Below are 72,089 nucleotides of genomic sequence, written 5' to 3'. Positions count from 1 at the left end.
AAAATAAAGAATCGTATTGTCATACTTTTGTCCGTACGTTCGTTCCGTAACAGCGTCAACGCATGCATACGAGGCCTACTTTCATGTGATAATGACCAACACTGATTCTTTTGAATTAATCAGAACGACATTGTACAACATATAATCCGAAACGATCAAGTGATCCTGACTTCAGCAGAGGACCCTATGCAGTCATGAGACATCATTGGTTGTAATGACAAAGAACAGAAAAATAGATCAATGTTGGAAATTTCATCAGATGTATTCATAGTAACAAAGTCTAAAAACATTAATAATATTCAAATGTAAAGAACGATACTTACCTGTATATTGGTAACTAAAAGCACAGTGTTAAAAAATGCTTACGTTGCTGAAACATGTAATCGTTACGAACAGAGTTATAAGCAAGAAGTGTAAGTGGACTGAATAGCCATATTGTGGAGTGCAGCCAGTGATTTGAAAAACACTTTATGAGTGACATGAACATCTTAAAGCTGAGCAAAAAGACGTTCAAGTGCTAATTAATTACGTATAACTGTTAAATTGTAGTCAGACCTAGACTATGAGCAGCTTATAAGCCAAAGTCAACGCGGTTATAAAAGTTTGTGTAGTAGACTGTGGTGGTACAGCGTTCAACAATTCACATCGTCGCGCGGCTGCTGCGAGCGCCGCGACAAACGACGAACGGAATAAATGACAAAAGTAAGCACGCGCATCGTTCAACATAGTACTATTCAGTGATGCAGTGTGTTTTGTTCCTGTAAAATGAGTGTACGAAAATAGCCTCATCTGCAGAAACTAAGCCATATACAGACATAGAAAGTGCAGACAAGAGAGAGTGAAGTGTGAAACAGAAATGCTAATTCCCTTCTTTGCGGACAGTTCAGTACAACCTGTGTGTACTAATGGTGTTGTTCGTTATTTCTTGATTATCAGGCAGCCTGAGAGGTAGGAGAAGTTGCTGCCTGAACTGCAGAGAACATCAAGCGGCATGCATTTCTTATCGCCGCCTCACCGTACCGACACCCGCTGCAGGAGAGTTCCAGACCACCACACGACGTGGGCTGAAGACCGTCATCAAGACCATAATTGTAATCAAGAAGGAAGAACGCATAATAGTAAAACTTCATCGTAAACTTGTAATCAAAACATGGACACAGTTGCAAAAAATGCAAAACGTTATAAATCCAAAGACATTTCATAACTATTGACGAACGATATTCGAGAAAAATCTATGAAACTGTATAGTTGAACCAACATTTATCTGTTTTTCTTAAATATGTTCTGTAAATATACCAATGAAATTGTATATCTTAATGATGATTACACAGTGGAAAGTCACAACTATATACGAAGGTAACGGACACAACACCAGTGCAGTGAACGTAATCTGAAGGCTCTGGGATGGTTTCCTTTGTAGGTGTACCACGTCAGTGAACTCAAGTGGGGAGCGAAGGTAATTTTTCCGGATTATCTACAAATCCTATTCCGGACAATACTCAGTGAGACTAGACATGTACAATAGCATACATCAAGTTTAACGGAACACAAAGAACTCAAATATTTGGCTAAATAACAAGGCATCTTGTACTACACAATAATACGAAAACAACTCTGGTTTCACTTTATATAATTTCGTTTATGTATCTATGGATCCAGGTAATGATTAACTAATTGACAGTTTATATCCTTGTTTACTAAAATGGTGGTGAAATTATCGAATTAGTAATAACAGTCGACGTATAGTGGTCTGTTAAGCCATGAGAATTTCACGTTAATGATATTTGCACTGATCTCTGACTCTTAATACAGAAGACATAATAATTACAATTCTTTCCTTCTTTTGTCCAGTGAAAAGACTGACTCAAGCTCTCTTAAGATTACCGCTGGTTCAGACGAACATGATTGTAATAGCTCTTATTAAAATACAGGTCTGTTAATAATAATTGTATGAATTATTTGCTTAAGCGCTTTCAGAATGCAGTAGTGTATTTGTTAATTATAAAAACTTCTTTTATTTGTAATGTAGTGCCCTCACCAGAGATAGTTAATATATTTGACGTAGATTAAGTCCTGTCTTGTTGGCCGCTATTTCTTTCGGCCTAACTAATTTTGTTAATTACTGCTCTTCACGTCCATTTACGAAAAAGTTCATTCAATATTTGTCCAAGGTTAAAGACAACTGTTTAGTGACGATTATTTGTTTGTTTGTAAAAACAGTGATCGTACTGGACATACGCTGCCGAGTACGTTCATCTTCCCGTATTCGCCATCAAAGCGATCACGGCATATCAGTTAAAAATGCAGGCTAGTTGCAAAGTGAATATCAACAACAGTGTAATACATCTTTACATACAAACGAATCCATTTCCGAGAGAAATCCCTGAGAATTTTAGTAACTCATGCTCTACTGAAGTTTATTGCGCTGATATGTATAGAAGTAATTTACGCAAATGTTTTGCGCTTTCGCCCACAAATGGTTACAAATATTAACATAGCATCAGAGTGTTGTTGGTGTCATAATTGTGTCTGACTATTAACGTGATTTTCTGGAAATAATATCAGTTTTTAATGCAAGAATTAACGACAGTTACTTAACCTTTCATGAGCATTTGATTCATATTTAAAAATCATTGAAACCACAACGCAATCCACTACGCAAACACGAAATGACATGTCACAATACATCATACTTACACACATGCGTGTGCATGCTTAGGTATTACAATGTCTACTCAAAAAAAGTCTTTACGAGTAGGAAGTACTGTTAAACAAAATTCTCTTTGTTGTCTGTTGACGCCATTACTTCACAATAAACGTAGCGACTATTCAGGATGACTTCTTCATGAGTACATAAATATTAATTGCAGGAAGTACAGATAATTTGCAGACGAAAACTTTTCTTCCATCTTTTTTGTTTGACCAACAGTTTAGTCAACAGTTGCTGTCAAAGTCTTTCGTTTATAGGATCGATCTTCAGAAATCACCTGTTGCCAGGACTAGAAGCCACGTGTGGATGTTGGAACAACCATACGGGAGGCTCCCTGGTAGGTACATGCTTAAAATACGTGGTCGATATGAGTAAGTAAAAATATGCTACACTGCTCAGGGACGTTCACCAAGTACAATGTTTTCAAAGTTGCTATCCCCTTCCGATTCCTTCACTAATGAAACGTTTCCTGCGTTTTGCGTGCAACATGCTTTGTTTACATGAAGCACCTACATGAAGTCTTTATAATGTAATCATTATATGTACGAATTAGTTAGATTTATTTCCTTCTTTGTAGTTTTTGAGCTATGGAAAAGTAACGATTGTTCTATAAACATTGGTGTTTGTGTGGAAGATACTACATAACTTTTTGATTCCTTTCAGAATTATCTGTACAATATCTGATTTTCCATATATAAATACTTCGAAAAGTCATTCCGTATTTGTAGCTGCAAATTTGGATATTTTCTTTACTTTCTCTGTTAGGATCAGTTCAACGTGTGACTAGAGGAGGTCATTATTATATTTAGTGTTATGTTTAGGAATCCTGATAATATTTTAAAATTCTGAATAGTTGTTATTTCATAAAAAGTTACATATATCGTTAAATAGTCGTTAGTACGGCCGGCACCTTAAACTGTTGTCTGCAGGAGGGTTGAGGAAGAATCTGTATACAATTTCTGTTGTACAGATACGAGTAAGTCATGTCTTAAGTGCAGTATCGTTGCACACTATTATTCTAGAGGTCATTGACTCGCTTCTATCTTATGGCTATTGAAAATTATTTAGGTAGCAGAGGTATTATTTTGAAATCTTGTAAACTGAAGACTGGATTACCACCGTGTAGCGAGGGTGACTTCAAGATGACGTTGCTATGTGTGCTGCTAACAACACAAGATTTTTGTATATTCATCCTGTGACTGAATCTGACTTTTTGTCTATGCTTGATTTCCAGTATGTAATTACAGAGACATGATTCTGACTTGAGTAAATATAAATTCTTCTTCTTTAATATTCAAGAATTTTTCAATGAAGTTTCAGCATCGTGAATGAATTCATTTATTTCCTTTGAATCACATTTATGTGGATGTCTGTCATTGTCAGTACAGCTGATATTTCGCTACACTTGTCACTTTTTTATTGCTTCCAGTTTTGTACGGCGTCTTTGTAAACTGTAGCTTACTTTGTAGTACACACTGTCACTATTTATTAGGCATTCGTCTGTTCCGCCAAAGAAAGGCGAGCGATTTAGCTCATAAGAATTGACAGTAGTACTTCGAATTGCACACTTATTTTGTTGTAAAGTACCAGGAATAATGTTAGCAGGAATTAAAATTAAACCGCTTAAATTTATCGAGTAGAAATCACAAATATTTATGCCCGCTTAGTATAGATTTTTTACTGTCAGTGGTACTGATATAGTCTAACGATAACAGCTCTGTATTAATTTATCTGCGAAGGAGTATTATCGGTAAAAACCAATTCCGAGAAGACTCGTAAGAGTAACTTAATAGGATCAAAAATTTCATAGAAGCCGCTGAGGCGGTGGGGAAATAGCAGACGGAAAATGTTATTAAGTGATTCCTACGGCTTCACTTATTTCACAGATTCATTTCATCTGAGCGAAGCATCCGCTTGAATCCTTTGAAAACAACCGTCACTGTGTAATTAAGTAAACGTTCCTTTTGGTGGCCTGTGTGGTTATAAAGTAATTCGGGAAAGGTCATCTAGAATGTAGAACATGTAAGACAGGCAGTAAATACTTTTATGTTAAGGCATTAACAGGCTACACAAACCTACTGGTTTTTACTATAAACACAACGCCTTCTGAGGGTAGAGTCAACAGATTTTCTTACTATAAACTTTGTTGTTGTCCTATCTCTCCAATTCACGTTGCTACATCGGCATCAATCGCCTAACACAATTTACAAATTCAACAAACCGTCCACGTAGAGAGAGAGGCAGAGATATATTCATTAGAATCTGTTACGTGGAGCACCAAGCTATATCTCTGAGGCAATAACACCTATCAGACACTTGACAGTACAGTTACGAGCCTTTAACAAATTATTAAGCAAACACAGTGGAACGAGGACTGCCTACCACTAGTAATGAAACAAGCCCTATTCGGTCGTAAGAAACAGAATGTTACGACGTTATACCCCACCTGTCTCCATAAATGCTGCAGTTCGCCAGCTCTGAATCCAGTTGATCATTAGGATCGATGGCGTTCATACCGAAGAACTCGATTCAGCGATGACGACAGTGTACTGCAATCCACATGCTAAATGTTCCAGCACTTCTCCTGGACACTCTGACTGCTGTTTACGAGATGGCAACATCCAAGTAACCATGACCTGCCACTTCTGGGACTTCTCATTGGCCACCTACCACATCCGAATCTCATGACGAGACTTACGGTCTTGCAATACCAGTACATCTGCACATTGCTTATCACATTAACACCATCATCACTGCTGCGTGGGAGAACCAAATAGTGCCCCTGTTCCTGATCATCACTTATGGTTGCCAAGGGCCTACCTGTCTGACTGCATGATTTCTCAGAGCCCAGTACATCCCGAGCTTTCTAAATGTGGTGCTACAGAAGACTGCTGAAGATTAGATGGGTAGATCACATAACTAATGAGGAGATATTGAATAGAATTGGGGAGAAGAGGAGTTTGTGGCACAACGTGACCAGAAGAAGGGATCGGTTGGTAGGACATGTTCTGAGGCATCAAGGGATCACAAATTTAGTATTGGAGGGCAGCGTGGAGGGTAAAAATCGTAGAGGGAGACCAAGAGATGAATACACTAAGCAGATTCAGAAGGATGTAGGCTCAGTAAGTACTGGGTTCAAATGGTTCAAATGTCTCTGAGCACTACGGGACTTAACATTTGAGGTCATCAGTCCCCTAGAACTTAGAACTACTTAAACCTAACTAACCTAAGGACATCACACACATCCATGCCCGAGGCACGATTCGAACCTGCGACCGTAGCAGTCTCGCGGTTCCGAACTGAGCGCCTAGAACCGCTCGGCTACCGTGGCCGGCTACGTACTGGGAGATGAAGCACCTTGCACAGGATAGAGTAGCATGGAGAGTTGCATCAAACCAGTCTCAGGACTGAAGGCCACAACAGCAACAACAACAACAACAGTACATCCCGATGGGTCACGACAGATGACTATCATCTGGAGTGGGATCGAGAACATTCTAATGCAGGATGGGGGCATATACAGAGGTGACAGGTCATGGGGTAGCGATAAGCACATGTAAAGATGGCGGTAGCATTACATTCACGAGGTATAAAAGGGTAGTGTGTTTGTGGAATTGTTATTTGTACTCAGGTGATTCATGTGAAAAGATTTCTGACGTGATTATAACAGACTCTGAATACAGAATGGTAGTTGGAACCTAGACACAAGGAACATTCCGTTACACAAGCAACATCCCATTTAGAAAATCGTTAGGGAATTCAATATTTCGCCATCCAGATTGTCAACAATGAGCCAAGAATATCGGATTTCAGGCATTACCTCTCACCACAGACAAAGCAGCAGCCGACGGTCTTCACTTAGCAACCGAGAGCAGTAGCATTCGCATAGAATTGTCAGTGCTAACAGACAAGCAACATTGCGTGAAATAGCCACAGAGATCAATTTGGGATGTATGACGAACGTATCCGTTAGGACAGTATGTCGAAATTTGGCCTGAATGGGCTATAGCAGCAGACGACTGATACGAGTGCCTTTGCTAACACCACGACATCGCCTGCAGTGCGTCTCCTGGGCTCGTAACCAAATCGGTCGGACCCCAGACGACAGGAAGACCAGGGCCTGGTTGGGTACGTTCCGAATTCACTCGGTAAGAGTTGGTGGCAGGGTTAGAGTGAGACACTGACCTCACGAAGCCATGGACGCAGGTCGTCACCAAGGCCTGTACCGGTTGGTAGTGGCTTCGCAATGGTGTGGGCTGTGTTTACATGGAGTAGACTTTGTTGTTTGATCCAACTGAACCGATCATTTACTAGAAATGATTATGTTTGGCTACTTGGAGACCATTTGCGAGCATTCACATACTTCACGTTTACAAACGTCGGTGTAATTTTTATGAACGACAATGTGCCATGTCACCGGATCACAGTTGTTCGTGACTGGTTTGAAGAAGATTCTGGAAAATTTTAGAGAATGATTTGGCCACTCAGATCGCCCGACATGAACCCTATCGAACATTTATGGGACATAATCGAGAAGTCAGTTTGTGCACAAAATCCTGCACCGACAACACTTTCGCAATTATGGACGTCTATAGAGGCAGCATGGCTCAATACGCATTTCGGCAGGGGATTTCCAGGGACTTGTTGAGTCCCTGTCACGTCAGGTTGCTGCACTACTCTGGGGAAAAGGAGGTCCGAGGCGATATTAGGAGGTATCCCATGAATTTTATCACTACCAGACAGCAGCTCGCAAGATTTCGGCCGAATTGCTGGAGCAGCAGCTTTCCCAAGCGAGCCGAAAACAGGAGTCAGCAGAATTTCGCGGTGTCGCCGGCATGAGGCGGCAGGCGAGGCTGACCTCAAGACACTGAACTGTAAATGAACAAATGCTTACTTGCCAATCATGTTTTATTAGCGCCGAAACATGCTCTACAGGTGCCGCAACACCATGCTGACAACGTAGAAATGTCTCCGCTCTGCACACCTACAATATATTGTTCAAGTCTTCTCCAAACATTCGGTATCGGAATTTCGACAGTAATCTTATCCATAATATAGAACATCTCTCTCGTAGTGATTGCCACTGGCGTTTTCTGAGCATCTCCTTATCACTCTCATGCTTACTAAACGATCCAGGTACGAAACGTAATGCTGTTCGTTGGATCCTATATCTATTCTGTTGATTCTGCTGTTGAGGGCCCCATACTGGTGAGTAATACTCGAGACTCGGTCGAACTAGTGTTTTGGAAGCCACTTCTTTCGTGGATGAATTTTTCACCTATTTACGCTTAATATGCTACATTTGCTTACGTTAAGGCTCAACTGTGGTCCCTGCACCATTGATCAAATCTTTGCAGGTCTTTCTGCAATTTGCTGCGGTCTTCTGACAGTGCTCCCTTCTCATAGAAAAAAAAATAGCTCTGAGCACTATGGGACTTAACTTCTGAGGTCATCAGTCCCCTAGAACGTAGAACTACTTCAACCTAACTAACCTAAGGACATCACACACATCCTTGCCCGAGGTAGGATTCGAACCTGCGTCCGTAGCGGGCGCGCGGTTCCAGACTGTAGCGCCTAGAACCGCTCGGCCACCCCGGCCGGCTCTCATAGACAATTGCATCATTTGCGAACAGTCTTATGGAGTATCTGACTGTATCAACTAAATCGCTTGTAGAGGGTGTACTAAAAGAAACACCGACAAGTTTTAGGGACAGGTTACTTTCACCAAAACAAGAAAAAAATGTCGGTGAACGTGGGCTCTAAAATGCGTACCGTAAAGCTGTGAGCACTTGTTCGTCTTCTGTACTATGACATACGTCTCTTCAACTTCAAGCTCTCTGCTTTCCTTATTTTGGAAGGAGGTAATGTTGATCAAAACAAGAAAAAGGTCCAGTAAACATGGGCTCTTAAATGCATGGCTATGAACACTCGTTCAGTAGAAGAGATGTGTTGCTTGTTAGTGAAGATGAACAAATGCTAATAGCTCTTAAAATATGCATTTTAGACCTCACGTTTATTAAACATTTTTCCTTGGTTCGGTCCGTACTATCTCCTCCCAAAATATGGAAAGCGAAGTCCTTGCAGTGGAAGAGATCTGTTCCACAGTATCGAAAATGAACAAGTCCTCATAGCTCTTAAGGTAAGTGTTTTAGAGCCCATGTTTGCTAGACACTTTTTTCTTTTCTTTGTTTAAGGAACCTATCGCTAAAGGTTGTCGGTGATTTTTTGCGACACCCCGTATGTATTGTAAGCAGTAATGGCCATTTGACATACCCTTATGAACTCCAGAAATTACAGAGATACTCAGCAAATACCAGTGGTAGTCACTACAAGAGAATTGTTGTTGAAATTCCGATAGTGAATGCTCCAAGAAGACTTACATATTTACATCTGTCAATTTCGTCCTGATAGGAGTAATGCATTGAGTTCTGTCTCTCAGAAATTCCTGGCACCAGTTACAAATCTGATCCGATACTGGGTATGCTCGTATTTTCTTCACTAAACGACTGCGTGGAACTGCATCGAATGTCTTCCGGAAGTCAAGTAATACGGCATCAACCTGGACGTCTGTGTCTACGACGCTCTGGATTTAACGGACGAACAGAGCAAGCTGTGATCGCAGGAACTCTGTTAACGAAGTCAATGTTGGATTTACAGTTTTCGAAATCCAATTTTCTTCATCCAGGAACATCATAATATGGTGACACAGAACAAGTTCCACATTTCTACTGTAGGTTGATGTCAGAGACATACGCCTATAATAATGTACATCATTTCGACAGCTCTTCTTGAAACTGGGAATGATATGTGTTTTTTTTTATCTCTTTCCATCCTTCGTTGCTCCGGCGACCTACGATATAACACTAGTAGAAGAGGACCAACGTATCTTGCGTAATCTATTCAGAATCTCACAGGCATCTCATCCGGTCCAGATGCCTTTCCGCTGCTGGGCGATTTTAGTGGATTTTCTGTTTCGTGTTTACTCATCTCAGTACCTGCCGTTTCGACGGCAATGCGATGACTGAAAGAAGACAGTTAGAACCTGTATCACACAACATACGAACGACTGATGTTTCGCCTGGACCGTGGCAACGTCTTACACGCGACGCGTAAACTGAAAAACTTTACTAAGTTTACACGACTGATAATGTCTACAGTTTTCTTTTTCCAGTTTTATTGACCTTTGGGGTGCAACACAGCAGCCAGCGCCACATTACGTTAGTAGTGCAGTTGATGATCACTACAATTTTGTTACTATGTGTTATCCGTCTTGAGCCGACTGCAATTTAATTAAAAAGAACTACACCAGACGCTATTCGCTTTGATTTATAAAGCATCAAAAAATTGTTCAAATGGCTCTGAGCACTATGGGACTCAACTTCTGAGGTCATCAGTCCCCTAGAACTGAGAACTACTTAAACCTAACTAACTTAAGGACATTACACACTTCCATGCCCGAGGAGGATTCGAACCTGCGACCGTAGCGGTCTCACGGTTCCAGATTGTAGCGCCTAGAACCGTTCTGTCACCACGGTCGGCTATAAAGAATCTTCCGTGGTTATTAAGCAAATTGGATGCACACGTTTTTACACTTTTGGTCGTTCTAGGTTAAAAACAGCGTTTTATTTATAAAGTTCGTGTGTTAGTTATTTACGGTCTTTTTTTTTTTAAACACATTCTGTTCCTTCTCTCTTTGCTAGCAGCGACTGGCGTCGAAAGAATTCGTTTCACATTAGCACTTGACAGTTTTTGCCATTCTGCAGTATTTCTTGCGCTGTAGTATTTACACCTCCTTTTCTTAAACTGTTTTTAATTCCGCACTGCGACAGTATTTTTGTCTGTTCGTTCGTTTTCGTTCACGTTGTGAGTGTTGCCAGCCTGGGAAACTACTTTTTTCATGTGTGTGTGTGTGTGTGTGTGTGTGTGTGTGTGTGTGTGTGTGTGTGTGTGTGTGTCAGGTAGTGAAATTTGTGAAACTGTCTTACATGTAGGTGTTTTCTGCTTTTTGGAGAGGGGGTGGGGTGGGTGTATGGGGATGGGCCTGGACGGTGATTATAGGTCAGAATCTGGGAGGGATGGTAGTGGTGAATGGAGCCTGTGGTTATATGTGTACATTTCATGTTATATTAAGTGGTCAATCAGTTTAAAGAGTGTGTGGTTCGCCAAGTAGACCTGATCATTTATGAGTTGTTTCTTTTCTGTTATGGTTTTTTGGATGTGGTAGTTTTCTTATAAGGCGAGGAGGTGTTTTTGTTGCTGTTTATCCTTATAATTTGCATGTCTGTGTCTCTGGCTGTAATTTTATGTTGGTGTTGGTCTAAGTGTTCTGCAAAAGTTGAGTGATTTGTCCTATACTTCCATGCTCGTACATGTTCTTTGTACCTGGTGTCAAATGTCCTCCTGGTTTGACCGACGTATCTTCCATCACATGTATTGCATTTCAGTTGGTATATTCCTGATTTCTAATATGGATCAGTTTTTCCTGTTGTTTTTAGGAAGTTTTTCTGAGTTGGGTTGTTTGTTTGGTGGGTTGTTTTTATGCCTTGTTTTTTTTTTTTTGAAAAAAAAAAATCACTGCTAGCAAGTAGGGAAGGAGCAGAATATGTAAAGAAACAGCGTAAGTAACTTACACTCCGGCTTTATAAGCGAAACGCTGTTTTTAACCTAAGACAACCAAAAATGTACAAACCTATGTACCCAATTTGCAGAATAACCACGGAAGATGCTTTATAAACAAAAGTGAAACGTGTCTGGTGCAATTCTTTTTAATCAAATCGCAGTCAGCTCATGACGAATAACCTGTAGTAACAGACTTTAATAGTTGCTGCGGAAGATGGTCACGCAAACAAACGTACTACAGTTGTGTGTTAGAACAAACAGAGCACACGGTAGCCGACAATTATAAGTGTAGGATGCATCTCTTAAAAAGTCATTGATTATTTTGTAAGCTTTTGCAATTTATGACGTGAGAATGGAAGGGGTGTTAGTAGGAAACTAATGTGTCAGTTTAGTTAATCTCCTACAGAAAATTGCTTTCTGAAGATCGCGCCATTCACATGAAAAAATATTTGGTGTAAATCACGTTCTGATGTGGCATTGCACGGGTAAGAGTTGGTTTCCTAAGGCTTTCCCTGTGGAGTACCACATTACCACAGGTTAGTTAAGTTACACATACAAGGTTACACTCATGGATCTTAATCATGCATAACTAATATGGGAAAAGAGGGGCTGTTACAGATATTAAAACAGAACACAAGTTCAAAAATATTGAGACAAGAAGACTTTGTAGTGTGTGCTCGCGAATTTCTCCTGAAAAATAGTTCACATTTCAGTACAACAGTATGTGGATCCATATTAGGAAATTTTGAATTGTTACTAAGGAACCTGTATTCCTTAGTATGCTATACATCAGACAGTTGCAAGCAGTTAATAGCCTGTGTTGACATCAGCGTAGATTTTGATGGAAAAAATGATGTGGATACTTTATTAGGATCCTACAATATGACTTCAGTAATTACCTTTCCAGCATTGGTGGGTAAAGACAGTATGACCCCAATTGGTAATTTTCTCTTTCGTGAAGCTCAAAGCAACAAAATAACCGTTTACCCAGTAGCAATTGCTCTCTTTGATCATGGTGCACAGTTAGTGAGGATAAATAACAAATGCCTTGCAGTACGGATACTCCTCAGTGGAAATCGGTTGTAATAATTAATGATTCAAGGGCAAATGGTTTTGAGACCAATTTACAGTTACTTAACCTTTCATTAGCATTTGATTCATATTTAAAGATCATTGAAACCACAACGCAATCCACTATGCAAACATGAAATGACATGTCACAATACATCATACTTACACACATGCGTGTGCATGCTTAGGTATTACGATGTCTACTCAAAAAAGTCTTTACGAGTAGGAAGTACTGTTAAACAAAATTCTCTTTGTTGTCTGTTGACGCCATTACTTCACAATAAACGTAGCGACTATTCAGGATGACTTCTTCATGAGTACATAAATATTAATTGCAGGAAGTACAGATAATTTGCAGACGAAAAATTTTCTTCCATCTTTTTTGTTTGACCAACAGTTTAGTCAACAGTTGCTGTCAAAGTCTTTCGTTTATAGGATCGATCTACAGAAATCACCTGTTGCCAGGACTAGAAGCCACGTGTGGATGTTGGAACAACCATACGGGAGGCTCCCTGGTAGGTACATGCTTAAAATACGTGGTCGATGTGAGTAAGTAAAAATATGCTACACTGCTCAGGGACGTTCACCAAGTACAATGTTTTCAAATTTGCTATCCCCTTCCCATTCCTTCACTACTGAAACGTTTCCTGCGTTTTGCGTGCAACATGCTTTGTTTACATGAAGCACCTACATGAAGTCTTTATAATGTAATCATTATATGTACGAATTAGTTAGATTTATTTCCTTCTTTGTAGTTTTTGAGCTATGGAAAAGTAACGATTGTTCTATAAACATTGGCTTTTGTGTGGAAGATACTACATAACTTTTTGATTCCTTTCAGAATTATCTGTACAATATCTGATTTTCCATATATAAATATTTCGAAAAGTCATTCCGTATTTGTAGCTGCAAATTTGGATATTTTCTTTACTTTCTCTGTTAGGATCAGTTCAACGTGTGACTAGAGGAGGTCATTATTATATTTAGTGTTATGTTTAGGAATCCTGATAATATTTTCAAATTCTGAATAGTTGTTATTTCATAAAAAGTTACATATATCGTTAAATAGTCGTTAGTACGGCCGGCACCTTAAACTGTTGTCTGCAGGAGGGTTGAGGAAGAATCTGTATACAATTTCTGTTGTACAGATACGAGTAAGTCATGTCTTAAGTGCAGTATCGTTGCACACTATTATTCTAGAGGTCATTGACTCGCTTCTATCTTATGGCTATTGAAAATTATTTAGGTAGCAGAGGTATTATTTTGAAATCTTGTAAACTGAAGACTGGATTACCACCGTGTAGCGAGGGTGACTTCAAGATGACGTTGCTATGTGTGCTGCTAACAACACAAGATTTTTGTATATTCATCCTGTGACTGATCTCACTCCATGATGCACAGCGTCTGTCTTGTAACGTCTGCGAATGGAAATTGTTGAGTATCTCTGTAAAGCTCTCGCGCCGGCTAAACGAACCCATGACGAAACGCACCGCTCTTCGTTGAATCTTCTCTATCTCTTCTATCAGTTCTACACGGTAGGGATCCGAGGTAGATGAACAATACTCAAGAAACGCTCGAACAAGCGCCTTGTAAGCCACTTTCTTCGTGGAAGAGTTACATTTACTTAAGATACTTCCTGTGAATCTGTGTCTGGCATCTTCTTTTACCACTATTTGTTTTATTTGGTCATTGCACTTAAGGTCGTTCTGGATAGTTACTCCTAGATATTTTACGGTAGTTACTTTTTCCAGTGGTTTATCATCAATGGTGTAGCTGTACAGTAGTGGACTTCTTTTCTTGCATATATGGAAGATGTTACATTTATTTACGTTCCCTGTCAACTGCCAGAGCCTGCACCATTCAGAAATTCTCTGGAGATCATTCTGCAAATCGTTACTATCTCCTGGCGTTGCTGCTTTGTTGCAGTCAACTGTATCATCTACTAAGAGCTTTAAGGAGCATCCCACGCTTTGTACTAGATAATTTATATATATTGTAAACAGTAACGGTCCTACCATATTTCCTTGGGGGTACTTCTTTACATCTGTTTGTTTTGTTCCGTTAAGAAAGACGTGTTGAGTTCTATCTGCAAGGAAGTCTTGAATCCAGTCGTAAATCTGCTCCGGTTCTCGATAAGCTCGTATTTTTTCAGTAAACGGCGGTGCGGGACGGTGTCAAATGGTTTCCCGAACTCAAGGAATACGGCTTCAACCTGAGCGCCGGCGCTGCGGGTCTCATGGATGAACAAAACGAAGTAGCTGATTTTTATAAAGGAGATTTTCCTTCTCCAAAAACGTCATAATTCTTGAGAATAAAATTTTACAACAGATTGACGTCAGTGGTACAGGTCTACAATTGTGTTCATCTGTCCTACAGCCCTTCTCCAAAACTGGAATTACCTGCGCATTCTTCCAGTCGCTAGGTATTCTTCGTTGATCAAGTGATCTACGATAAATTACTACCAGAAAGGGAGCAAGTTATTTCACATAATCTTTGTAGAATCTTATAGGTGTCTCATTTGGTCCTGATGCCTTTCCATTACATAGCGAGTGTAGTTATTTTTCTATTGCGCCATCGGTTATCTCTGTACCTGCCATTTCGACATTCGTACGACGATTGAAAGGAAGGGCCGTGTTACGATCTTCGGCGGTAAAACAATTTCGGAAGGCCTTCTCTCTGTTATCTTCCGTTTCAGCGCCAGTATGATCACTGAGTGAATGAATAGATGATTTTGACTTATTGATTTTGCACACGACCAAAATCTCTTCGGGTCTTTACTCAGATCGCCTGAGAAGGTTCAACTTTCGAAGTCATTGAACGCTTCTCTCATTGCTGTCCTTACGCTCATTTTGGCTTTGTTTATCTTTTGTTTGTCAGCTAGGTTTTTACTTCTCTTGAATCTAAGACGAAGTTCTCTTTGTTTACGTAGCAGTTTTCTAACACGGCTATTAAACCATGGTGACTCATTCCCATCCCTTGCGACTTTACTCGGAACTTAATTGTCTAAGGCATATTGAACGATGTCTTTGAATTTTTTCCATTTGGTTCCACATCTTCGTCCTCATCACCGAATATTTGATATTGACTGCTCATCTGAGATACTCTGAAATTTGTATCCTGTCACTCTTCCTAGGCAAAAATGTCTTCCCACCTTTCTTAACGTTCTTTGAAAGAACCGTTGTCATATATGCTATCACAGCATTATGATCACTGATACCTTCCTCTACGTTAACATAGATGTAGATGTAGAACTGATTCGATACGTTCAGATCTGTTTGTTGACAGGAGGTCTAAGACATTACCCTAAGATTTGGTTCTCTAACTATCTGCTCAATGTGATTTTCGAACAAGACATCCAGAACAACGTTACATGAATCCCTGTATGTGGCACCAGTTTTGATAGCATGACAGTCTCAATCTATACCTGGTAAGTTAAAGTCACCCCCTATTACAACAGAATGATCAAAAAATTATTAATGATATTCTGCAACTTCTGACTGAAGCGCTTAGAGGTCCTGATCCAGGCGGTATATAAAAGCATCCGATTACCATGTTTGATGGATCTTTGATAGTTAAACTCACTCTGATTAATTCACTATCCTAATCCGTGGAAACCTCGCTAGATTTTATCGAATTCTTTACCGCAATAAACGCGTCGCCACCATTGGCGACTGCCCTGTCCGTACGATGAATGTTCCAATCTGAACTTACGCTTTCGTTTTCATTAACGTCCGGTTTCAACCAACTTTCTGTTCCTAGTACTATCTTTGCATTATAGCATTCAGTAAGCGATACTAATTCTGGAAGCTCCCGTTAGATGTTTCTGCAGTTTACTAAACTCATATTAAGCTTTCCTGTTTCTGCGATGACGAACATTATCTGAGGACACTGTCGTTAATTTATCAGTCAGATCGTCTTGACCACAAGGGAGTGTTCCTCTAATCTAAAAACAGCCCCATGTGCATCCCACACGTATTCCGCTGTCCTAGTACCCGCTTCCTGTGTGTAGTGCACGCCTGACCCATTAAGGGGAACCTTTCGGTGCTGCACCCGACAGTGGAGGTCGAGAAATTCTCATCAGATACCGCCGTCACAAAGTCGTCTAAGCCTCTGGTTTAGACCTTCCACTCTTCTCCAAACCAGAGGAACACGATCAGCACTGGGTACGATGCTACAAATAGACGGCTTAGCCTGCACCCTGTGTGCGACGCTAGTTGCCTTCACCAAATCATCCATCTGCCGAAAGGAGCCGAGGATGCTCTCAGAAACCAATCGACAGGCGTAATTCGTGCCGACATGTGCCACTATATTATGCCACTATATGCACCCAGTGCGCTCGATAGCCGCTGGGAGGGCCTCCTCCATATCATGGACGAGATTCCCCGGCAAACATACCGAGTGCACACAGCCATTTTTGCATTTTTCCCCACCTTCCTTACTATTTCCCTGAGGGGCTCCATCACTCGTCTAACCATTGGAGCTCCCCCCCCCCCCCCCCTTCCACTGCACTTGCCCAGACTGGGCGAGAAAATCGCCCAACAGGGGAGGGTTCCCGTGTTGGCTCAATGTTATCATCAACATTCTGCAGCACCTTGTACTTGCTGCTAAGGCGTAGGGAGCCAGCCGCGCGACATGCTCCTTCTTTCGCCTCCTGCCCAGTGACAAGCGCACCCACCACTGTCTGCCACCCACTGTCGAATGAGGACGGACTGGTAAGATGTAGTGTATCAGAAGATACAGCGACACCAGGGTCAGCAGGGGATTTCAACGGCTTCAAAGGTGTCGCATGTCTCGTCAAAGCGCTCCAATGTCGACGGTAGCCAACGCAGCTTCCAGCTGTTTACGAACAGCAGCCAATTGGCTTTGAGCACTATGCGACTTAACTTCTGAGGTCATCAGTCGCTTAGAACTTAGAACTAATTAAATCTAACTAACCTAAGGACATTACACACATCCATGCCCGAGGCAGGATTCGAATCTGCGACCGTAGCGGTCGCTCGGTTCCAGACTGTAGCGCCTAGAACCGCTCGGCCACTCAGGCCGGCAGCAGCCAATTCTTCTTATGTCCGCTCATAACAAGCACAGTCTCTAGCCATATCGTAATGTGTAATAAATAGATATAAGATCTCAAATGGCGCTACTGAGTTTGGACCGTACGCAAAATATAACGAAGAGAATAAAGAAAGAAACACTAAAAACTGCTCTGCAGATTTCTCATTGTGCTCTGAGACGGCAAGCTCTTAAACAGAAATAGATTCCTCTATTTAAGAGGATATATCTACAGTTACCTGTTGCTAGAAACTCTGCCTACCGAAAAGCTACGGTACGAGATAAGTATCCAAATTAGACTAAGCTGATCTAAACTACACAGTGTGTTCCAGATTTAAACTTCGTGACATGACGTGGAGATTCTGGCGGCGGGAAAATTACACCCGGAAGCTGCCTTATGCACGAATATGCGCCAAGATTTACGCAAAAACAAAAAACTAGAGTAATTTGCTAACCACTAATCTACACAGTATAACATACACATGTGTGCTTCCGCTTTGCAGAAGCTCGTGAAATAAAGGGAACAGAAGCTAAACTAAATGACTGTTTGTCAGACAACTGCTGCTGCTGCTGCTGCTGCTGCTGCTACCGCTGCTGGCGCGTCCGCTCGGCTCGGCGTCTGCCTATTGAGTCGCAGGTAGCAAATATATTTAATAATCAATTCTTGAATACGATGGAAAGTATAGGGACAAAGAGTTCAAGAGGGAAGACTGCAGCATGTTGAAAAATCAACCCCTATAAAATTAATATGAATGTACCGCCAATTTCTCTTCTGAAATTACATATTCTCTTCTGAAATTACACATTCTCTCAAAAATAGAAGTTCATCTAGTTTTGATGGTGTTTTTAACAGAGTACTATAGATTCATTTCCAATATAATAAGCCTGTTCTTATCTGAAATATGTAAGGCATTTTTCCAGAGAGAATGAAATATGCCGTTATCAAAGCTCTATTTGAGAAACGTAATAGGACAGATGTCAATAACTACCGACCTGTTTCAGTGCTGACAGAAGTTTCCAAAATTTTTGAGAGGGTGATGGATTCTGGAACAGTATCTCACTTAAGCAACAATAATATCCTGAGCAAATCATATCTGATATACAACAAGCAGAATTAGTTCTTTATTGCTGATGACACTAGTATTGTAATCAATCTAAGCGTACATACAGAAACAGGAGAAACGGTAAGCAGTATCCTTAGAAGCATCATCGACTGATTTCCTGCGAATGGTCTCAGCTCAATTTTAAAAAGACATGACATATTGAGTTTTGCACATCTAGGAATACTACGTCAGTGGTACGTATAGCTTGCGATGAGGAAATAATGAACAGGGTGGAAACTTCAAAATGCTTAGGTTTCCATACCGAAGAGAACTGAAAATGGAAAAAGTGCATTATGGAACTCAACCACATATGCACTTCGAATCATTGCAAATCTTGGGGAGAGACAAATCTGTAAGTTGACATATTTTGCGAATTTCCATTCAATAATGTCTCTGTAAGAAAGCAAGTCTTCGTAGCTCAAAAACGTGCTGTAAGAAAAATATGTCATTTTCACCCACGATTATCTTCTAGACATCTGTTTAAGGAGTTGATCATTCTGACTACTGCTTCGCAGTATATTTATTCCCTTATGAAGTTCGTTGTAAACAATCCATTGCAGTTCAAAAGGAATATGATGTACATAATTACAATACAGAAGGGAATATGACGTTTATTTCTCCACAATAATGTTTCCTTTAACACAAAAAGGAGAGCAGAATTCTGCAATGAAAGCTTTTGATCATTTAACCCAGTGAAGCAGCGTAAAATATGAAAACGAACTGAAAAAGTTGCTCTTTATAATTCCTTCTGTTCCGTAGAAGAATTTCTATTATTGTAATGTTAAAAGGTGGTTGGTAGGAATTACTAACTTAAATATTTATATAACAAAAATTCTTAAAAAAATGTTCAGCCTGGGGCCATATTTACCCATTAATTGGCGATTTGAATTTAAAATGATTCGTTCATTATCATTATGATGAATCGTACAAAATGATCCATAGAACATGAAATTGAAAAACAAAAACAATGCACGTTAATAGTACAATCGCCCTCTCTAGAATGCACTTCCCCCTACTCGTGGGTCCGTGCTTTATATGCCCTCGCCTCCTGTTCAGGAGTGTGACGCATCGAAATCAGGTGTAAGTGACGTATCGTTGTGCGTTATGTCACTGAGTGTAGTTCCCAGTACTCGATTTGTTACAGGCCTCGACGTGGTAGAATCGGGAGAAAGTTCATCTACGATCCATACCGCTGCAGGTCAGCCGCCTTTCACATAACATTCGTAAGATTAACGTTGTTGTCCACCTATGCTGCTAGGATCCTAAGATTTCATAGCACACTCACTGAAACAAGCATAGTCAAGGTCTTGTTCTGTTCAAGTGGCCAGCTGGAAATCTAGCAACATGGCAACTGCCTGTCCGGTATACACTATCGTTTTCTGAGATAGGGTGTCTTGCCATTCTACTAGGAAATCAGGACAAAAGAGGGAGCTACCGACACAGCTATTTTTGATCCTTCAGTGAATATTTTAGACATATCCAGGAAATGTTATTTGCTCATTTCTCTTGAATACGCTGTACAAAAAATAATATATAGATTGTTGGTGTCGTGGACGACCTTACAAGGAAAATATGTGAATAAGTACTTTTCACGTAATAGTATGAGGCTATGTTGTGTCGTCCGTCTTGAGAAGCTTTTTATATCAGTACGTTGATAGTCCACTGTCCGTTAATACTGTAAAGTTCGACATTTTACCTTTTATTCTCCTGGTGGTTCCTTGTAAGGTGTACTATATCGCCACTCCTTTCAGTAATCATGCCAGTGTTAGCCGAAATAGAGGCGAATCGGATAATACTGTTGCTAAGTCTTCTTGCTTATGAACTGACAATGACTACAGTAATTGAGGATGAATTAATTCATAAACCTGCTTATATTTCACGCTGTGTATTTCACGTGTAGATCACACAAAGTACAGTTTCATCTTCTAATACAAATCAATAGCCTTTAGCCATTCATATCCTTTATGTTAGAACACGACGAGAGGCCATCTCGAAAAGTTAAGAAAAGGCTCGTAAAACTTCATTTCTTCCTTTTCCGTCATGATTCTCTCACAAATTTGTCTATAATACTTCGTTTGTTGCTTAGAATTACAGTTATGTTTCCCTAATAGGTACATACTTCTTACAATTTTTTTATTTAAAAAATTTTTTATCACACGCTAAGTGACATCACAGTTGATGATGTTGGAGATTTCATATTCGGGAAGGACGTAGGTGTTCCTCAGAATGAGTAACTGAGATATATGATTTTCCAACTGTTGTTTAACCCAGTGAACTATAGAGTATGGAAGTGTTCCTGCACGTATCGGTTATCATTAGGTCTAACCAGCGCATTCATTTTTTTGTGTCAAGAGACAAACGATAATTGCTCCGAAGAGGATGTGGTGGTCCAGTTATTTTCCTATCAAAGGGATCTCGGGAGTTGGGGTTCTCTGCAGAACAAATTTATCCACCAATATCTATCTCTACCATGTTCACAATCGCCATATGAGATGAGACTCAGTGGTACTCTGTCTCTCTCTCCCTAATCGTTCGTGGAACCTACAAACCAAAGTAAAAAGTCTCCAGTGGAGGGGAGCACAAATTCAAACATAGCCAGAGAGATGAACTAGCCATCGGACAACAGTACATGGCAAATTCCTCAGAATTTACCTTTGGTAATACAAAAAAAAGAAAAATATAATTGACAAAGTTCTCAGTTTCATTTCTAGGATGGCTGTAATAAATACGCTAGAAGTCTACAATCCTTGAAAAGAATGTTGTGAACTCTAGTAAGAGCAACAACACCTCAGAAGGTTACAACCATTCAACCTACATGTTTGAGTAGATACTTGGCTTTATAAAAAAAGTATTTAGCTTCCTTGAATTAAAAAAAAAGTGTTTAATCATGTATTTAATGTTGCATGTGAAAGTTATCAGCATTATTATACCTGTATTGCGAAACTTTCTCTGTAGATAGACAAATCAGCGCCACTGTTCCAAGTTATTTCAGAGTTAAATTATTTCTACATAGAAATGATACAAGTAATTACTCTAACTGCAGTAAAATGGACAGTTTAAAATAAGACTTCGAAGGCTATCTGCTGTAGAAACATTTCATGACAGGTATTCATGCGCACTTCGATAAGCACTCGTCTGTCTCGAAGAACCTACGGCCGTTTGTCCGTCCGCGAGAGTAGCTTATCTCTGGTTGAGAATTGCAGAAATGTCGTAAAGCAAGGCATCTAAACCCTGAGGCGAGCTGGCTATTAGAATTGTTTGGCGGACAGACCCTGTTAGCGAGTGCCAAATGACTGGCGGACAAAGGGAGACACACATCTCTTCTGCTCGCTGTTGTGAACACACGTCGTTCTTCCGCCAGGTGCCATGGGGTTATACTGCTCTGTAAATACGGGCGCTTTATCCTGTAATAAATAAATGGGCTCGTGAAAAGATATCGCTCTGGACAATGGTGAGATGCCTGCTTGCTTGAGCTGCATTTACGTAATTGTACATTTTGGCACATCAGATTTATTCAGTGAAGATAATTTGCAGTCGTAATCAGCGCTGGCCACATTGATTTTTTGTTCGATTTCATAGTTTAATTAGAACATACGTGAATCAATATCCAATTCCTGTGCAATCACCTGGGGTCGCAAGTTGCTTATACCCTTACTTTTCCTCTCATTAAATAATATTATGGACGCTAATGCGGATATAAGCTGATGTCTCTTGTAAATGTCTGGTCACGTAAAGCCATGTGGTCCATTGAAGGGCATTTGTATACGAAATATGTGATTTTGCACTCATTTTCCGTTATATAATAATATATACTGACTATTCATGTAATCTGGGATTATTATTAACTTCACTGTCACTCCTATTGTTATTCAAATTTTTACATGTTTGTAGTTTGCATCATACTCCAGCACAACTTTTTGTAATATTGCATATATGTATTTTGTGTGTGTGTGTGTGTGTGTGTGTGTGTGCGTGTGCGTGTGTGTGTGGAGTGTAATGTTTGTATTCTATGTTGCTGCTGCTGCTGCTGATGATGATGAGAAATAAAAGCGGGTTGAAAGCTGTGAGCTATCTGGGAAAGTTAACCTTGCATTACTGAGCAACTGTTTCACCAGGTATCCAGTCTAGCTTACCAAATTCCCAACCAGAGTAACATTAATTATAATCTTTTAGTAGTCATCTTACGATAACTGGTGATATATGTATGAAAAGACAATTTAAATAAAAAGAAATAAATCAGTTTATATTTGGACATTTATTTTACCATTGATCATTGTTCCATTAAAATTTCAGCATATTAAACTTGATTCATAACTAAACTGGTACTTTATTTAGGATTGTGAAAATGTGAGTTTGTAATCTTACGGAACACATCAAATATGGAGTCAAGATTGGGAGACTGCATACAACACTGCATTCATAAAATAACACACGAAGAACGTTGAAACATATGCAAGAGGAAATTAACCACAACCAACCGATTCAATTTTCACCCAAAGAAGTTACATTCGTAGCGCAATCCTGTCCATCATGAAATTACCACACACTGGTATACTAAATTCATACTAACTCTCTGTGAAATCTTCCCAAAAAGAATTGCTGAGGGCTACTTTGATTACACTACATGCTTCACGTGGTCAACTTGGTTTATACAAAGAGTGTAACTCCACAATAATTTTGATAATTAAAATAAATTACATCGAAACACAAATAACAAAAGAAAAACCTCGAACTGGTTACTATCGTCTTACTATTAACCTGATGGGTCAAACAATTGTATAAGCACGTGGTACTGGTCTCAGATCATCCACACGTGGTTCCACTTTACTCACAAAGTAGTGACAAAGCAACAACTGGAAGATATTCTGAACTTCACACTCGAATTACACTGCGTCGCAATTTCAGATAACATAAGATTTTTAGATCTAAACCTGAAATAAAGGTGATTAAATTTTCAGTTAGGCTGAACTTAAGAAATCCATTGTCCTACAGACTTAGCAGAGATGCGCTTAGCTGGAGATCTTACCACTTCAGACGCTCGCCGTGGACAGACTGGCCTGGGCCCCTACCGAGGATGCTTCACAGATACAAACGGAAGTGACCAGAGAGGCAGCTTCCTATACCAACATGACAAGGGACGGACAGGACTATACTAAGAATAGAAACCTCTCTGCTTTTAGAAAGTGTAGCTACCTGTTCCGACGTTGGTCCTACTGTTCTCTAGCAGACAGGCTTGTCTGCTACCATCAAGCATGCAACTAGAAATACATTTGCTCATTCATCCTCTCACACAGAAGGGAAGGGGGATGACAGTAACTTATCATATACAGTATATAAAAGATAGCAGATGTAGGTTATGTATGAGACTGTGTGAAATGAATTACATATAAACTGTGTTTTAAAGTGTAGTAGTGTGACAGATCGTTCTTGATTATGTGTAAAAGTAACACGTTCCACTGCTCAGTCTCCTCCCAAGATAGTCAGAAACACCACAGTAAATTTAGAAGAGGAATTTATGCCGTAAATGACAACAGATTTAAGAAATTAACATGAAAGGATTCCAACAGAGACCTTTCAATCGACAAAAAAGAAATCTACTTATGAAGGGCGCCAGGAGAACATACCTCAGCCAGCGTGACACTTGCGGGGGGGGGGGGGGGGTGCCATGTCCTACAGCCCTTGCGTTGTTGTTACGCTCAAATTGAGAACCATTTGCATCAAGACGCTTTCGCACGCGAAGCTTCACTGATGAACTCACTGCAGTCGTCATATGTGGAGTAGTGGCCTTACGCAGAGCATAATCTCGGCCTCTCATGTCTTCCACGGCCGTTGGAACTTCGTGTAGACCACGTGCTGTACATGACACCAGAGAAAGAGGTGTAGAGGCGTCAGCTCAAGAGACCGTGCGCTGGATACCTCTGATTAAGACTACCTCTTTCCACCCATCGGTTAAGAAATATGCGGTTTAATGTACACTACTAGCCACTAAAATTGCTACACTACGAGGAGGACGTACTACAGACGCGAAATTTAACTGACAGGAAGAAGATGCTGTGATATGCAAATGATCAGCTTTTCAGAGCATTCACGCAAGGTTGGCACCGGTGGCGACACATATAACGTGCTGACATGAGGAAAGTTTCCAACCGATTTCTCATACATAAACAGTAATTGACCGGCGTTACCTGGTGAAACGTTGTTGTGATGCCTTGTGTAAGGAGCAGAAATGCGTACTAAAACGTTTCCAACTTTGATAAAGGTCGGATTGTAGCCTATCGCGATTGCGGTTTATCGTATCGCGACATTGCTGCTCGCTTTGGTCGACATCCAATGACTGTTAGCAGAATATGGAATCGGCGAGTTCAGGAGTGTAATACGGAACGCCGTGCTGGACTCCAACGGCCTCATATCACTAGCAGTAGAGATGACAGGCATCTTACCCGCATGGCTGTAACGGATCGTGCAGCCACGTCTCGACCACTGAGTTAACGAATGGGGACGTTTGCAAGACAACAACCATCTGCACGAACAGTTCGACGACGTTTGCAGCAGCATGGACCATCAGCTCGAAGACCATGGCTGCGGTTACCCTTGACGCTGCATCACAGACAGGAGCGCCTGCGATGGTGCACTCAACAACGAACCTGCGTGCACGAATGGCAAAACGTCATTTTTCCGGATGAATCCAGGTTCAGTTTAAAACAACATGATGGTCGCATCCGTGTTTGGCGACATCGCGGTGAACGCACATTGGAAGCGTGTATTCGTCATCGCCATACTGACGTATCACAAGGCGCGATGGTATGGGGTGCCATTGGTTACACGTCTCGGTCACCTCTTGTTCGCATTGACGACACGTTGAACAGTGGACGTTACATTGCAAATGTGTTACGACCCGTGGCTCTACCCTTCATTGGATCCCTGCGAAACCCTACATTTCAGCAGTATAATGCAGGACCGGACGTTGCAGGTCCTGTACGGGCCTTTCTGGATACAGAAAATGTTCGACTGCTGCCCTGGCCAGCAAATTCTCCAGATCTCTCACCAATTGAAAACGTCTGGTCAATGGTGGCCGAGCAACTGGGTCGTCACAATACGCCAGTCACTACTCTTGATGAACTGTGGTATCGTGTTGAAGCTGCATGGGCAGCTGTACCTGTACACGGCATCCAAGCTCTGTTTGACTCAATGCCCAGGTGCATCAAGGCCGTTACTACGGCCAGAGGTGGTTGTTCTGGTTACTAATTTATCAGGATCTATGAACCCAAATTGCGTGGAAATGTAATCACATGTCAGCTCTAGTATACTATATTTGTCCAATGAATATCCGTGTATCAAGTGCATTTCTTCTTGGTGTAGCAATTTTAATGGCCAGTAGTGTAGCTGTTTATACCGGAAAATGATGAACAGGAGTTCCATCACGTTGGAACCACATCAACTAACGAGTTCTCGAGAGCATATCTTCTACTAACAAGGTGAAAGTGTTTATAATAAAAGTGTGAACTTTTGCCTGTTGGATGTGCAAGAGGGCGGAAGTAGAGCTGGTTCTGTACCAAGAGGCACTCTCCCATTACGATCCTTGCCAGGTTTCCTCGGAAGGATGGTCACGAACTGTTGTCGCCGGTAGGGTCAGTCAAAGAAGATTCAGAGTTATTCATTTATTTTCTCTAGCTACAATCGCTGCCTTGACTCGCTGTTGATATCGGCTGTCGATGTCCGTCGAGGACTGGCGTCGTAAACGGCCTTCATTCCTCTCAAGGAAGCTGACGCCGCACTTTGGTTGCTAGCTGGTTGCTCCTATGGCGCTTGCCGCCCGTGGTGGGGCCGGCGCTGGCTGTACCGCGGTGTCGCGGCAGTGGGTGTTGGACCTACGCACGCCGATCTGGGAGTGCTCTGTCTCCTTCCGCTCGCCGCCTTTCTTCATCTGTCGAACCGTGACGACGGCTGTCGTCTAGCCGTGTAGTACGGTGTGCGGACATTCGCCACACCGGACATTCGCCACGATTTTACCTGCTCCTGAGGGTTGGGTCCCTTGTCTCCCCCTCCTTCTCATCGCTGTCACGCAGTAGACGTACTTACTGAGCCTTTCCGCTGGTTTACTTAACACAGAACCAGAATCTCTTTGGATTTTCCGCCACATTTCTATAGAATTTCGTTGTGAAAACTATTAAATGCACCTGACATTGAAATCCGCACCAAATTTCGAGCCTCAGTAAAACTTCGCCAGTCTTGTAGATTTTGCGTTCGTCTAAATTATACGTGCCTTTTTCAGTGCTCCTGCAGCAGCTTTCTGTCGTGTTTTGTGTGCCATGGGGGATTAGTCCCATCTCTTATTTGGTATGAGTCTCTCGAGTGCTGTTGATACTATTTCTTTGAACTGACGCCACATATGGTCTTCACTTACATAGTTTGGAAGTATTAGAGACTGTCTCTTAGAATGTCAAGCGAATTTTTAGCTGCTTTTATAAATAGATATATTTTGCGTTTAGTTTTGGTGAATTTCTTTGTTATGGAACTGAGCCTCGCTTGACTGTGTGTTCACTAATCCCTGTATCCGTCGTGATGCTCAGGATTATTTGTGGCTAAGAGGTCAGTGTGTTTTCATAACCATGTACAATTCGAATGGCCTCGTGCACTAATTGTTCAAAATAATTTTTAAAAAAGCATTTAGAACAATTACGTAAGTTATTTTTATCTACAATAGGGTCTGAAAATGTATTTTTGTCAACATACGGATGGTAGATTGAAGTCACTGGCAACTATAATTATATGAGTAGCGTACCTATTTGTGATGAGACTCAAGTTTTCTTTGGACTGTTCAGCAACTGTTTCATCTGAGACCAGGGGTCGGTAAAAGGAGCCAGTTATTAATCTATTCCGGTTGTCGAATATAACCTCTGCCCATACTAAGTCACAGGAACTATCTGCTTCAATGTCAGTTGTGAGCTGAAACACACATTACATTATTTTTCCTTAAGTTGTGCTTCCTGTTTCTGTTGTAGTGCACATCATTACTATTACGGCTTTTTCCCTCCAAGACCTACGATGCTTTCTCTGTGACCCTGTAAATACCAGACCTAAAAAATGTAGAATAACAACGTACGTTACAAGCATAGCATTCTGTATTACTTCATTTCCTTATTTCTAACATTTTAAAATTGTACGTCGACTTTAGATGACATGTCAATCATAGATGTTCTTATCTCTATTTAGTGAACGTATTTTCAGTCATGGTTTGAACATTGTCCCGCTACACTTTATTAACTAATGTTTCGCCGCAAGGGATATCGGATTTTAAAGAGTAAATCAATATGGAGTATGTCGTTCTTCTTTTCAAACATTCACATTCCCACTTCTTTTCTTATTGTTGTTTGGGCATGCAGTTTTAGTAATTAAGGTAGGCACAAATGCAGTGATAAAAAAGAAATGATTAGCTTACATTCGCATTCTGTTTACAATGTTCCTTTCTTGTTGCTCCCCAGCCGATGGACTGTCTCTATCGCGATCAGTAAGCGTGAAAGGAAGCTACCGTGCAGACAGACGAATCTATATTTATACTTGGCAGAACAAATTACATACTGACATAATCGTCGGTATTGCTTTCGTTTCCCAAAAGTTGTAGGTATTTCGATTTTGGAAAAGAAGCTCTGTATTTCGCCAAGATGTCGAAAAAGAACGTCCCTTACTTACTGGTTGTATCGAATAAGATGTGGAGACGGCGGTTTGAAAGCGGACAGAAGAAGTACGAGGAAGGGCGTCCCTTACCTGACGGATCGCTACTCAAGCTACCTGGCGAAGGGGCAAGTGTGGCAAATGTGGCAAATGTCCGGCATTGATGTAGTGCGACTATCCTGGTCTGCCAATTAGGTAGGTCCTGGCCTGTCCGCCGAAGTATCAGGAAATCTGGTGTCCTGAACCGGGATGATAAGGAAGACCCATCTGCGACATCGTCAGACTGTGGTGATTATGGCGTGGTAGCCGTCTCTCCCAGTAGCTTTCGTTGCTCAGTGTCGTGCAGAAATGTTTAAACATACTTGTGGCAGACGTCACTTTACGGTAATAAGAGAATCGAGTGCGTGCGAATGCTATGCACGCCATCGATCCATCTGACAGACAACCTCAAAAGCTAAAATGCTGGGCTATTTATGTAGCGAAGGAGTGGCTAATGTTTACACGACGTCACTTGTCATGACCGCATAGGTCTCGCAATTACGAAGGTGTCAGCGGCTCTCATTCTGCCGTGCTTACTTAATGAATTTGTTATGGTATAGGACTGGTTCGTAAAAGCTCTAAGCACGAGTTGTTACATTAGCAGTAGCGTTTTTTTCATCACATTACGAAGGTGCCTAGCTGCTCCGCCTACTGAATTTCAGCCGATGCGTTTTCTCCTCACCCATTTCCCGTGGTGGAATGTTATTCTTCGCACCTGCATCGTGTAGACACCGCCGTAATGTAACCAAGACAGCTTCGCTCTGAGACTATGAAAATTTTAACCATTTGATGCCTTGTACAAGGTTGGCATGCAAAATATGTACCGTCAGTGAAATAAGGCCTGATCAAGTGCTGCCCAGCTACGTCACTTCACACATACACATTCACATTCACATTCTACTGTCGTGAAGAAGAGACCTATGCAGAACGCTTCTTTGGCTGATAACAACCTCTCTTTGTATTCGACAAGGACTTGCATGCGAAGGAACAGCTACTGCTGCAGCTTCGTTTGTAGCAGTTTTCATTCTTTCCTTCCTATACGTTTTCTCGGCGCAAATCTTCCAACATCACGAAATTGTTCAAATGGTATTAACGAAAAGTGGAACGAGTAGGACAGTGTCTACATGCGAACTCTTATGCGCAAAGTTACACTTCTCTTGATGCATTTTGGCGACCATCGCTTTACATTAAGAACACGTCGCCCAGTTATTCGTTAATACATGATACTGTACTACTGAGAATGAGCTATGCATTACTAACGATTCAACAATGCAGATGTTTTACAAGCAATACATTATAAACGAGTTTCAGGATTCCTCATAACAAACCTAGAGAGTGGTTCAACTGCACTTCAGTTAACTCTTCCGAATGGCAACACACAGATGATGTAGTTCTTGCCTACCTGTCACAGGTTTCTGTCGGGAACAGCGTAACCCACAACATCACTGCGCCTTAGATTGAGGGCGCTTCGCTCGCCTTGTCGTAAGTTTATATCATGTTGTTTGACGAGGACACGCTGAACCACTTGATAGACGTACAACTGACCTGAAAGGAATGACAGTGTGATGCGTTTTCCTTAGTCACAACTACACTTGTTTACTGTAATGTCACCGGGTGTTTCCGATAACGCTCATGTGCATTGATGTCGTGGTTGGGTAATACCTATTGCCTCGGTTACCCAAGTTTCCTTGAGGAATAGCGTGAACTTCCGGGTGATGAATCGCTCAAAGGCCGGAAGAATAACATAAAAATCCCTATATTCAAAGTATTTTTTACTTCGTGATTGCCGGGCGCTGTGGTCAAGCGGTTCTAGGTGCTTCAGTCCGGAACCGTGCTGCTGCTGCTACGGTCACAGGTTCGAATCCTGCCTCGGTAATGGATGTGTGCTATGTCCTTAGGTTAGTTAGGTTTAATTAGTTCTAAGTGTAGGGGATTGATGGCCTCAGATGTTAAGTCCCATAGTGCGTAGTGCCATTTGAACCATTTGAACTTCGTGATTTCTCGTTAGATCTACAAAAGAGTTGTACAGCTGAATTTATCTTATAGAAATATGCTATTCTGGCGACCAAAGAATAGAATAGTTCCATCTTTAATAACATTATTGATGCCTGTATCTCGGTAATTAATGAAGTTGCGAGCATGAATTCCCGTTTGTTTTGTAGTACTCTGATCACTGTTCCTTTAAGTGAAAGAATACCAATGTCTTTAATGGGTGTAAAGTAATCTGAGATGAAAAAATTAAGCGCTTTAAACTGTGCTCGTGAAAGACCTGACAAGCTGCTTACAAATCGGGGATTGTTCTTCGTCTGGACAAAAAACATCTTCAGAGTAATCGGTACGATTTTGTCGACGATTTAATTAATTACTGACAGTGAAAAAATCGTCTCTTAGGTAAATCTTGTTAACTGTATCAAGGTTTCTTGACATCGTACTTCGAATGAGATCCATCCGTTACTTCAAAGTGCTTCATCAAGAAAACAGAAAAACAATGAGCAATATTACTGTACTAACCTCGGTGTGATTATTTCACGGAAGCTATGCTAAGAACACAGAGTTTTTTCTGAAGCAATTTACGAGTATTAAATACTAGCTGTTACGCACAGCTGCGCTCACGTATCAGTAATTTTGTTATGACGAGTGGTGCTCAGTAAGTAAGCTACTGTACGTAGCCCGCCCGGTTGGCCGCGCGGTCTGACGCACTGCTTTCCGGGCGGGAAGGAGCGCCTGGTCCCCGGCACGAACCCGCCCGGCGGATTTGTGTCGAGGTCCGGTGAACCGGCCAGTCTGTGGATCGTTTTTAGGCGGTTTTCCATCTGCCTCGGCGAATGCGGGCTGGTTCCCCTTATTCCGCCTCAGTTACACTATGTCGGCGATTACTGCGCAAATAAATTTTCCACGTACGGGTACACCACCAGTACTCTACCACCCAAATATAGGGGTTACACTCGTCTGGTATGAGAATTTCCCGGGCGTGTCCAGCGGGGGCCGAACCGCACAATAACCCTGGGTTCGGTGTGGGACGGCGGAGGGGTGAAGTGTACTGCTGTAGTCGTCGTGGGGTTGTGGACCACTGCGGCTGCTGCGGTGACGGAGCCTCTCCGTCGTTTCTAGGTCCCCGGTTAACATACAATACAAGTTACTGTACGTGCTAAAACATCAGCTGCCCTCGCGTGTCTGCGTGTTCGGGTAAGCACAGTTCGTGATGTGCGCGCTCTTCTCCCCCCTCCTAAGCTGTGCCAACACACGATGTGTCTGCATGCGCAGCGTTGCTGTCGAGCAGTGTGTACATGGCGACAGGGGCATAAGCGCGCGTCTGCGCATCATGCTATTGAAGACTGCATAAGCATTGTACTCATTAATCGTACCACATATCAACCAATAAAAACATTTTCACAAATTGACAAAGATCAAAGAGTAAACAACATTTTAAAAGAGTAAGTATTTTTCCATAATTCGCGTAATATTCTTCAAATCAATCAGTATCTTTTACTATATACGTTCTAAAGTAGCATTCTACGGTCGCAGGTTCGAATCCTGCCTCGGGCATGGATGTGTGTGATGTCCTTAGGTTAGTTAGGTTTAAGTAGTTCTAAGTTCTAGGGGACTGATGACCTCAGATGTTAAGTCCCATACTGTTCAGAGCCATTTGAACCATCTTCCGATGGGTTCAAACTCTCTCCATACCAAATTTCATCAAATTCGATGCATCTGGTTGGCTGCGAAAACGTAACAGTTACTTTCTTATCTATAATATTATTATAGAAAAAACCTTCGGTTATGATGTTATTTTTTCCGTGATCTGATTTTGATGAAATTAAGACTATACGGTGCCCCAAGCTATTCTCAAGTTGCCTTCGAAATCCGTCTAGCAGTTTTGGAGAAGCGTATTCAGACACAGAGACAGATGCGGCAGTTTTACAGATTTGTTATTTGTGTATAGATAGATAGATATAGCGCTTGCAGTAGATCTTAGAGACTGACTGAACTCAGAATTATATAACAGTGTTATGGAACTGACAGTTTTGTTCTGTTTTCATCCACTTCCACTCCACACTGTGATGAGGCGAATAATGTACGATGGTTCATGTAAGAAACAGGCTGAGTACTAATGAAAAATTATGTTGTTTTTATTATGAATTTTACTTTTTTGATATATTATGAATGAATGTGAAATATTTTGTTATGATGTGTTTGAAGCTTGCAGGGAGAAAGGACCTCCCGACACGTCAGAATTGTACTGATCGTTATCCGGAATTGGTAGCTATCGGTAAACAGCACGGCGTTCAGTGGGAACGGCGCTGCGTTTCCGCTATTGTGGTGGTAGGTCGTTTAGAGTGCTGGTGAAGACTCAGTTGTATTTTGGTAGTGAAGTGGAAGCTACGATTAGCGTTTTATGTATAGTTCGAGATGTTGTTTGGAGGTAGCAATACTGAGCCCAACATACGATCGATTTTAGTTATCAGATTTGTAATTTAATATTTTGGAACTGTAGGAAGCAAGGAATAGCATTGTTTTCTACTTGAAGATTAGGCTGTTTAGAATATCCACTACTTAACAGTATTTCAGATACTTAAGTGCAATGGGATGCCAACAGCTGAAGTGGAAGAGATTTGCTTCAGTGTGTTATAAATAGGACGTAAAAGCGGCTGTGGCAACTAATTATTTTTAATTGGGAAAGACCAAGAGTAGATTGAATCGGTTAAACACTGTGGTACTCGGAGACAACATGCCTTTACAAGGAAATAAAAGAAATAAAAGCATATTCTTTTTTGGTATAAAAATTAAAAAGGTTTTTCAGTAAATTATTTTTCTAGTTACCCCAAAGTACATGTGAGATTTTAGTATACCAAGTATATATTTTACCTCCTTCTGAAAGGGTGGTAAGGAAGCTAAAGTAATTATTTAACTAAGAGGAGAAGCAATCAGTCCAGAAAGTTTCGAGACTGAATCAATAAAAAATTGAAAAAGTTAAGATAGTGGCTTTAATGTTTCAAGTGTTCTACGTAGTCTCCAAACACCTGAGCGCAACTAACAGAACGTTTATACAGCTATGTGAAAGTGTCTGAAAAGTCCTCCTAAAGGATATCGTCCAGTTCACTCCTCACATTCGCTTGAATGTCGGTTATGTCACAAAGCGTTGACCCTTCTTGCGAATTTCTGCACTTCGTCGTTTTGAGGCAGCTACGTTTTGGTTGCAACTAGTCTCGTCACTACGATGAGTTTTCAGAAAAGCATTCTCTGTGTTTTGCATTTCAATCAATTCGCGGCAGGTGTCCACGCCTCGTTGCTTTTGATCGAGAATGTAGGTGTGCAGGATAGAATTTGCACACACTTTTCTCTTCATCAAAACATTCTGAAGAATTTCTGGACACTAATTTAAAGATGTTGCTTCAGTGCGATTTTGACCCCCAAACTTTCCATACTACAACCGAGTGTCCACTAGTTAAGACTACCTGGTCACAATTGACTGGTCGAATGCATATCCGTTTTTTTACAATTGTTAGTTCAAGCTGCCACCGTACTTATTGCACTGACGTAGCTTTTACGGTAAGATAAAAGCAGTCTCGGAACTTTTTGGACGGACGATGCACACTGAATGCATTAGTCAGGGCATTATGTAAGATGTAATTAATTCCGGTAATAGGAGAAAAGTAGTTACGCACTCAGACGAATGGTGAAAATATTTATGCAAAAGTAAAGATTTTATACAAGGAAAAATCGCTGGACTGTTGCTACAGCTTTTACTGACAAATGAACGGTCATAAGCGAAAAACAACTTTCTCAGTAACTGAAGGCTAGATGTAATATTAGTTAATTAATTTTGAAAGAGGGTGACAACCTATTACTGAGTAGAAGATATAAGTAGATACAGAATACGTGATTAGGTGATGAAAGATCTCAGTTTGCATATTTTTCATAAAATACGAGAAAAAGATTGATACACAATTATAATAGATTGTGATCAATAACATCATAGCACTGTGCAGTCCTTGACCTCATTAGGTATAGTGACGGATTGATACATTTTTTTCAGCCTTTCATAGCGCAAAAGACGGATTATACGATAATTCTAGTACCCATATTGTTACATTTCTGTTAAACAATCTGTGGTTGTATGTTCACCGAAAGAAGTATTTGGTTTTTGCGTACGTATAATAAGCAGTGCTAGACTGACTTACAGTTTAAAAGTGTTTACAAAACAACGTCATCTCTAGAATGGATCTGTTACTCCTAAGGGCTGATAAATATGGCAAAGACAAGGCACGACAATAGCGAATCACAACGCTTAAGTTTTCGGATACGGTATCGTTATTTAATATACGCAGCTTGCTGTTTCAGTCGTGTCTGAAAGCTATTTATTTTCGCACGACGTGTTTCGGCAGAATGCTGCCCTCACCGGGTGCTCATGTATAACATCACGTGGTTTTGTATGACAATATTCGCCAAAAGTGCGTGTTTTTTTGCCAGTGAGACTTGGTAGCGAGTTTCGTTGGTTCGGCCCAGAAATAAGCCGTTAGTTACGATCAAATACTTTTTTTATCTTTATGTGGAATATGTTCAGTGAAATAACCATATTTGCGTATGATAAGCATTTACATTTCTATTTCTGGCACACAGAACACTAGATAAGTTTCTTGTCTGTAAAATCTGTGAGACAGTTACAGACTTCATTCAGATTTATACTGTGATGACACTAATCATTAAATAGGGATATGCAGATATACAGATGGTGGTAATGTCATGTACACAGAGTATAAAAGGGCAGTGCATTGCGGAGATGCCATTTGCACTCAAATGATTCATGTGAAAAGGATTCCGACGTGATTATGGTCGTACGACAGGAATTAACAGATTTTGAACGCGGAACGGTAGTTGGAACTAGACGAATGGGACATTACATTTCGGAAATCGGTAGGGAATTCAATATTCTGAGATCCACAGTGTCAAGAGCGTGCCGAAAATACCAACTTCTAGGCATTACCTCTCACCACGGACAACATACGACCAAGAGCAGCGGCATTTGCGTAGAGCTGTCAGTGCTAACATATAAGGGGGCACGACGTGAAATAACAGCAGAAATCAATGTGGGACGTACGACGAAGGTATCCGTTAGGACAGTGCGCCGAACATGTCACGGATTGTGTAGCCCCTCCCGCCGGAGGTTCGAGTCCTCCCTCGGGCATGCGTGTGTGTGTTGTTCTTAGCGTAAGTTAGTTTAGGTAGTGTGTAAGTCTAGGGACCGATGACTTCAGCAGTTTGGTCCCTTAGGAAAAAAAGTGCGGCGAAATTGGGCATTAATGGGCTATGGCAGCAGATGATCGTTGCGAGTGCCTTTGGCAACAGCATGATATCGCCTGCAGAACCTCTCCTGGGCTCATTACCGAATCGGTTGGATCCCGGCCGGGTTGGGGATTTTCTCTGCCCGGGAACTGAGTGTTTGTGTTATCCTCATCATTACATCATCATTCGTGAAAGTGACTAGACTGGACTGTGTAAAGTTTGGGACTTTGTACGGGCGCTGATGACCGTGCAGTTGAGCGCCACAAAAATCAAACATCATCATTGGTTGGATTCTAGACGACTGGCAAGCCGTGGCCTTATCAGATGGGTTCTGACAGTTGGTAAGAGCTGGTGGTCCCCAGTTGTCAACAAGGCTCTGTACTAACTGGTGGGCCGGCCGCGGTGGTCTAGCGGTTCAGGCGCTCAGTCCGGAACCGCGCGACTACTACGGTCGCAGGTTCGAATCCTGCCTCGGGCATGGATGTGTGTGACGTCCTTAGGTTAGTTAGGTTTAAGTAGTTCTAAGTTCTAGGGGACTGATGACCACAGATGTTAAGTCCCATAGTGCTCAGAGCCATTTGAACTAACTTGTGGTAGCTCGGTAATGGTGCGGGCTGTGTTTACACGGAATGGACTGCATCGTCTGGTGCAACTGAACCGATCACTGACTGGAGACGGTTACGTTCTATTACTTGGAGACCATCTGCAGCCACGATGGACTTCATGTTCCCAAACAACGGTGGTTTTTTATAGATGACAATGCACCATATCACCAGATGACAGTTGTTCGTGACTGGTTCGAAGAACACTCTGTCTGGACTATTCGAGCGAATGATTTGGGTACCCAGATCGCCCGATATGATTCCCACCGAAAATTCATGGGACATAGCCGAGAGGTCTGTTCGTGCATCAAATACTGCACCTGCATTACTTTCGCATTATGGACGGCTACAGAGGCAGCAAGGGTCAATATTTCTGCAGGAGATTTCCAACGACTTGTTGAGTTCATGCCACGTCGAGCTGTTGCAGTACCACGGGAAAAAGAAGGCCGGACACGTAATTAAGTGGTATCAAAATATGGTTCAAATGGCTCTGAGGACTAAGGGACTAAACATCTGAGGTTATCAGTCCCCTAGATCTTAGAACTAATTACACCTAACTAACCTAAGGACATCACACAAGTCCATGCCCGAGGCAGGATTCGAACCTGCGAACGTAGCGGTCGCGCGGTTCCAGACTGAAACACCTACGCCGAGCGGTTCTAGGCGCTACAGTCTGGAACCGCGCGACCGCTACGGTCGCAGGTTCAAATCCGGCCTCGGACATGGGTGTGTGTGATGTACTTAGGTTAGTTAGGTTTAAGTAGTTCTGTGTTCTAGGGGACTGATGACCTCAGAAGTTAAGTCCCATAGTGCTCAGAGCCATTTTTTTGAAGCACCTAGAACAGCTCGGCCACATCGGCCGGCTATTAAGTGGTGACCCATGCCTTGTCACCACAGTATATAGCACGGATAAATTTAAATTATCGTTACGTGTGTGATCTATCATTGCTTTTTGAGGAACAGAATATATTGATTCTCTTTTAGTTTAGGCCCAATAAACAAAGGTCCTTGTCACCCTTGAAGGAACATCCTCATTTTACATATCGGACTGCACCTCACACGGATTTTCTGTACGTGGTCGTAGAGATTCTTGTTGCAAACAAACATTTATTCAGTACTGACAGGAGATCAGTTACAGAGGTAGATGCCGCTGCAAAGGGCGGCGTTCTTTTGCCGCGGCACGAACACACGCGGCCTGACGAGCTGGCCCCAGGCCGTGGCGGCGCGGCGCGGGGGCGGCCAAGCTTCGGCGGCGCCCCGTTGGCGGCGCTGCACCCCCGGACGCCGCCGCCGCCGCGACGCCTCGGGTCCAGCAGTCAGCGTGCCGTGCCCGCGACACCCGCATCCCGCGCCTCCGCTCTCCGAGATCGCGACGCTCGCAAGTGTGCGCTGTCCGCTACCTTCCGCCTCTCTCGTTGCGTGTTTGTTTGTTGACATGCTGGCCTACACCTACTGGACCGCCTAGTGGGACCAGCCGCAGCTGCGCCCGTCGGCGTTCACCGGGACATCGCGACATCGACAGTACTCCACATCGACACTTCATTGGTGACGGATGCTCTCCTTTTACTCTCTCTGACAAGCGCGTCTTTGCTTTTTATCTGTGTGACTACTTTGAACTAAACACTCAAAATATCTGAAATGCCCAATATTCTGTGATCTGTTTGCTCTACTTACACAAATGTCAGACTGTAAAAGTATATCACCGCCCTCCTCCTTGAACAAAGTTTCGCGTACGCATTTTATCAGGTGGCTGACAGTGTGTCTGTTGCGTGACAGTTAAAGCGGCCAACCAAGATACTACAGCAGTCTTCCCTAGTTTTACTGGGCAGTCAGCAACGAGGAAGTAACAAAGTTCTGAGGTTTTCAGGGCTCGTTTGTGGAAGGTATATTTCCATACCTGGCGCCAGGTTAGCAATTCGATTTTTGTGAACAATATTACAGCAACCTAGGTAGTAGTCTGCTTCAGAGTTTGCAACTGGTAAACTTTCACACATGCGCTACAGTTTGGAAACAAGCAATCATCATGATAAAATCTTTTCGGGTTGACAGCTGAGTCAATACGTCGTTCTCCGGCAAGGTTTCAGCAAGTTTCTTACTTGATATCTTCAGACGAAGATGGCCTGACGATGGCAAGTAAGAGACTTGCTGAAACGTTGCAGGAGAATGACGCATTGACTCGGCTGTCAACCCTATAAGATTTTATCACCGAGAAAGCCTGCATTCTCATACAAGAAATCATCAGGTCTGAGGCCACGTTCGCAGCGCCTGATGGAGACGAATAGGTCTGTTAACGAAGTAATTCGCGGAACTTTGCAATACCCAGCTAAGCTGGACCCTCGGAAATATATGCTCAGCCAACAGTTTAAACGTGTTCTGCGATCCGGTTGCTTTAGCAAATCTATTTTTTTACTATCAGATTCTCTAGGGTCACAGTGGAGAGATCCATTGTTCGACGCGACAAGCCAAAAGAATTGCAGTGTTTCGCGATGTACTTCACGAACTGAATCTTCTATTTTAATCCAACATTTGTGCATCCATGAGGAGTAACACAAAACATTGAAATCGACAACTGCATGTGAGGATGTACTCCTGAAGGTTTCTTACGAATAAAAAATATAATTAGTTGATGTTATTGTCTTCCACGAACTTCCGGAATTAATGTCAAATTGTAAAACAGAAATTGGCAGTGAAATGAAATTCGTTATCTAATACTGAAAATTAATTTAGTCATTGAAACGTATGATGCACAAATAAACAAGTGTTTTAATTGGTCCTAGCTATTTATGTTTCTGGTGAACTGCAGCGAACTGTTCCTGGTCTGTTTCAAACACTTAGTATTGGATATACTATAGTTCCTGGTTCTCAGCTTTGAGGCTTTTTACCTCCTACGAAAGCGACTCAGTCCCTTTAGACAATATGCTACTCTAAGTCATTACACATACAATTTTTGTTCAATGTACACTTTTCGAATATGGAATAGAGCAGAGCAGCTAGGAAGTAAATTTTATGTGGCCACAGAGTACCCATCATTATAACTGTCGAAGACTGAAAAACATTGTTCATGTAATATTGATTGATTTATGAAGTAAATATTTATGTAGCAAGCATCCTAAGACAGAGCAAAATAGAACAGAAATCTTTTGACAGTATCTTTGTAGCATCATTAATTGTAAAGAAAATCCAAAATGGACTGCCATTGTCACAATGAGAACGCTGTCAGAAAACTCTTTTTTTCCGCAGAATATAAAGAGAACAAGTGAGCTACTATATTCGGGAAAACGGTAATACTCCTTCCTGTTTTAACTGTCCAGTCAGGAAAACTCTTATTTGGGAGTCAGTTAAATAAACAGAGCTCTCGACGACACACTAATTTCTTATAACGTGACGACTATTTACTATTCAGACTTTGAAATTATTGTCCGAAGAAAGGTGTTGAGAACTGTAACTGTTTCACTTGTCACACGCTGTGGCCAGAATACTTATAAAAGTACTGCTAGAAAATTTTGCGTCAAATGAGTGACATTACATTTTATCACTTGGCTGCAGTTCCCAGATTCGATGGAGAAGAATAAATTTGTGAATTTGTGTTCTATGTTCAGCTGTGATCTTCGAGTTTAAATCGCGATGTGTGCGCAAAGCTGATATGGACTCAGAATTTCTTCGTTAGATTATCGAAGCTGCCTGTTTCTATTTAACTTCCAAGGTGCCGACAACAGTACTGATGTTTTCCCGTCGTTAAATATCTTTAGCCTACTTTCTTAACGGAATTGAAGCTTTCAATTGACTTGGTGCTTTGTCGTTAGCGCTACTTTAAAGGATGTTTACTTGTCAGCTTGCGTAGTTAATCATAGTGACAGCGCAGTTAATTTAGACATTTCCTGGCATGATTAGTCACTCACAGAACATTTTCTCCCTCTCGAGGACAGTAGATTATTGCTCTTCAGGAGAAAATAAAATGGGACTCCACAGCAAAAACTAAATCGAGATCATCTGTTTTCGTAGCAGTATCTCTTCGGCAGTGTAACAGAAAGCAGGATTTTCCTTCTATGTGGATCCGTGTTTGACAGAAGTCTAGTCTGACGGTACAGGAAAAATGCGGCATGCGCGTATAACGATATTTACCTCTTACTTTAAATTAATAATTTTGCTTAATGCGCTTCCCTGTTACGCTGATGAGGTATATGAAAAACTACTAGACAAGAGCTAAACGAACAAATTGTGGGAGTTCTGAAACAACGTAGTGCATACTGCTTTGTTCGACGTAACATTCTTAATCAAATGCATCAAAAAGAGCTCAGTAAAAGGACAGTATTTACTCAAATTGAGCTGTAGGATTTCCATTATGTCGAACAGCCAGCTTAAGCGATTATCGTTTTGTGAGTTGTTGTGACCGTGTTGACACAGAAAACTGCGATGGAAAGGGAGTACATCTGGAGGATCTGAGAAAGCCACGTAGAAAATAAGATTCAAAGAATTTAAGAACGTCAGAACTCAATTTCTGATCAAATAGTTAACTTATGTTCTGAGATCGCTAGCTAAGATTTATTGAAGTTTCTATCATTTTAACACAGATAATACTGTCACCCAAAAAGATTTATTTTGTAAGAATTAAACGGCGTTGCATTTTCGATGGCGGTAAATGACATACAAGGTCTTCTGCTGCGTTTAAAAAACTACAATCATCCTTGCTAGAAGTGAGTACGTGCGTTTTATGATCGCTGCTGCTGCTTTGCGATCGATCGAGAGTCCTGGTGTTTGAAAAATATCAGCATCAGATAGTCACCCAGAGTGAATTGGCAGCAGGATGGTCGACTCACTTGCTAGTGCATTGTCTACATTAGCCTAATGAAGTTCAGGCTCCTGCGCTACTGTGACGTTGGTGTCACCAGACAGGTCATCTGGGACTGGACTGACATCCATAAAGATTCTGTGATACGGTATAGGGTCTTTCAATTTGTTGATAGGTTTTTACAGATGGCGAATGAAAGTACCTATAACAACTATTCGGGAAGAAAATTGTGCGAACATCAAACACAACACACGAAACTGAGTAACGGAATTGTACAGCGCTGCCCCTTGTCTATTTTGTGTTGACAGAACTGTCTACTACTTTGGTCTTCCATTACCATATTTTTTGCGTCAATATTGTTTCGTGCTTTACTTTTTAAGTCGAGTTTTGTAATTGTCGTGAACCTTTTCATCATATTTCCACTGATCAGATGAATATAGTTTCCGACAGTTTGAAATGGTAATCGAAATTTGTATGCAGCAATGTGTTGCACAATGGATTAATCTCTTCTGAGAAAACTATTACTTGTTCCAGATCTTACTGCTCAATTTCAACGGATATTTTTCGAAATTCCTACTACATTCACAGTAAACTAAAATAACATCGGTTTTCTTTTCATTACTGGATCTCATTCTCCACGCAATATCACAAACGCGAAGACGCTAGGATCCTCAGGCAACGGTAACATGGTGCGCACTGTTTCCGCATCGAACGGAGCCCTGTGCTACGGTGTTTACGCCCTTCGCAGAGAAGAGAACTTCTTGCCGCCGTCCGTGGCACTGGTATTTAGAAAATCAGCCAGATATTTTTGCGAAAAGTTCGCAACAAACTTTAACAAACATCTACTACTACTACTACTACTACTACTACGTGATCAGGCCCAGTGGACCGCACGCATCTACAAGTTTCCTCCTCCACTGTATTCTGTCCATTGCTGCTATCCGCCATTCGCCCACATCTATTGACACTTGGTTTAAATATTCATGGAGTCCATCCCTCCAACGCTTCTTGGGTCTCCCTGGCGGTCTCTTTCCTGTAGGTGTGAAATCCAGCAGCTTCCGAGGCCATCTGTGATCCTCCATCCGGGCCACATGGCCGGCCCACTGCATTCGTTTGGCTTTGACAGTTCCTGCTATGTTGGGCTGCTGGTATAGTTCCTCAAGCTCTTGGTTGTATCTGATCCTCCATTCCCCTGTATCTGCATCCAGAACCGAACCGAAGATCTTCCGAAGCACTTTTCTCTCAAAAACAAGCAGCTTATGGAAGTCCTGTTTCCGGATACTCCATGTCTCTCAGCCATATAGAACAGAAGCCTCGAATGCCGTTAAAGTATGTAGTTTCTTAAATATTTCGTTAAATAAAAGTTATGTAGGTGTTATCAATACAACAAATAGCTTTTCTTTCTGATGGACTGAACTTCCGCAGACACTCTCAAAAATCTATGTCTCGTTCACTTCCCTTCACGAGTTCATGCCACGTACAGATCCCCAGGGCAGGTGTACGTGATACAAATTTATACGGTAACTACCGCACAACCTTGGACAGGTTTCCATTCAGGACGGAGACTGCTACAGGCGCTACGCCGTTTTTCGAGAGTAGCAATGGAAATATGTGATTACTTTGATGTGAAATTGGTGCTCCGAAAAATCCTTTGATGAGCAGATGATGTAGCTACATTCCTATATAGGAGTGAAGGCTGTAACGAAACGTAGAGAAAAGGTATATCTCTATGCTATACCGGGTGTCAATCCCGAACCATAGTGGATTTAGGGCAATGTAACGTAAATGGAGGCTACTTCCATGTGTGATCATCTTCAACTAGTGGAACTATACACTACCTTAATTTGAGGTAGGCTTGAAAGCCTATTTTCTAGATATGCGCTCGTTTATTACAATATATTGAGAAAAACTGGGATTCATAGCTGCACGAGAAATTCCTGTTGAGCCACAGTAATGTGGCTCCTCATTACGAAACAAACTAGAGAGCACCAAAATTTAACAGCCTGATGTATCACTTCTGAGCACACTTTGATATCATGTTCACGACCCTTTAGATAAAGAGATATAGTGGCAAAAAAGTACACGGGTAGATGGTTCAAATGGCTCTGAGTACTATGCGACTTAACTTCTGAGGTAATCAGTCGCCTAAAACTTAGAACTAATTAAACCTAACTAACCTAAGGACATCACACACATCCATGCCCGAGGCAGGATTCGAACGTGCGACCGTAGCAGCAGCACGGTTCCGGACTGAAGCGCCTAGAACCGCTTAGCCACACCGGCCGGCAATCACGAAGAAAATATAGGGATTTTTGTGCTATGCTTCCGGCCTTTGAGGGGCTCATCACCCGGAAGTTTACGCTATTCCTCAAGGAAACTTGCATAACCGAGGCAATAGGTACTACCCAACCACGACAATATTGCACATGACCCGCGACCGTAGCGGTCGCTCGGCTCCAGACTGTAGCACCTAGAACCGCACGGCCACTCCGGCCGGCTACACGAGTAGACCTTACAGTTCGTTTTTGTGAGGCTGGTTCCATAAGACTGGGGTTTAATGTCTTTTTCAACGCCAGTCTGTCTCTGGATACGGAATGTGGTTGTCATTTAATCCAGTTTACTATGTCTCTGACACTGGGAGCTGTTGGACTCTCTAAGATGGGATTCGGGGAGCACATTGTTTGAATTGTCACGTGCTTTGTGTGGTTTCAAGTTTCCTTTGGCGACGCAGTGTACTCACATATATATTATCAATGGCAATAATAACTAAATGGGTGACTGTCACGCAGACCAGACACAGAAACGCCCTTTTCCTCTAGTAGTGACGGCAAGATGAGCCTGCTTGTTAAGACACACAGCATTAAATTAGTATTCAACCACATGAATTCTCACGAAAAATCACAATCTTACAGATAGTGCTGGAAGATATCAAACAGTTAAGTTATGTATCATTTATCACACAAAGCGGTATTTATGGGGCTGTCGCTATTTTTATGCAGCTCAGAAACGATAAGTCAAAAACACATGAAACCCGCTTCTAAAGGAAGCACGTTTGTCACAAACGCACAGTAAGTTTCAGCAGTGAACAACAAAAAACGGTCGTAGTTTGTTTACAGTGAAACGTGCCCTTAGAAAAATTATTGAATTACTGTGCTGGTAAACCTCTTACGTTATTTGCTTTTCAAACAGCTGAGCAAAACTGAACGTACTCAGACATTACTCTCTTTACTTATTCTGATCAACACTAAACTGGCACACAATATTGTTAAGTCCCATAGTGCTCAGAGCCATTTGAACCATTTTACAGTAAACTTCCTCCAGACTTGGCGTGCAGCGCTATGAGGTAAGTGCCGGCGAGCGAAGACGGCATGTTTTGCCCTGCACTAGAACAGGAAACGGGCCAAGTGATAGCGGTAAACAAAATACCTGCTGATGTAATAATAAATTCGCCTTCTGTTGTCAACACGAATCAGGAAATGTTCTGTGTGGCTGTTCCTGCCTGCACGCGGGCACGTGGAATCTAAGGTGTATCGAAGGGGTGGGGTTACTTGACCTCAGGCACTAGGGCAGAAGTGGAGCGTCACTCAGCCGAATGGGCGTCAAAGTCACTGTACAGGTACAGTTTCAAAGTGCGCAGCGAAGGTGCAGAAATGTGAACTGTCCAATAGGGAGCTAATCCAACGGTGGAGGCTGTTTTTATGACAGTAAAATTGTCAGAAGGTAATAACTTCCTGTCAGTACAATACTATTAAACTATTTCACTTATCGTTGTATTTGTTTGTGAGTATATTTTTGAATTTGTTGAGGAGATTTTCTGGTCTCTGAGTCTTATTGTATGCTCATGCTTAACTCCCTCCGCAAAAAATAATTTTCTCGAACAAATCTTTATTGAGAAAGGAAAGTACATATCTTAAAAACCGTGAAACAATTTTTGGATAGTAAATTGATGAGCCTGTGCAGCACAAAATGGTGGTCAAAATATCTCTGCGTACATTGTACATCTAAACCGTTTGCTCTGCTGAGGGTAAAGTACAGGTCTGCAATCAAAACTAGACATATGTACACTATCAAAATTAAATTCTCAACAGCGTGAACCTCGAAAATCAAATATCCTGCAATGAATTTGAAAATGGCAGCCACTTGCATTTAAATTTAAATAAATAACAAGTATTATCAAAAATATAATGTTTTGTGAAGTTCGCGCCAAAATAACAAGTGGAACATGTACGTTTGAAATATGACTGAAATTACATTACTGACATTAGTCTGAAACAAAACTGTCAGAATGGGAATGGCATGTGAACGCGTGTTTTATCTCGGCGCTTGTGCGCTTTGCCATGTACTGAATTTTTCTGACTGCGAGAATGTAAATTCAATTTTACTGCGAGAATGTAAACTGGCAATAATTTTAAATCAAATCAAAACTGCATGAATTTACGCAACAGAAAAATTGAATCTGACGCAACAGAAAAATTGAATCTGACGCAACAATAGTAATCTGAAATTGGCCCTGGTAATAAAACAAAACTTGATCTTTTTGAAATTAATAGTCGCTGTGCTTAATGAATGCTGTCCCTTAAATAATAAAATTTCTTACCTTTATCAGCGCAATGGTAAAGCTCTTCACACTGCTCTCTGTTAGTACTTTAAATTGTGTAGTTAGCAAACAGCTATGGTGCAAGGCTGTTGCTTAACATACATCTTAATTAAATCGAATATGACTGAGACAACAACTTCTTGAGAGAAATAGTTAATCAAAAATGACATTGATCTGGGAACTAGTATTGACCTGTGGTAAGCAACAATATGGGACTAACATTAAAACTTGTATTTTGACTCTTTGAAAATTAATAATGCTCACAATTAACAATTAGCTTTACAAAATCGCTGGATGTGAGTGCTGTACATTGTCTCAATAATCACTTATGACTACGCGCATTGCATTAGTAATAAAGCAACTTTATTTACCTTAATTATTTCCAACTTCCGTTGAGATTCCTTTGACAGTTAGCAAATACCATAGTGTCTTGCAAATAAAAAATATCATTACTGCCCGTAGCGAGTAAGTATATATCCAGCAGACTTCAGATACAACACGACTTTCCATTTGTGTGTCCTCCATACGTCATTCGATCTAAAGTTATTCTAACACATTACCTGTACCATCTTGAATCAGCGATCGCTGCTGAGCAGCGACGTTGTTAACATAATCGATACTACATTTAGCCATCTGTGGTTCAATATAATATTTTATTACAAAACTTGAATTAATTTACCCTGTATATATACCTTTTTACAAGTGTTCATTTTACGAGGGTTGTCCAGAAAAAAAGTTCCGATCGGTCGCGAAGTGGAAACCACTGGGAAAATCCGGCAAAGCTTTGCACAGATGTGTTGGGCAGTGTCTCTAGTATGCACGTCGATCGTGTCGCGTCACTCTTAAGTTCTGAGTGAACAGAGAGCACGTAAAGATGCGTAGGGAATAGCGTCTCCCGCCAAGTATGAGGGCCTGGTTAGAGATTTCGCCTTTGTCATGCAGCCCACTTAACACATCTGTCGAGCAGTTCCTTCTTCACGCCAATTCTCGGCCGCACACTACAGAGGCAATGAAGACGCTCCTGCAGCGTTTCCGATGAGAAGTGTTTGATCACTCACAATACAGTCCGTAATTGGCTCCCCCTGAGTCTCATCTCTGCTCACAAGAACCGCTGGCTATGAAGACAAAATGTTTACACAGACGAGCTACAGACCAGTGCAGATAACTGGCCGAAAGCACAGGCGGCTGCTTTCTATGACGAGGATATTGGGAAGTTGATACAACGCTACGACAAAACTCGAAGTTGGAGCGGCGACTATGTAGAGATGTAGGTGGAAGGTGTACCTAACTGTTGCAAATAAAACGTTTCTGGTTTTCACTGTGGTTTCCATTTCGTGACCGATCGGAACTTACTTTCTGGACAAGCCTCGTATTAAATCCAAGACGGCATCCAGTTTTACCTAGTAGTTATTTTTTAATCATGCGAAGCAGTTTAAAAAACATTGTCTCTAGAAATAGGCATTTAAGATGAGTTCGATTTTTGTATATATAACTTAACCATTTTTCAGCGTACCATTAATCTGCTATTCCTGGGACATACAATGAACCTTCATCCTCTTCGAAGGTGTCATTTTCGAAAGCGCAGGTCTCTACAGCCGCATTTGTAGTCTCTACGCTGCTCTGGAACGGACGTGGGTCCCGACGCTTGAGGCGTTTCTTTCCCCTTTTCGTAACGAATGAGCACGCAAGCGTGGTGCCGATAACGGACTCCCATGACTTTCATGGTAACCAGGACACCCTTAAATATTTCGTTAAAATTGACGCATGCTCGATTGTTGGCAATTTGGGCGACTTTACCACTCGGAAACCTATGTTTTGGAGCGTATGTCCAAATTACGAATTTAGCGCTTCATTGTTGTTCCGCTTATAGGCTCCAAGACGTCTCTCCATCAAACTGTTTGTACACAACAACAATACCTACAACAACTTCTCTACTCAGTGGCAGCTCATCTTACCTTGCTTCCATTTACACCAACTTTCAGAAGAGTAATATTGCTGTGGATTGTCATTCGTTGAACTCCTGCGGTAAAATGTCTCACAACCACGTTCTTCATCTCACTTTTATAGAAAACATCTGCTTTAGACATCAGGTGGGCAAGTACAGCACCTATACCAATACTTTCTTCGGCCTAGAATGTTCCAATAACTTTACAGAGAAATAGGTCCAAGCGCAGACAGCGGCTAGAGTGGGCGTATGCACACTTCCACTGAAACGCAACTTTCATGTGTAATTTTCCGACAAAATCCTTTTGATCACTTATTCTTAAGGAGTCAAAAAGTGCAATACAACATTTTAAACGTCGGGTGCGAAAATCTCCCTTAAATGCTGTTTTTCCAGTGAAAAGAAACAATTTCTTTTATGCGTCGTTTATTTTGACTTTTATGATGTTTCTCTATTGGTAGATTGACAGTCATTCTGAAATCACTGTCGTAGCGAAAAGGTAGAAGGAAGGTTAGGATATTTTGTACCATCGACGTAGAAGTCAGTAGAAGTGAAGAGACTCGGACTGTCAGGATCGCTACGGAAATTAGCACCGACATCTTAAACGAACCATCTCTGCGTTCTGTTTAAGCGATTAAGGGTATAGCAGGAAAACCTAGAGCTGTATTTTCGCTTTTCCAGAAGTCGGTTCAGATGAGATAACAGTGAAAACCGTGAACGTGGTAGGTACATGTAGACTGTGAAATGTATTACAAAAGTTTTACACAATCACAATAGAGATGCCTCATACTATACATTACCGGTCTTTCAGAATTTCTCTAGGAATCTTTTGTAATATGCCGTCCATTTCTTCCTACAATGCGCTAGTCTGTTCATTTAGATATCTTCGTGAAAAGACTTCACCTACATTTGGAAGAAACAAGGTCAGATCCCTATCTGGTCATAAGGAGTTACATTTTTCGCCGTTTCCGTGAATCACTTCAGCCAAATGTCAGGACAGTTACTTCGTACATGTCTTTAATAACGTGTATATCCGCAGGATGTTGAACTAACCTTCAATAGTTTATTTTTTGCATACCTCCGCATCCATCATTCTCAACAATATGTTTCTATCCGCACAGTGTTTGCTCCATGCTGCTAGTTCTTATACCCACTTAACTCTTCTCTAATGATTTTGAAAGAGTTTTTTCTGGTGCTAACAAGATTTGATAAATTTCCAGCATCTGTTCACTCCGGAGTTTAAAAATGTTCCCATTTCATTGTGTCTGTTTTTTCCCATTCCATGTATCACTCATGTACAATGGTCTTCTTATAGGTGCATAAGGCCGATTATTTAAAGCAGATTTATACATACGGGTTTCCGCTCAAAGAATACATCATAGATCGAACATTGGAAATCATAGCCTATTATATTGAGTAAAATTCCATTTGCAGTACCAAATGCGTACTGTTTATCACGTACTAACTGATAATCGGACGTTGTTACGTTGCTCCGGTATATACTTAATTTAATGTACTGTATGTATCTCTGTACTGTATGTTAACTGGGGACCTAGAAACGACGGAGAGGCTCCGTCCCCGCCGGAGCGGCGGTAGTCCACAACCCCACGACGACTACCGCAGTCCACTTCACCCCTCCGCCGCCCCACACAGAACCCAGGGTTATTGTGCGGTTCGGCCCCCGGTTGTTTACGATCAGACAAAGTTGCTGTGCCGCGCCAACTGATTCTGGAATTTGGTTATCAAAGAGGCAGTGGAAATACGTGACGATCTCGTCAACAGGACAGTGGTTTCGGAACGCTCTGATGTGAAAGTGACGTAGATCGCAGAACAGTCAGATACCATCAGGACTCCGCGCTCGGAAACTCTCCACCACGCCTAGTCTCCCCTGTCCCTCCGCTGGTTCCACCACCAACCGAGACCTCTCTTCCGGAGGCACGAGAACGGTCCACCACTTGAGCCCTCCGCAGAGGAGTCTGCGGTCCAGGGGCTGTAAAGGAACAAACTTGACATCAACGCGACAGTTCGTCTGAAAATTTAGTAGGAAACTCTATGAGTCGCTGTGACACGACTCTGCTGACAACCCAGCAAGATTTAATCAATTTCAAAAATGGTTCAATTGGCTCTGAGCACTATGGGACTCAACTACTGAGGTCATTAGTCCCCTAGAACTTAGAACTAGTTAAACCTAACTAACCTAAGGACATCACACACATCCATGCCCGAGGCAGGATTCGAACCTGCGACCGCAGCGGTCTCGCAGTTCCAGACTGCAGCGCCTAGAACCGCACGGCCACTTCGGCCGGCAATCAATTTCAAAGACATATTTTGCATGTTATCTCTTCCCACCACCACATACTACGGCTGGAACTTAATTGTAATTGAGACTGTCACCAAGCAGCACTGCAAACCTGGAAACTATCAACTCTAAACTAATGTAATTCCTTTCTCCTTAGTTCTGTTTTTCTGCCCCTCTTTCCTCTCCTAAGAGTACATTTCTGAAAATCATAAGTCACGTCTACCGGCTGTGTCTCCTGTGGGTTGCCTGGAGTATTTTCTCTGGCGTTTCTACAAATATTAGCAGTTTCGTATTTGCCATGTGTAGCTATGGTGTCAGCCCACATCCTGCTCATAACTTCTTTCATACGAAGCTCAGCGTCGACAGAGAGTACCGGTTTGTCTCCCGATCAGACAAATTAATTTTTTAAATCGGAACTTAACGTGCCCATTCGACAGAGCGCTACCATTTTAGTCCAGTGCGATATTCGTTTTACCTCTATATATTGACAGGAACAGTAAAACGCGAAGAGCAACCGGTATTTCAGGAGCGACTCAGAGGTAGCAGTCAGTGGGTGGCAGGGCTGGTGCGTCGCTGCTGGAGTAATTGTTATTCGTCCCGTCTCACTGTCACTGTTAATACGTACCGGTAAAACGAATATCGTATAAGACTAATTCGGATCCACTCTGCCACATGCGGACGTAAAATTACGCTTTAAAAATTAGTTTGTTTGTAACTGGAAACAAACCTAAGTTTTCTATCGACGATGAGCGTCGCAGGAAAGAAGTGATTAGCAGCATTTACTTGCGATGACTCCTGCTGAACGTTGCAAATACAAAATTGCATACATCTACCCAAATACCAGAGAAAGTGCACCTGACTATTCTTAGGATAGACATCCTGTATACCAAGATTGGAAATGTCTTCTGGTACTAAGTATTACCTTCTCCCGTCATGCTTCTTGTTGTACTCTTTAGTCCGAAGAGATTAAATGCGGCTCTCCACGCTAGTCTATCCTGAGCAAGCTTCTTCATCTCTGCATCAGTACACTACTGGCCATTAAAATTGCTACACCAAGAAGAAATGCAGATGATAAACGGGTATTCATTGGAAAAATATATTAAACTAGAACTGACATGTGATTACATTTTCACGCAATTTGGGTGCATAGATCCTGAGAAATCAGTACCCAGAACAACCACCTCTGGCCGTAATAACGGCCTTGATACGCTTGGGCATTGAGTCAAACAGAGCTTGGATGGCGAGTACAGGTACAGCTGCCCATGCAGCTTCAACACGATACCACAGTTCATCGAGAGTAGTGACTGGCGTATTGTGACGAGCCAGTTGCTCGGCCACCATTGACCAGACGCTTTCACGTGGTGAGAGATCTGGAGAATGTGCTGGCCAGGGCAGCAGTCGAACATTTTCTGTATCCAGAAAGGCCCGTACAGGACCTGCAACCTGCAGTCGTGCATTATGCTGATGAAATGTATGGTTTCGCAGGGATCGAATGAAGGGTAGAGCCACGGGTCGTAACACATCTGAAATGTAACGTCCACTGTTCAAAGTGCCGTCAATGCGAACAAGAGGTACCCGAGACGTGTAACCAATGGCACCTCATACCATCAGTATGGCGATGACGAATACACGCTTCCAATGTGCTTTCACCGCGATGTCGTCAAACACGGATGCGACCATCATGAAGCTGTAAACAGAACCTGGATTCATCCGAAAAAATGACGTTTTGCCATTCGTGCACCCAGGTTCGTCGTTGAGTACACCATCGCAAACGCTCCCGTCTGTGATGCAGAGTCAAGGGTAACCCCAGCCATGGTCTCCGAGCTGATAGTCCATGCTGCTGCAAACGACGTCGAACTTTCGTGCAGATGGTTGTTATCTTGCAAACGTCCCCATCTGTTAACTCAGGGATCGAGACGTGGCTGCACGATCCGTTACAGCCATGCGGATAAGATGCCTGTCATATCGACTGTTAGTGATACGAGGCCATTGGGATTCAGCACGGCGTTCTGTATTACCCTCCTGAACCCACAGATTCCATATTCTGCTAACAGTCATTGGATCTCGACCAACGCGAGCAGCAATGTCGCGATACGATAAACCTCAATCGCGATAGGCTACAATCCGACCTTTATCAAAGTCGGAAACATGATGGTACGCATTTCTCCTCCTTACACGAGGCATCACAACAACGTTTCACGAGGCAACGCCGGTCAACTGCTGTGTGTGTATGAGAAATCGGTTGGAAACTTTCCTCATGTCAGCATGTTGTAGGTGTCGCCACCGGCGCCAAACTTGTTTGAATGCTCTGTAAAGCTAGTCATTTGCTTATCACAGCATCTTCTTTTTTCCTGTCGGTTAAATCTCACGTTTGTAGCACGTCATCTTCGTGGTGTAGCAATTTTAATGGCCAGTAGTGTACTACAACCTGCTACTCGCTGCTTACTGCAGGCAACTTTTGGTCTCCCTCTAAGCGTTCTACCCTCAACACTTCCTCCATTATCAAACTGACTAATCCTTGATGCCTCTGGATCTGCCCTACCATTCCATTTACTCTTTTAACCAAGTTGTACAATAAATTCCTTTATGATCCATTCGATTCAGTAGCTGCTGTCCATCAGCTCTTCAGCATTCTCCTGTAGCACCAAATTTTAAAAGATACCCTCTTCTTGTCTGAAATCTCGTCATTATAATTCTAGGTTGTAGCACATAAAAGAAGGAAATGGGAGGGCAGATTCTGACAGATACATGTTCTCCTCAGCATGTCGCGGAGTTCGAGAGAGAAATCACCACCTCTTCGTACTCCAGAGGCGAGGACAGAGTGCTGGTTGGCTCTGGGCTGGAGCACCCTCGAGCGCAGACGGCCTGGTGAGTCCGTTTACCGTGTGCTGGCCTCTGCCCCTCCCGACCTGTGACAGGCTGACAGACTGCCTCCAAGGCCGGCCCAGGCGGCAGCGGTGCATTGCCGCGTGGCAAATCATCTTTATCTGCATGGCCGTCGCCGCCGCCCGCCATGTTTATGGATGTTTGTCTGCCCTGGCAGCCGTGGCGGCCATTTGATATGCAATGCAAATGGGAGCGTCAGGCCGGCTGATCGCCCTCGACGACGTGTTCCCGCCTCTCTTCGCAAGAAAAAACACCCCTGATCCGCGGACGCGGCTCCAGACTGAGGGATCGCTGGCCGTCGCCCTCATTCCCAAGGGGTCAAATTCTTCCCGATTTCGCTCACGACCTAGTATTTTACGGAGTAAGTTTTGTTGTTTCGAGCATTTTTACCAAGAAAAGCAGTACGTTTGGACGCAAGAAACAAACTGTCCTCAGTTCGAAGGTTGGCTTGGTCTACATCTACATTTATACTCCGCAAGCCACCCAACGGTGTGTGGCGGAGGGCACTTTACGTGCCACTGTCATTACCTCCCTTTCCTTTTCCAGTCGCGTATGATTCGCAGGAAGAACGACTGTCTGAAAGCCTCCGTGCGCGCTCGAATCTCTCTAATTTTACATTCGTGATCTCCTCGGGAGGTATAAGTAGGGGGAAGAAATATATTCGATACCTCATCCAGAAACGCACCCTCTCAAAACCTGGACAGCAAGCTACACCGCGATGCAGAGCGCCTCTCTTGCAGAGTCTGCTACTTGAGTTTGTTAAACATCTCCTTAATGCTGTCACGGTTACCAAATAATCCTGTGACGAAACGCGCCGCTCTTCTTTGGATCTTCTTTATCTCCTCCGTCAACCCGATGTGGTACGGATCCCACACTGATGAGCAATACTCAAGTATAGGTCGAACGAGTGTTTTGTAAGCCACCTCCTTTGTTGATGGACTACATTTTCTAAGCACTCTCCCAATGAATCTCAACCTGGTACCCGCCTTACCAACAATTTTATATGATCGTTCCACTTCAAATCGTTCCGCACGCATACTCCCAGATATTTTACAGAAGGAACTGCTACCAGTGTTTCTTCCGCTATCATATAATCATACAATAAAGGATCCTTCTTTCTATGTATTCGCAATACATTACATTTGTCTATGTTAAGGGTCAGTTGCCACTCCCTGCACCAAGTGCCTATCCGCTGCAGATCTTCCTGCATTTCGCTACAATTTTCTAATGCTGCAACTTCTATGTATACTACAGCATCATCCGCGAAAAGCCGCATGGGACTTCCGACACTATCTACTAGGTCATTTATATATATTGTGAAAAGCAATGGTCCCATAACACTCCCCTGTGGCACGCCAGAGGTTACTTTAACGTCTGTAGACGTGTCTCCATTAACAACAACATGCTGTGTTCTATTTGCTAAAAACTCTTCAATCCAGCCGCACAGCTGGTCTGATATTCCGTAGGCTCTTACTTTGTTTATCAGGCGACGGTGCGGAACTGTATCGAACGCCTTCCGGAAGTCAAGAAAAATAGCATCTACCTGGGAGCCTGTATCTAATATTTTCTGGGTCTCATGAACAAATAAAGCGAGTTGGGTCTCACACGATCGCTGTTTCCGGAATCCATGTTGATTCCTACATAGTAGATTCTGGGTTTCCAAAAACGACATGATACTCGAGCAAAAAACATGTTCTAAAATTCTACAACAGATCGACGTCAGAGATATAGGTCTATAGTTTTGCGCAGCTGCTCGACGACACATCTTGAAGACTGGGACTACCTGTGCTCTTTTCCAATCATTTGGAACCTTCCGTTCGTCTAGAGACTTGCGGTACACGGCTGTTAGAAGGGGGGCAAGTTCTTTCGCGTACTCTGTGTAGAATCGAATTGGTATCCCGTCAGGTCCAGTGGACTTTCCTCTGTTGAGTGATTCCAGTTGCTTTTCTATTCCTTGGACACTTATTTCGATGTCAGCCATTTTTTCGTTTGTGCGTGGATTTAGAGAAGGAACTGCAGTGCGGTCTTCCTCTGTGAAACAGCTTTGGAAAAAGGAGTTTAGTATTTCAGCTTTACGTGTGTCATCCTCTGTTTCAATGCCATCATCATCCCGGAGTGTCTGGATATGCTGTTTCGAGCCACTTACTGATTTAACGTAAGACCAGAACTTCCTAGGATTTTCTGTCAAGTCGGTACATAGAATTTTACTTTCGAATTCACTGAACGCTTCACGCATAGCCCTCCTTACGCTAACTTTGACATCGTTTAGCTTCTGTTTGTCAGAGGTTTTGGCTGCGTTGAAATTTGCAGTGAAGCTCTCTTTGCTTTCGCAGTAGTTTCCTAACTTTGTTGTTGTACCACGGTGGGTTTTTACCGTCCCTCACACTTTTACTCGGCACGTACCTGTCTAAAACGCATTTTACGATTGCCTTGAACTTTTTCCATGAACACTCAACATTGTCAGTGTCGGAACAGAAATTTTTGTTTTGATCTGTTAGGTAGTCTGAAATCTGCCTTCTATTACTCTTGCTAAACAGATAAACCTTCCTCCCTTTTTTTTATATTCCTATTAACTTCCATATTCGGAGATGCTGCAACGGCCTTATGATCACTGATTCCCTGTTCTGTACTTACAGAGTCGAAAAGTTCGGGTCTGTTTGTTATCAGTAGGTCCAAGATGTTATCTCCACGAGTCGGTTCTCTGTTTAATTGCTCGAGGTAATTTTCGGATAGTGCACTCAGTATAATGTCACTCGATGCTCTGTCCCTACCACCCGTCCTAAACATCTGAGTGTCCCAGTCTATATCTGGTAAATTGAAATCTCCACCGAAGACTACAACATGCTGAGAAAATTTATGTGAAATGTATTCCAAATTTTCTCTCAGTTGTTCTGCCACTAATGCTGCTGAGTCGGGAGGTCGGTAAAAGGAGCGAATTATTAACCTAGCTCGGTTGTTGAGTGTAACCTCCACCCATAATAATTCACAGGAACTATCCACTTCTACTTCGCTACAGGATAAACTACTACTAACAGCGACGAACACTCCACCACCGGTTGCATGCAATCTATCCTTTCTAAACACCGTCTGTACCTTTGTAAAAATTTCGGCAGAATTTATCTCTGGCTTCAGCCAGCTTTCTGTACCTATTACGATTTCAGCTTCGGTGCTTTCTATCGGCGCTTTAAGTTCCGGTACTTTACCAACGCAGCTTCGACAGTTTACAATTACAATACCGATTGCTGCTTGGTCCCCGCATGTCCTGACTTAGCCCTGCGCCAGTTGAGGCTGTTGCCCTTTCTGTACTTGCCCAAGGCCATCTAACCTAAAAAACCGCCCAGCCCACGCCACACAACCCCTGCTACCCGTGTAGCCGCTTGTTGCGTGTAGTGGACTCCTGACCTATCCAGCGGAACCCGAAACCCCACCACCCTATGGCGCAAGTCGAGGAATCTGCAGCCCACACGGTCTCAGAACCGTCTCAGCCTCTGATTCAGACCCTCCACTCGGCTCTGTACCGAAGGTCCGCAGTCAGTCCTGTCGACGATGCTGCAGATGGTGAGCTCTGCTTTCATCCCGCTAGCGAGACTGGCAGTCTTAACCAAATCAGATAGCCGCCGGAAGCCAGAGAGGATTTCCTCGGATCCATAGCGACACACATAATTGGTGCCGACATGAGCGACCACCTGCAGATGGGTGCACCCTGTACCCTTCATGGCATCCGGAAGGACCCTTTCCACATCTGGAATGACTCCCCCCGGTATGCACACGGAGTGCACATTGGTTTTCTTCCCCTCTCTTGCTGCCATATCCCTAAGGGGCCCCATTACGCGCCTGACGTTGGAGCTCCCAACTACCAGTAAGCTCACCCTCTGCGACTGCCCGGATCTTGTAGACTGAGGGGCAACCTCTGGAACAGGACAAGCAGCCATGTCAGGCCGAAGATCAGAATCAGCCTGAGACAGAGCCTGAAACTGGTTCGTCAGACAAACTGGAGAGGCCTTCCGTTCAGCCCTCCGGAATGTCTTTCGCCCCCTGCCACACCTTGAGACGACCTCCCACTCTACCACAGTGAGGGATCAGCCTCAATGCGGGCAGTATCCCGGGCAACCACAGTCTTAGTCCGATCGGGGGATGCGTGGGGCGAGCTGGCCGTCCCCGACAAACCCCCATCCGGAACCCCACAGTGATGCCCATTGGCAACAGCCTCAAGCTGTGTGACCGAAGCCAACACTGCCTGAAGCTGGGAGCGAAGGGATGCCAACTCAGCCTGCATCCGAACACAGCAGTTGCAGTCCCTATCCATGCTAAAAACTGTTGTGCAAAGAACGTCTGAACTAATCTACAGAGAGCACAAACAGTTCGACACAAAATTTAAACGGTTATTAAAATACAAGATTGCCTAGTAAATGCAGTAATGCTGCTACTTGCGCACTGCTGACACACTGCTCGGCGGCGGAAGGAGACTACGCGATTTTAGGTACTAAAACGCGATGCTACAACTCTCAAATACTATAATACGCCCGAAATTTATGAATTAAACAATGCAAGTACCAAAAAACACGCAAAGAAATTAAGAATTAAACTATGTAAGAAATGAGTGAGCTAGGAGTATACGACTTGCTGCTGCAGCTGCTTATCCAACGGCGGCAGGGAGCACTCCGTAGCCAGGTGTGGTCCTATTGGCCGTTTATGTGTTTGCTTTCATTCGACCTTTAATATGATTTCACCAGCGCGGGCAACCACAGCTTAATCTTTACACAGTTAAAATATTTTAAACAAAAAAACTGTGGTAAAATCCTCTAAACAATTCGAGATTCCGGTTTTAGCTGCTGATCCTCATCTACTGTGAGATTAAGATACAACCGGTTTCGTGATAATGAATCGCATTTCCAGCATGTTGCCTTATAGAACGTTGGGAGACCGTATTGGTCTAATGCCTTAATGTGCTCCAGTTAAGTAATTTTCTGTTTTCTTCATAGTAGGCACTATTACTACTTTCTGAAATTAACGCCCTCTAATTCGTATGTGTGTGATTGTAGATTAACTTGAAGATGCGATTCAGAACTGCGAAACTGGTTGTAACATGGTCCCACAATAAATGAGAGTTAGCAGCTACAAGCGGACTCAGAAAGTTCATAAGAACTTAGTACAATTTTTTTAGAAAGATGCTTTAATGTTATAGAAGAATCTAGAGTTTATCTTGGACATGGAAACACGGTGAACACAATTTTTCCTATTTACAAAGGTTACATAGAAAATACTAGGACCAGCTGAGTATTAGGACCTCGACTTTCGGATTTGTAGTCCCTCATCCATTTTTTCTTTTTGTCTTTTTTACTTTTTGGTCCTCTGTCCTCCTCTTACAGTTATCTTACTCTCCAAAACCAGCGTCGCGGCAGCTTTAACAATACGCTGTAGCAATTGTCTTCACAAGAACGTTTACTAAAACATCGTTATTCTGTAGTTATTTCAAAAAGCGAACCAACAAAATTCTGCTGATACTTCATTTCAAAAACGATGACACTCCTCGTAACTCTTAAGCGTGAAACGTCGTGAATGAAAGTGGCGTTTCCTACCAATAACAACGAAACAAAGCAATGCGTTGGGCGCGATAAAATAAATTGCTATAAAAAGGTGACAATATGATTGCTACCGACCTAGATTCTATAGAGAACTAGCGACTCTTTTTTGTCACGTTGTAGGAAACTTTACGAATTTTACTAAAATTATCCCTCTCTCGTATTATTACAAGGTGTGTTTACCTCCAAGTTGGGTTTGTAGTCTCTTCTGCTAGCCAAATAGGTAGTATCTGTAATTTCCTATTTGTGGCCTCTTCATTAAATACAATATTCCAGTATTCATGTGCAACCTCTTTTTTAGGTACTGTATAGAAGCTCCAGTCTAGTAATAACTTATAGTTCAAAGAACTCAACTTTGGCGCTGATCTAGTTAGGAAAGTGATTCACTGACAGCTCCTATTGCTTTGGAAGAGGTGAAACGGGGGCACAAAGGTGATCTGTCTCGCACTTTGACGATCTCGATAAGCGCAGTCGACAACGATTCTCTCTTCTAGGAACTATGCTTGTGGTCTTCGTACCAGCTGGACCGGCTCGCTTTGGGAAAGAATTTGTAAAATACCTACATTCCCCCATATTCTGGGGAAAGTTCTTGTGGGTGCGGGTTTCGTTGTATTATGCTATTTTCTTGTATACGAGACAGTGGATGAAGTTTTTATCTCTCATTTCGAGAAAGTAATAACACGCATAGTCGGAGCCATCAGTAGTGAAGCTCAGGTCGGTTAGCTGTGTCAAGTACCGCAGGCGGAACATTTCCATACTTGCTTAGTTATTGACGGTACTGGGTCTAAATTCATGTAAATACAATACGTGAACGTGTTTTGAATAATTTGCTATCATCCTCCGTTTGTTCATATCTTGTGCCACCATTTTTATTTTTTCTTACTCGCTACTCATATGGTCCACCGCATGGCATAGAGCATACTATCTCACACGCTTTCACAGCCCACACAAAATGAGATGTTTCATGAGCGATAGATGACGCGTAAACCGTATACTAGACGTAGCCTCAACAACAAATAATCCAATTACGCCACATGAGTGTGGACCACAAGAAAGTGATCTCCGTCTTTTGACCAGACTGATGTTGAGTTAGAAATTGTGCAGAAGAGGTGTCGCGCATAAAGTAGCCGAGGTAGAAGAAAATTTCTCTGCTTCGCAATGAGAAACCTATGTTTTTCAGATTAAAACTGTACTAATTTCCAGCGTAATTCCTCGATTGGTAAATGCACTTTGGCCGACATTCTTTCCCTTAAGCAGCGTGACTCTGGAAGGCCTGCAAATTACTTATATATAACCTCGTCGTTCGTCATAAAACATTTCTCAGCATCAGTTTTCTCTAGACATCGGAATAGATGAAAATCAGACGTTCCTAAATTTGGTGAACAAAAGGAGTGAATAAACAACTAGAACTTTAAATCCATCAGTCTGCTCATTTTTCCCATTACTTAAACAGGTTTGTGGGCAGGTGTGTTGACTTCAAGAAATACTATTTTTGATTTAGGCTATTAGCCTGTTACATCTGCACAAACGCTTTCTGTCTCTTGTTATGTCTTTTGATGTTTCAAGTCCAGTATGGTTTATAATACGAAGCTGGTATTGGAAATCTTTTATTTTGCACATTTTATATCTTGTCATTCCATTGATTGCGGTACTTGTTTATATTCCTCTCGGCTGATTGTACCTCTCGAAGCTGCTGTATTGTTTTTCTTATAATTTCCGTTCATAATAAACACTTGTTATTCTCAGAAACGTCGGCGCTCTATATTCATCTTACGGTTTTCGTCCCCTAGTTTTCGTTGCCGTAATAGGAGAATAGGGGGACCACAGTTTTATTGAATTTTATGTTTGTATCCAGCAGGTTTTGGTTCTCGACTGTATTGTGGGTAGTGCCACTTAAATGTTCGAATCTTGGCAGCTTTGAAAATCTTTTCTACTATTAAGTCCAGTTGGACACCCAGAATTAAATGACGAAAATTTCTCTCAGACTATGTCATCTGAAGTACACATATTAAATAAAGTTTTGCATCACCTCGGTTCCAAGAGTTCCGGAACCTGTACAGAAAATTGGAATAGACATCAACAGAAACATCGTTCCCGCCCTTTTTATTGCTCATCGAAACCACACACTGCATGTTGTACCACCATACAGCGAGACTTTCAGAGGTGCTGGTCCAGATTGCTGTACACACCGGTACCTCTAATACCCAGCAGCACATTCTATTACATTGATGCATGCCTGTATTCTTCGTGGCATACTATCCACAAGTTCATCAAGGCACTGTTGGTCCAGATTGTCCCACTCCTCAACGGGGATTCGGCGTAGATCCCTCAGAGTGGTTGGTGGGTCACGTCGTCCCTAAACAGCCCTTTACAATCAATATCAGGCATATTCGGTAGGGTTCCTGTCTGGAGAACATGCTGGACACACTAGGCGAGCGATGTCGTTACCCTGAAGGAAGTCATTCAAAAGTTGTGCACGATGTGGGCGCGAAGTGTCGTCCATTAAGACGAGTTCATCGCCAATATACTGCCAATTTGGTTGCACTATCGGTCGGAGGATGGTATTCACGTATCGTACAGCCGTTACGGCGCCTTCCATGACCACCAACGGCGTACGTCAGCCCCACATAATGCCACCCCAAAACAGCAGGGAAGCCTCATCTTGCTGCACTCGCTGGACAGTGTGTCTAAAGTGTTCAGCATGACCGGGGTTGCCTCCAAACACATACCCGACGATTGTCTGGTTGAAGGCATATGCGACACTCATCGGTGAAGAGAACGTGGTGCCAGTTCTGAGCGGTCCATTCGGCATGTTGTTGATCCTATCTGTACCGCGCTTCATGGTGTCATGGTTGCAAAGATGGATCTCGCCATGGACGCCGGGAGAGAATTGTGCATCATGCAGCCTATTGTGCACAGTTTGAGTAGTAATACGACGTCCTGTGGCTGCACGAAAAGCATTATTCAACATGGTGGCATTACTGTCAGGTTTCCTCCGAGCCATAATCCGTAGGTAGCGGTCATCCACTGCAGTAGTAGCCTTTGGGCGGCCTGAGCGAGGCATGTTAGACAGTTCCTGTCTCTCTGTATCTCCTCCATATCCGAACAACACCACTTTGGTTCACTTCAAGACGCCTGGACACTTCCTTGTCGAGAACCTCTCCTGGCACAAAGTAACAATGCGGACGCGATCAAATCTCGATATTGACCGTCTAGGTATGGTTGAACAACAGACAACAGGAACCGTGTACTTCCTTCCTGGTGGAATGACTGGAACTGATCGGCTGTCGGACCCCTTGTTTACATCTTTGGCCCGGTTTAGTGACATCTCTTAACAGTCAAATGGATCGTGTCTGTGATACAGTATCAACAGTCAGGAGTTCTGGGAAACGGGGTGATGCAAAAATTTTTTTAATGTATGTAATTAGACATCGAACTGAATCTTTGTCAGAGAACACCAGTACCTCTGTATTAACTTTAGAAATTTTGATATGGTATTTCTTCATAAGTATTTCTGCATAACACGACGTGACAGAGTGCACATTGTAAAATTCGTTTGATTCTTTTGCTGTTTCAATACGTATGTAATTAAAGTGCTTTTAGTTATAGATGAAATCATTTATGAAGGGTGTTTCACAATGCCTACTACAGGCTTCTAAGTTTTTTTGAGGGAAGTTGGTAAAAACATTTTGATAAGGAACCCAATTCCGGAATTGAACCGGTTAGATATAAAATAACATTGAATTGCAGACCACTTTCAAACCTCCCGCTTCAGAGAAGAGGGCGCGGTCTTCAGTTCCTGTTATAAAAAATGGTTCAAATGGCTCTGAGCACTATGGGACTCAACTGCTGTGGTCATAAGTCCCCTAGAACTTAGAACTACTTAAACCTAACTAACCTAAGGACAGCACACAACACCCAGCCATCACGAGGCAGAGAAAATCCCTGACCCCGCCGGGAATCGAACCCGGGAACCCGGGCGTGGGAAGCTAGAACGCTACTGCACGACCACGAGATGCGGGCAGTTCCTGTTATAATTGTGTCATCGTCTACCATTTTCGTACGACTACTACAACGTCTGCGAGCAACTTATACGTTCGTAACTGGAACGGTTACCTGTAGTGCTTCACGGACGCACAACACTCTTGACTTCGAAGAGGACCTTCTTCGTCATGTAGAAGAGAACCTGTCGACGAGTACTGGAAACATTTCCCATGCTATAGGCTCCTGCAGGGAGCACAGATCAGAGCTCATTTCTCCGCTGTGTACGTACCGTGAAGTGGAAGATTTCATGCAAGCGGTACTAATAAGTTCCAGGTAGTTGTTTGTTGTGGTCTTCAGTCCGAAGACTGGTTTGATGCAGCTCTCCATGCTACTCTATACTGTGCAAGTCTCTTCATCTCCGAGTAACTGATGCAACCTACATCCTTCTGAATCTAGTTACTCTATTCATCTTTTGACCTCCCTATACGATTTTTACCCCCCACGCTTCTCTCCAGTGTTAAATTGGTGATCCTTTGATGTCTTAGAATGCGCCCTATCAACTGATCCCTTCTTTTAGTCACGTTGTGCCACAAAGTTCTTTTCTTCCCAATTCTATTCAGTACCTCCTTATTAGTTACGTGTTCTATCCATCTAAACTTCAGCATTCTTCTGTAGCACCACATTTCAGCAGCTGCTAGTCTCTTCTCGTCTAAAATGTTTGTCTTCCATGTTTCACTCTATACAAATACTTTCAGAAATGAGTTCCTGACTCTGAAATCTATACTCGATGTTAAAATTTTTCTCTTCTTCAGAAACGCCTTTCTTGCCTACCACTCAACATTTTATATCCTTCCTACTTCGACCATCATCCGTTATTTTGCTTTCCAAATAGCAGAACTCATCTACTACATTAAGTGTCTCATTTCCTAATCTAATTCCTTCAGCATGACCTGATTTAATTCGACTACATTCCATTATTCTTGTTTTGCTTTTGTTCAAAAAATGGTTCAAATGGCTCTGAGCACTATGGGACTTAACATCTAAGGTCATCAGTCCCCTAGAACTTAGAACTACTTAAACCTAACTAACCTAAGGACATCACACACATCCATGCCCGAGGCGGGATTCGAACCTGCGACCGTAGCGGTCGTGCGGTTCCAGACTGTAGCGCCTAGAACCGCTCGGTCACCCCGGTCGGCTTGCTTTTGTTGATGTTCATCTTGTATCCTCCTTTCAAGACACTGTCCATTCCGTTCAACTGCTCTTCCAAGTCCTTTGCTGTCTCTGACTGAATTACAATGTCATCGGCAAACCTTATGAGTTCCGTACAAAACTTTATTTACTAAGTATCCTCTACAACTCCCAGAGGCATGCATAAGGGTTGTAGGGACTGATGCTGAGCCCCATTATGCCGACATCTCCATTTACTAAAATGTCAACAGTCTTTGTCCTTCCTGTGGTTAAAATGATCTTTGAGTCTTTTAATAGGAATTTTGGAATTTTGTTGAATTTAGTAATTTGCCAGGATATCCATTATTTGCAGTATGTACCAGGGCTGTTTCTTCTAAACATTGTCGAATGCTTGAGTAAGTCTATAAATAATATGTGAGTTTCTAAATTAATTTCACTACTTTTCTCTAACATCTGCTGTGAAAGAAATGTATTGAGTGTAGCTAATCTTTCTTTTTTTTTTAGTACTACGACGATAGATTGATGTGGCAAGAATGACAATGTGTAAAACTCCCTATGAGCTCTAATTTCCCTGATTTTCTCGTTGTGGAAATAGTATGTGGGCCGAGTCTTCCAGAAGGCACTCTCTCGGAATTTTATCAGTACACCTCTCCGTGATTCACAACGCCTCTCTTGTAGCGTCTGCCACTGCAGTTTATTGAACATTTACATCATGCTCTCGCGCTGACTAAACTATTTCGTGACCAAAGGTGCTGGTGTTCTTTGGATCTTCTCTCTCTCTCTCTCTCTCTCTCTCTCTCTCTCTCTCTCTCTCTCTCTCTCTCTCCTATTAAGGCAACGTGGCAGGAGTCCCAGACTTGTTAATAAAACTGAAGAATCGGTCGAATAATTATCTGGTAAGCAACTTCTCTTGTGAAGTTATTTTTCTTAAGATTCTCACAATGAATGTCAGCCTGGAATGTGCTTTTTGAATAATTTGTTTATATTTGGCCATTCCACTTTAGTTCACTCCTATTGTTACTTTTAGGTATTGGCCAGTAGTTGCTGTTTTCAGCCTTTATTCGCTAATTCAGCGGCTCATTTTTTTCCACCAAACATGGAGGAGAACACTCCAGATTTGTCTTCCTAACTTTGGAGGAGTTATTGCTGTCATCAAACTTTATGCCACGGTAGGTATGGTAGGCAACTTGTTTTTCTGGACAAGTCAGTCACGGAAAAAAATCAAATTTCAAAAACATGGTTCAAATGGCTCTGAGCACTATGGGGCTTAACATCTGAGGTCAGCAGTCCCCTAGAATTTAGAACTACTTAAACTTAACTAACCTAAGGACATCACACACATCTATGTCCGAGGCAGGATTCGAACCTGCGACCGTAGCAGCAGCGCGGTTCAAATCAAATTTGATTAATACTTTCGCCATCTCTGAGCGAGGCCGAGAATTATTTTACTCGGCCTCGTAACTTTATTAGCGCGCTAGGACGAACATTTAATCGTTGGGATTCACGAATGTGAGCAGGAAGCTGCGAACACTGTGACCGTAAACATCTTCGTCGTTGGCGGAGTGCTTCAGGCAGTAACGAGGACACGGAGAACCAGCAAGAGAGGGCAGAGTCGTCGTATGACGGGTGTAAAGTTCCGATAGTAAACAACAACGTCAGGTGGCGGGTGTCCAGCTGGTGCTGTACGCGAACAGTCCCGCCCTCTTCGCGGACGGTCAATAACGGAAAAATACTTGGGTTTGACCATGAGCAACGCTTGATTTGGCATTCGCACAGGCGAGACGTCAGAACGAAGGTGCTTGGGTGACTCCCTTTTTAACTCGATGTCCGTGCTGCCTCCGCACTGCGGCGACACGCTCTGTCTTGCCAGGTCCGTACAAGAGAACGCTGCTGTAGCGTGAGGAGATGCAGCGGCGGCGCACATCCAGATGGTGTAATCTTGGGCTCTGCTGCTCGCCTAGCACCTTTTACGCCTTTAGTCTACACGTCAACTCCACGAAGACGCCGCCATTCCACTCTTGAGGGACCGCTTCCTTCAGGCCGCGCGTTCTTTTTACAAGAAGGTTCAACAGTGTGACAGTCTCCTCATCCACTGCCTGTACCGTCAGGTGCATCTCTGAGAGGCCGCATGATGGTCCGACTTGCTACTGGTATGAGCCGTGCTTGCAGCATCTAAGATGGCTACCATTAAATGCATTCACTCCAGCTGACAATTCACAAGTACAGGTTGAAATATACGTGCACTGAATTGCTTGGGCCCATGTAGGCTTGTCATTACCGAAAAGAATGTGACTGTAGAATAAAAAGAACAAAGGGAATATTCGAGATTATGTAACAGATCTGACATGGTTTGATACAGAATCTATTGTTAGTGTACCGTGCAGTCAGCTTTATACCCTGGCCTCGAGCAGGGTCTAACCGCATTGGGATGTCAAGGTAGCTCTACTGGCAGAGACGCCAGGCACAAGTGTCTTCCGCATCCTGCCTGGCATATACCCTGAGGGCCCTGCCACACTAGGATGCCATTACAGCCAGTGGCAGCGCTCTGGCCTGCCCGTAAGTCTGGCAGCAGACGCCACATGCAATTCATGAGTCTGCACTCAGTATTCAAATGGACATAGAAGAACTACTAGATGTGCTTTCTATGTGACGTCGAAAAAAAGAGAATGCAGAGAGAGACATTCTGGATGCATAACATTTCTGATTGTGACATAAATGGGTTATTTGACACATTATACAATGATGGAAGAAAGTACAGTGATAATGTTTCAGTCATGTGAGATAGTTGTTACTTTCATTTGATGAGTTAGTGGAGATCTGCTGAAATGATTGAATAAAAAAGACACTATTTTAAGGAAAGCTATCTTTCTTGAAGAAAAAGCTTAAGTCGTCAGAACAGAGTGTAATGTCAACTTCTGATCTGCAGCTAATTAATTTTTTTACGGTGTTATTTACAGCTACAGTTGCAGTTGTCATATACACATAGAAATGACTTTTCAGTTTCTATTTGAAAAGCAGTGTACTGTAAAATCAAATTCAATGTTACAAATAAATATTTCAGACAGAAAGTAAAAACGCAGCTCCATTTATTTACATATAATTTGTTAAAATAATTCAACCATGTCTGACATCTCAGATCCCTTAGCATCACTTGCTTCAGCTGGAGATGTAGCTGTGCTGTTTAGGTTTGGAAGCAGACCCTATGGAAAAATTCCATGTCGTGGGTAGTAATGTGCTTTGTATGTTTTGTTAAGTTCATCTGATTGGAGTGGAGCTTCAAACAGGTTGTGAGGAAATTGAGGATCTATAATTTCCAAGTTCTCCGCCCGGTTAGTGTCTAGAAAGTGGGTTATTACAAGTAATGTTGCGCCACAAAATAATTTCGGTGTAGATTCCTAAATTTTAGGAAGTTTTACCCTGCGAGCTAAAAGCAGAGGTCGGCAGCTCGGGGCTGGCGAGTCAATCGGAATTTCAACACAGGCTTGTGTGTGTGTGTGTGTGTGTGTGTGTGTGTGTCTGTTATTAGTATGGTTTGATGACAGCAGTAATTCCTCCAAAGTCAGGAAGGGTGATTTGGAGTCTGCTCCTCCATGTTCATCACGGTGTTCCCCCGATGTAGCGGAAAATAAGGTACCAGGCGAGCACTGATACATAACCTTCAAGCGAGGGAAGAAAAGAGAAAATGCTTCGAAACTTAAAGCGCCAGAGTGCCTCTACAATACTCGAACGTTGCAGAAAAACGTGAGTTTAGTAACTCACAATAATTATTGAACCAACACAGTGAAGCAAGGAGCGCTGACGAGGCCAATAAACGAGGGCAAATTCTCTCATTAACTCAGAAGTATCACGTCATAGGCATGTGTTCAGCTCTTTAAATAACGAGGCTTTCGGAGGCCGAGGTCACATCCAGTCGTGCTGCATTCTGTGCATGTCACCAGAACCAGGGATAAGCCTGTCTATTGAATATCAGCGAAAACATGAAAAGCTGACTGATGATGGTCTGCCTGCTATCCGCTTGCTGACTTTGACACCCTGAAGTAGCCGACCTTACGCAAATCACAGCCGTGGCCTGCCGTTGCTGACTACTGGGACATCGCAGTTGATGAGAAGACTGGTGTGCGGCAAGCCCTCCTCCCGCTGAGGGTCAATTGCGGACGATCTGTGAGATGTCGTCCCCACACTGACGAGGCGTGGCACGTTCAGGCAATCCTCTGGCCGACATCTTGGACCACGCAGTTGACTACCCTCACCTAAGAGAACGCTGAGGTGTAGGGCCGCACTGTAGCACAGAGTGTCTGGGGCTGGTGATACCTGCCCATCTCCACGCTGCATGAAAATAAATGGCTTTGACACACTGACCTGTGCCTTAGATGTCACGACTCATAGACGATGCCTTGAGGCCTAGCCAATGTGTGACGCATGAGGCAGCTTTATTACTCTGTAAACTCATCCTGGTGAATAAATGTTATTATAGATACTGCTGTGTGTAACGCCTCCGGGCGATTCTCTGGCCACTCTTCCACACTCTGCGCTCGGTTTTCTGCATACGAGGCATACGATCTTAGTTCCGTGGGTCACAACATTAGTTTGAATGTGATTGCAGTGAAGGGGGCCCGATACATTCCTCGAACTAATTTCTATTTATGACACTGATGATTTTCTCAACACCCTTTTCTCAGTTTGCGGTTTGAAGTGAAGGATCGCAAATAGATGATCTCATCTGATTCTCACAGATAAAAGATTTGGTTTCAAAACTGTCCAAAGCGCACGCGTGGACTTCGATGAAAACTATGTAAAGATTGTGCTGGGCCCCGGCACGAATCCTCCCGGTGAATTAGTGTCGAGGTTCGGTGTGCCGGCCAGCCTGTGGATGGTTTCTAAGGAGATTTTCCATCTGGCTCGTCGAATGCGGGCTGTTTCCCCTTATTCCGCCTCAGTTACACATGTCAGCGATTGCTGCGCAAACACTGTCTCCACGTATGTGTACACCGTAATTACTCTATCATGTAAAAATTTGGCGTTACACTCGTGTCTGGTATGAGGCGTTCTTCCGGGGGTGGGGGGGGTGGGGGGGGGGTGGGGGGTGTTCACTGGAGCCTGAACCGCACACAATAGCCCTGGGTTCGACGTGGGGCGGCGGTGGGGAGGGTGGACTGCTGTGGCCTGTTGTGGGGTTGTGTGCCACTGAGAGCTACGGCGGGACGACGCCTCTCCGTCATTTCTAGGTCCCCGGTTCAATATACAATACACAATATTAGTCCTAGGCAGCTCATGGCATCTCTGCTGGCGTTCTCGCGTGGGACAAACCGTAAGCTACCGTGTTTTCTAGTGGCTGCGCTTTCAGGCCGGCAGGCCTGCTGGCAGTATCTAGCGGCTGCAGCTCTGCTTGCAGATCTGCCACATTCAGGTAGATGCCAGGTGTGGGAGGCCCCATTGTGTCCCTTGTTTGTGTCTAGCATCTCCGCCAGCAGAACTTCTGTGGCATCATAGTGCTGTAGAGCCATATTAGTCACTTCTTGCGCCTCCTTACGTACGGCTATAGATGCAGCTCGCAGCCATCGTCGGTATCGATTGTATCGTGCACTGGAGAAACTAAAGCAACCCTGCGCCGCGTCAACACAAATACAAGGTTCTCGGACAGGACCATGCTGTCAACGTGCACAGTCCAGTTTTTTGACTGTCCTGTATAGTGTATTTTGCAGTGAAGTACGATGTATTTTTTGCTCGACGCTCCCGCCTTTGCACTGACCGCAGAGAACCGTAATCCGCGTGTACTCGGCGCCCTCCACCGCGCACCGCCGGCATTACTGGGATGGAGCTGCCACCTGCCGCCTGCCGGGGCACGCATTTGTCGCGGGCTCATTCACACTCGGCAGGCAGCGGGCGCGAGCGCAGCCGGCAGACGCGTTAATTAATTACCCCGAGGCGCGCCCTGGGCCCGTCACGTCTGGACGCCCTCGCCCGCATTACCTGCCCGGACTTCGGAACCAATTACTCCGTTCCTCCAAACGCGACTCATCCCGGCTTGTTCATTATTAATAAGGTCCTCCATGCCCTCGAAGTCCGCGCGGAAATTCGTCTGGCTACATTTACTCTTCATTTATAGCTGACCTTCGTTAAAGATTAGGTCTCTGTCTTCTCAAAAATAAACACTTTCCCTGTTACTGTTTCGCGGACGGCGATTGATCTCCTGCGTTCTAGTGTTCCGCACTTCAGTCGTTAAAAACGAAACCGTTACAGGATCACTTTGTTGCCCTTCTGTCTACCTGCCTCTGTCAGATTGTTATAAACACTTTTTCTCAGGCTCATTAAGATCCACCGTCACTTGAAGGTATGAGAAACTGAAGTTTCTAAGGCAACGCAATCGAAAGATACGGCCCTTTATGCCACGTAAGTCGATACTCGCAAACTCACTCGTCGAGACCTATTCGAAACTTCCCGCTGACCTAGAATCATGAAATTTCGCAAGTACCAACATTTGATAGTAGAACTAAAGGAAAAATCCGAAAACTGTTAATTTGTAATTGTAACACAGAAAAAAAATTTGGGATGTTTGTTATCAGACTGTATATCTGTCCGTGCCTCTTTAAAACCACTTTCTCCCCCTCAGGAATGACGTGTATATTGCCAATATCGATATCGGCAACAGGCAAAAACCATCGAGATTCTCGATTTCTGGGATGAATGACAATCCCAATAAATAATTAAGTGTCTTACTCTCTGTTTTCCGGACTTTATGTGATCAGCCTAGTGATTCGTTTGATGTGACGCGCCGCGATCTCATCACGTGTGACAACTTCTTCCTCTCAGAGCAGCGATTGCATTCAACGTCCTCAGTTACTTGTTGGATATATTCCAATCTTTGTTGTCCTTTACAGTTTTTATCCTCTACAGCTTCATCTAGTACCAGGGAAGTTATTCGTTGGTGCTTTAACAAGTGTGCTATTACCCTGGTCTTTTTCTTGTCAACGTTTTCCACACGTTCCTCTCCTCGCCAGTTCTGCCCTGAATCGCCTCTTCCCTTACCTTACCTGTCCATCTAATTTTCAACATCCATCTACAGCAGCACATTTCAAACACTTCGATTATATTCTTCTCTGGTTTTTCCAAAGTCCGTGATTCGCTTCCATATAATGCTGTGCTCCAGAAGATATCCGCATCCTCTTTCTGAAAATAACGCCCTCTTTGCCTATGCTAGTCTGCTTTTGCTGTCCTCCTTTCTTCGTCCGTCGTATAGCAGAATCCCTTCACTACGTCTACTTTGTGATCCCAAGTTCTGACGTTACGTTTACCGCTAATATCACTTCCATACCTCTTCATTACATCTGTCTTCCTTCTATTTACTGACACTCCATAGTGTGTGTTCACTGGACTGTTCATTACATTCAGTATGTTACGGAGTTCTTTCTCGGTTTCACTGAGGATAGCAATGTCATCATCGAATCTTGTCAGCGACATACTTCCACTCTGAATTTTATTTGTAATTTTGAATCTTTCTTTTACTTCTGTCGTTGCTTCTCCGATGTAGAGATTGGACAGTAAGTGCGAAAGGTCTTGTCTTACAACTTTTCTAATCCGAGCGCTTCATTTTTGGTCTTCCATTCTTACCTTTTTGATACCAAGCAGAAAGGCAGTGAGAGAACTGGACTGATAGTGTAGAATGCATTTACAATAATTCAAAACAAATATTACAAAACATGATAAAGACATTCACGCCGACCGGCCTCATTTATTCCGAATTGAGGTTTCAACATTTACGCAAATCAAAACACGTAACGTGTAATTAATAATGTTTCACGGCAATAAAGTAACCTTTTGCACAAGATCTGCTAGGGCAACACATTAATTACTGCTCTTATAAAAAATATCGTCAAATAGGTGAACAAGTTTCCACAAATAGAATACTTAAACTGCTTAAGAATGCTCTGTAACTGACGGCTGTGTTGGAAACGGAATTTACCTAACCGGAACACATCGAATAGCAATCGACCCGAATTACATGTAACCAGGAGATCCATGGGAAACTATCACATATACCGGTATTACTTGTAATTTCATACTTCTGACTGCAACACTTACACTTATCTGCTGCTGAAAAGAAGTTTCATGAGAAAGACAAATATAAAATGCAAAGAAGTAAATAAATGCGAAATGTACAGTGATCAGTCAGAACATTATCACCACCGACCTACTATCGATGTAAGCCCGTGCAACAGCGTCACCTTCCTAGTCACACACACCCACGATGCATGTAGTATCAGTGAGCGTGCTGTCCGTGTGTAGAATGGGGGTGGCGCGCGATCTCTCTGTGTTTGACCGAGGACAGAATGGCCCAGAGGCTCGGCACGAGCATTTCGTAAACTGCACGACTTGTCCGGTGTTTGAGGAGTGCTGTGTTGAGTGTCTTCAGCACATGGCGAAACCAGGGTGAAGCCCCGTGCAGGCGTCTTGGGTTTGGGAGACCACCCTTCATTACAGATGTCGAACGTCTTAGGCTGGGCACACTGATAAAACAGTACAGGTGGCGAACTGTGGCGGAACTAGCACCAGACTTTAATGCTGGGCAGAGAACAACGGTGAAAACTCACCGCACCGAACATTCCTAACGATGGGCCTCAACAGCCGATCACCTAAGCATGTGCCAATGTTAATATGACGTCATTGGCAACTACG

Source organism: Schistocerca americana, chromosome 1 (genome assembly GCF_021461395.2).
Source record: "Schistocerca americana isolate TAMUIC-IGC-003095 chromosome 1, iqSchAmer2.1, whole genome shotgun sequence".
NCBI lineage: Eukaryota > Metazoa > Arthropoda > Insecta > Orthoptera > Acrididae > Schistocerca > Schistocerca americana.
Note: the sequence above shows the minus strand (reverse complement) of the source record.